The sequence below is a fragment of the Triticum urartu genome, chromosome 7A (genome assembly GCF_056163025.1).
Source record: "Triticum urartu cultivar PI428250 chromosome 7A, HENAU_Tu73, whole genome shotgun sequence".
Classification (NCBI taxonomy): Eukaryota; Viridiplantae; Streptophyta; class Magnoliopsida; order Poales; family Poaceae; genus Triticum; species Triticum urartu.
Window position 1 is genome coordinate 352,434,927 of NC_141879.1, and position 72,089 is coordinate 352,507,015.

Genomic DNA, 72,089 nt, shown 5'->3' on the forward strand with positions numbered 1-72,089 from the left:
TTAGGGGGTGTTTGGGTAGCCGGACTATACCTTCAGCCGGACTCCTGGACTATGAAGATACAAGATTGAAGACTTCGTCCCGTGTCCGGATGGGACTTTCCTTGGCGTGGAAGGCAAGCTTGGCGATGCGGATATTCAAGATCTCCTACCATTGTAACCGACTCTGTGTAACCCTAACCCTATCCGGTGTCTATATAAACCGAAGGGTTATAGTCCGTAGGCAATCAACTCCATATACAACAATCATACCATAGGCTAGCTTCTAGGGTTTAGCCTCCTTGATCTCGTGGTAGATCTACTCTTGTACTACCCATATCATCAATATTAATCAAGCAGGACGTAGGGTTTTACCTCCATCAAGAGGGCCCGAACCTGGGTAAAACATCGTGTTCCCTGCCTCCTGTTACCATCCGGCCTAGACGCACAGTTCGGGACCCACTACCCGAGATCCGCCGGTTTTGACACCGACATTGGTGCTTTCATTGAGAGTTCCTCTATGTCGTCACCTTTAGGCCCGATGGCTCCTTTGATCATCAACAACGATGTGGTCCAGGGTGAGACTTTGCTCCCCGGACAGATCTTCGTCTTCGGCAGCTTCGCTTTGCGGGCCAATTCGCTCGGCCACCTGGAGCAGATCGAAAGCTACCCCCTGGCCATCAAGTCAGGTTTGGAAGCTTAAACTACACGGCTGACATCCGCAGAGACTTGATCTTCGACGGACTCGAGCCACGGCCAAGCGCGCCGCACTATCTCGAGAGGCATGATCTAGCTCTGCCCCCGGACAGAGTCCTGGAGGCCGCACACGCATCCGTTCCGACCCCTAACTCGGAGCCTATTGCGCCAATCGAGGATGAGCGGTTGGACGTCACCTCGGCGGCTGCGATCCCAAAAGCGATCGAGCCGAACGCTAGCCCCGCACTCTGCACGACCCGTGACTCCGAGGATCCGGACTCCTCCCCGGAGTCCGAACCCCCCGCGCCCCTGCCAATCGAATCCGATTGGGCGCCGATAATGGAGTTCACCACCGCAGACATCTTTCAGCATTCGCCTTTTGGCGACATCCTGAATTCTCTTAAGTCTCTCTCTTTATCAGGAGAGCCCTGGCCGGACTACGGTCAGCGAGGGTGGGATACGCACGATGAGGAAATTCAAAGCCCACCCACCACCCACTTTGTAGCCACTGTCGACGATCTAATCGACATGCTTGACCTCAGCTCCGAAGACATCGACGGCATGGACGACGATGTAGGAGACGAACAGGAACCAGCACCTGTAGGGCACTGGAAGGCCACCTCTTCATATGACATATATATGGTGGATACTCCAAAAGATGGAGATGGCGATGGAACAGTGGGGGATGACGCCCCCAAGAAACAGCCAAAGCGCCGGCGTCAGCGGCGCCGCTCTAAATCCCGCCAAAGCAAAAACGGTGATTCCGGCACAGGAGATGATACTACCCCGGATAGCACCGAAGAACACCCACCTCAGCAAGATTCGGCACAGGAAGATGGAGAAGCCAGCCCTCATGAGAGAGCGGCAGACCGAGAGGTCGAGGATGATAACTATACGCCTCCCTTCGAAGACACGGCAAGCCTCGATGACGACAAATTCGTCATACCATCAGACCCCGCCGAACAAGAGCGTTTTAAACGCAGGCTTTTAGCCACGGCAAGCAGCCTCAAGAAAAAGCAGCAACAACTTAGAGCTGCCCAAGATTTGCTAGCTGACAGATGGACTGAAGTCCTTGCGGCCGAAGAGTATGAACTCGAACGCCCCTCCAAGGGTTACCCGAAGCGCAGGCCGCTACCCCGATCAGAGGAGGAAGCACCTACATCACCAGCGCATGACATGGCAGACCGGCCACCTCGCGGCCGCGACAAAGAGGCCTCTCGGCCCTCCATCCAAGCCATGCCCTGACGCCGCTCAACTAAGGCACGGGAAAATGCACCCAACCTGCGAGACATACTGGAGGATAAGGCAAGACAAACAAGATCGATCTACGGATCGCGCAGGCGCCCTACGACATGTGACAATGATCTTCACTCCGGATACAACAAATCCGGCCGGGCCGAACACAACAGACATAGCTCTTCCGAGCTGCGTCGTGATATAGCCCAGTACAGAGGCACCGCACACCCGCTATGCTTCACGAATGAAGTAATGGATCATAAAATCCCAGAGGGTTTCAAACCCGTAAACATCGAATCATACGATGGCACAACAGATCCGGCAGTATGGATCGATGATTATCTCCTTCAATCCACATGGCACGCGGCGATGATCTACACGCCATCAAATACCTCCCGCTCAAACTTAAAGGACCGGCCCGGCATTGGCTTAACAGCTTGCCAGCAGACTCAATCGGTTCTTGGGAGGACCTGGAAGCCGCATTCCTCGACAACTTCCAGGGCACTTACGTGCGACCGCCGGATGCTGACGACTTAAGCCACATAATTCAGCAGCCAGAGGAATCAGCCAGACAATTCTGGACACGGTTCCTAACAAAGAAAAACCAGATAGTCGACTGTCCGGACGCAGAGGCCCTAGCAGCCTTCAAGCATAACATCCGCGACGAGTGGCTTGCCCGACACCTGGGACAGGAAAAGCCGAAATCCATGGCAGCCCTCACGACACTCATGACCCGCTTTTGCGCAGGAGAAGACAGCTGGCTAGCTCGTAGTAACAACTTATCAAAGAACCCTGGTAATTCGGATACCAAGGACAAAAGTGGCAGGACACGCCGGAATAAGCAAAAACACCGCGTTAACAGCGACAGCAATGAAGACACGGCAGTCAATGCCGGATTCAAAGGCTACAAATCCGGTCAGCGGAAAAAGCCACTCAAAAAGAATACTCAGGGCCCGTCCAGTTTGGACCGAATACTCGATCGCTTGTGCCAGATACATGGCACCCCCGAAAGGCCAGCCAATCACACTAACAGGGATTGTTGGGTGTTCAAGCAGGCAGGCAAGTTAAGGGCCGAAAACAGAGACAAGGGGCTGCACAGCGACGACGAGGAGCCCAAGCCGCCGAACAACAATGGACAGAAGGGCTTTCCCCCACAAGTGCGGATGGTAAACATGATATACGCGACCCACATTCCCAAGCGGGAGCGGAAGCGTGCGCTACGGGACGTATACACGATGGAGCTAGTCGCCCCAAAGTTCAACCCATGGTCCTCCTGCCCGATCATTTTTGATCGAAGGGACCATCCCACTAGCATCTGTCATGGTGGCTTCGCCGCATTGGTTCTCTACCCAATCATCGACGGATTTCATCTCACAAGAGTCCTCATGGACGGCGGCAGTAGCCTGAACCTGCTTTATCAGGATACAGTGCGGAAAATGGGCATAGATCCGTCAAGGATTAAGCCCACAAGAACGACCTTTAAAGGCGTTATACCAGGTGTAGAAGCCAACTGTACAGGCTCAGTAACACTTGACGTGGTCTTCGGATCCCTGGACAATTTCCGAAGCGAAGAGTTAATCTTCGATATAGTCCTGTTTCGCAGTGGCTATCACGCCCTGCTCGGACGAACCACATTCGCAAAGTTTAATGCGGTGCCGCACTACGCATATCTCAAGCTCAAGATGCCAGGCCCTCGAGGAGTAATTACGGTCAACGGAAACACCGAACGCTCCCTCCGTACGGAGGAGCATACGGCGGCTCTCGCAGCGGAGGTACAAAGTAGCCTTCTCAGGCAATCCTCCAGTCCGGCCATTAAAAAGCCAGACACTGCCAAGCGCGCCCGGAGTAACCCACAGCAGGACCGCCTGGCACACTCTGAGCAAGCATAGCAATGCAGCCCCAACCCCAGCTTTCACGACATAGCGAAACCAGTACCTCGCGTACATAACTACGCCCTTGAAATACCATGGGCACAGGGGAAGGGGCACAATAACGGCACACCCAAAATACGGCTTAAAACGTACTAGGGGCTGCCGGATTCTTTTTTTAATTTTTTCTTACTTTCAGGACTCCATACTTCGGACGACATGTTCGGCAATTCGACTGCCGCACAAACGATGCAAGATCCAGGGAGGCAGACAAGCCATGCCGCATTATGGAACTCCCAGGTGGTCTCTATTACGAGCGGTATACCTGTTTTAAATACAATTCCGCGGCCTGCTCCTGGTCAGGACATACTGAATAGTCCAATATCTTTTGCTTACCGCACTATTTGTATCGTTCGGCTTTGATAAATAGCCTCTCTATAAACAATGCTTAGCTTTTTGTCTATTTTTTGCATTATCCTCTTTTTACAAATATGTTTATTAAATGACATGATTGCACCCGTACACCATGGTACGGCAAACACGCCAGGGGCTTCAGTACCCCTCATTATGGCGTGAGAAGTCCGTACACTTTCACAAGTGCGGCACCCCGAACTTATAGCACTATATGCATCGGCTCCGAATCATGATTTGGGTCAATAGTTGGGTTTGCCCGGCTCCTATGTTTTGGTGCCTTACGTTCCGCTCTATCGGCTAAGGTAGCACTAGGAGAACCACTGCGATTGTGCCCCGGTTCAGCTGGGTTAAGCACCTCAGTGGAGAAAGCTAAAACTGACTGTCATGATGAGGTGAGAGACCGGTCGCTGTTCGAGAGGTTTTTCGAGTCCCTAAAGACTTATGCCGCTTCGAGCGAGGAGCTGGCTTTGTCCGTCCAAGGCGTGGATAGCGCCCCGAACTCGGTCTTCCGAACTAGGGGCTTCGCTGAAATTTAAAATTATAGAGTTCTATGGCTAATTGAGAGTGTTCAAGCATTATAGTCCGATTGCCTGGTTCGTTGTGCTGAGCGCCTCCCTCGAAGGACCCAACTATGGGAAAAAGAGCGCTCAGGTTTATCCCGAACACCCCAGCACTAGTGGCATGGGGGCAGAAGCCGACGACTGGCCATCTCTCAATTTTTTGATAAATGGCCACACAGAAAGTAATATTTTAAATTCAATAAGCATTGCTTAGCGCATATGAACAAGTTTTCAGCGCACAGGATAAACACGAGCGAGTTCATTCAAAAATCACATCCTTGGTACATTCATCTGCCACAAGGCGGGCACCTGCAAGAACATCCTTGTAGTAGTTCTCGGGCTTGCGATGCTCCTTCCCCGGCGGCGGCCCGTCCTTCACAAGCTTCTCACCGTCCAGCTTACCCCAGTGCACCTTTGCACGGGCAAGGGCCCGACGGGCACCTTCGATGCATACGGAGCGCTTGATGACCTCGAGCCTCGGACAGGCCTCCACCAGCCGCCGCACCAGCCCGAAATAGCTCCCAGGCAGGGCCTCTCCGGGCCATAGACGAACTATGAAGCCCTTCATGGCCTGTTCGGCCGCCTTGTGGAGCTCGACCAGCTGTTTCAGCTGGTCGCTCAAAGGCACAGGGTGTCCGGCCTCAGAATACTGAGACCAGAACACCTTCTCCGTCGAGCTGCCCTCTTCAGCTCGGTAGAATGCGGCGGCATCGGATACGCTCCGGGGAAGATCTGCGAATGCCCCTGGAGAGCTCCGGATTCGGGTAAGTAACAAGTAGTTTATTTTTATATTTCTACTTTGCATGAAGAATGCCTTACCCGCTGCTATCTTCCTCATCTCCTCCAACTCTTGGAGGGCCTTTTGGGCTTCGGCCTTGGCAGACTTGGTAGTCTCAAGGGCCGTCGCGAGCTCGGATGCTTGTGCCTTTGACTCAAGCTCCAAACTCTCATGTTTTTTCATGAGAGCCTGAAGCTCTTGCTGCACCTCGCCGACCTGAGCCCCAAGTCTGTCTCGCTCGGTGCGCTTCGCGGCCGTTTTCTTTTCGGCCTCAGATAGCGCCGACTTAAGGGTCGCCACTTCAGTCGTGGCCCCTACAATAAGCAGTACAATCTTGTTATCTTTTTTGCAATCACGCTTTTCTATAGGCACCTTTTCTGTAAGGTATTTCTTACCTTCTTTCTCCTCGAGCCGCCGCTTGGCAAGGCCGAGCTCTTGCTTGGTCTGCTCGAAGTCCTGCTTCAAGACACCCACCTCCGCAGTCAGTGCGGCGGTGGATAGCAGCGAAGCCTGCATACGCATATTGACTCTTTTTTTGTTAGACTCCTGCGAAATTTAATAGATCCTCTATTCGGCTTTTCTTTCCGAACGCCAAATAGAGCATCAGGGGCTACTGTCTATGCGGTAATATTTTTACATACTTTTTACCTCGAAGCCTGTTAGAAGGCTAGCGCAAGCTTCAGTCAGTCCGCTCTTGACGGACCGAACCTTCTGGATCACCGTACTCATAATAGTACGGTGCCCCTCGTCGATGGAGGCGCCGTCGAGCACCTCCAGCAGATTGTCCGGCACCTTCGGTTGGACGGAGGCCACCGGCTCAGAAGGCTTGCTCCTCTTGGAAGGAGTTCGCCTACCGCAGTCCGGAACTGTGGAAGATTCTGGCGCGGTGTCCGGCACAAAGCCGGACTTGGAGCCCTGGGGGGCCTTATCCCCTTCACTCCTGGAGTCCGGGAGGTTGCCTTGCGGCTCCTCTGGGACCACCTCCTCCTGCCCCGGAGCTTGTCGCGACGCCACTTCGGCGTCTTCTGCAGTGCAGGGGGAGACAGCGGGCGGAACTGAGTTCACGTCCGATGAGTCCAGGGAGCCGCCCGACGATTCGTCGAATTCGGCCTGGGGCGGACTGCATAATTACATTCGACATCAGGGAAAGCTGTGCAACAAAGGAACATCATGAGTTATTCTGATATCCGAACTTACGATTTCGCCGAACGCTTGGCCCTGTTTGGCCACTCCTCTCCGCCCTCTTCGGCGTCGGGGGAGTAGTCCGGCGGAGGGGTCTTCCTTTTCCTAGACCTCTCAGCCTCCCCCGTTGGGGCGGCCTTCCTCTTCTCTCCTCCCTCCGCTGGGGGGGAGAGTTTTCTTCTTCCTCCTCCTCGTTTTCACGGGAAGAGGGCGTCTCGGACTCGTCGGATGATGAGTCCGACACCACCACATTACGGGCACTCTTTCGAGTCCCCGTGGTCTTCTTCTTCTTGGCCTTCTTCTCCGGCACCACATAAGGCGCCGGAACTAGCAGCTTCACTAGTAGAGCTAGGGCTGGGTCTTCGGGCAGCGGAGCCGGACAGTTAATCGGTCCGGATATCGCCCGCCAAGCATGTCAAAGGTAAGGGAGTTTAGATCCCGCATAGAGTCAAACTATGAAGAAAGCTTAACATCCTGTAAAAGGTGAAGATAGCTTACCTCGCTAGCGTGATGCTGCAAGCTGTATCTGCGGTCCTCGGAAGCGGATGCGGGAGCCTCGGCGCCCTTGAATAGCACCTTCCAGGCATCTTCGTACATCGTGTCGAAGAGCCTGCTAAGGGTTTGGTGCTGCGCCGGGTCGAACTCCCACAGATTAAAATCCCGTTGTTGCCACGAGAGGATCCGGCGGACGAGCATAACCTGGATTACATTAACAAGCCGGATTGGCTTGTTCACCAGGGATTGGATGCATGTTTGCAATCCGGTCACCTCTTTTTCGTCACCCCACGACAGGCCCGTCTCTTTCCAGGACATAAGCCGCGTGGGGGGTCCGGATCGGAACTCGGGGGCTGCGGTCCATTTCGGATCGCGTGGCTCGGCGATGTAAAACCACCCGGATTGCCACCCCTTTAGGGTCTCCACAAAAGAGCCCTCGAACCATAGGACGTTGGCCATCTTGCCCGCCATGGCGCCTCCGCACTCCGCCTAGCTGCCGCGCACCACCTTGGGCTTGACGTTGAAGGTCTTGAGCCAGAGGCCGAAATGAGGGCGGACGCGGAGGAAAGCCTCGCACACGACAATAAACGCCGAGATGTTGAGGATGAAGTTCGGGGCCAGATCGTGGAAATTCAGGCCGTAGTAGAACATGAGCCCCCGGACAAATGGGTGGAGTGGAAAACCCAGTCCGCGGAGGAAGTGGGGAATAAATACTACCCTCTCATGGGGCCTTGGGGTGGGGAGAAGCTGCCCCTTTTCGGGAAGCCGGTGCGCGATGTCCTTGGACAAGTATCCGGCCTTCCTTAGCTTCTTGACTTGGCCCTCCATAGCGGAGGAGACCATCCACTTGCCTCCCGCTCCGGACATTGCTGGAGAAGGTTGAGGTGGGAAGTGCGGGCTTGGGCGCTGGAGCTCGAGTGCGCAGGAGATGGATAGGCAAAGGAGGAAGAAGGCGTAGGTAAAAAGGTGGATCCTTATCCCCTTATATGGGCGGATGCGGTTGTGCGTCCCCACCAGCCTAGTAAAACTCGCTTGCCTCCCAAGCGCCGTGATAAATGGCGCGGTTGGGTTACCCACGTCCGTATTGATGAGAATCCCGTAAAGGGGGTACACGATCTCTGCTTTGACAAGACGTGCCAAGGAAACCGCCTCGCAAAACATGCTGAGGTGGAAAAGTAAAAACGATTCGAGTAAAGGACTTGGCCGTAGTGTGATGACACACTGCGGAATACGTCAGCAGTTTTGATTTGTGTTGATATTATACTCTCTATGGCGATATGTGGAAGCTTATTTTGCAGAGCCGGACACTACTCTTGGTGTTTACAATCTTCTATGAAGGACTTGGAGGAGGAACCCGCCTTGCAATGCCGAAGACAATTTGCGCGCCGGACTCGTCGTCATTGAAGCCTGGTTTAGGGGCTACTGAGGGAGTCCTGGATTAGGGGGTGTTCGTGTAGCTGGACTATACCTTCAGCCGGACTCCTGGACTATGAAGATACAAGATTGAAGACTTCGTCCCGTGTCCGGATGGGACTTTCCTTGGTGTGGAAGGCAAGCTTGGCAATGCGGATATTCAAGATCTCCTACCATTGTAACCGACTCTGTGTAACCCTAACCCTATCCGGTGTCTATATAAACTGGAGGGTTGTAGTCCGTAGGCAATCAACTCCATATACAACAATCATACCATAGGCTAGCTTCTAGGGTTTAGCCTCCTTGATCTTGTGGTAGATCTACTCTTGTACTACCCATATCATCAATATTAATCAAGCAGGACATAGGGTTTTACCTCCATCAAGAGGGCCCGAACCTGGGTAAAACATCGTGTTCCCTGCCTCCTGTTACCATCCGGCCTAGACGCACAGTTCGGGACCCACTACCCGAGATCCGCCGGTTTTGACACCGACAGGGGGTCCCGAACTATGCATCTAAGGTCGATGGTAATAGGAGACAAGGGACACGAGGTTTACCCAGGTTCGGGCCCTCTCTATGGAGGTAATACCCTACGTCCTGCTTGATTGATATTGATGAATATGAGTATTACAACAGTTGATCTACCTCGAGATCGTAATGACTAAACCCTAGAGGTCTAGCTTGTATGGATATTATGATGAGTATCCCTCCTATCCGGACTAAGTCCTCCGGTTTATATAGACACCGGGAGGATCTAGGGTTACACAAGGTCGGTTACAAAGAAAGGAATCTACATATCCGGTCGCCAAGCTTGCCTTCCACACCAAGGAGAGTCCCATCCGGACACGGGTACAATCTTTGGTCTTCGTATCTTCATAGCCCATCAGTCCAGCCCATGGCTAACAGGCCAGATGCCCGAGGACCCCTTAGTCCAGGACTCCCTCAGTAGCCCCTGAACCTGGCTTCAATGACAAGATATCCGGCGCGTACTGTTGCCTTAGGCATTGCAAGGCGGGTTCCTCCTTCCGAACTCCAAAATAATCTTCGGACGAATTGATCATGTCCGGACCTGTAACACACACCATACACAACCGAAGAGAGAATACAATAATCCACGAGTCCAATCCGCTGACAACTTTTTACAACATGACATCACGTCCGTCCAGTCATAATTTCGAACCGTTTTTCGTCTGCCGCTCCATGTTTCGAGACGCGGTTGCCATTGGCACGTCTTGTCAAAGCAGAGATCGTGTCCCCTTATCGTGGGATGCTCATCAATATGAGCGTGGGTAACCCAATCGTGCTGTTTATACAGCCCTTGGGAGCAGGAGAATTTTGAGGCGAGTGGGGTGGCGTTCAATATTCACTGCCCTTATAAGGAGATAAGATTCCTCCTTCCCCCACGCCTTCTTCCTGCCTTTCCACTCTTGAGCTCCAGTGCCCAAGTCCTCATCTATTTCGCACTCGAGAAAGCACTCAACCATGTCCGGATCCGGAGGTCAAGGCAAGTGGATGGCTTCCTCCATCAAGGAGGAGGACATCGCCGAGCTTCGGGCGACCGGGTACCTGGCGAAGGAAATCGCCCACCATCTTCCAGCTCAAGGCCAAATCATTCCCACGCGGAAGCCCGACGAGAGGGTAGTGTTCCTCCCCCATTTCCTCCGTGGGCTAGGGTTTCCACTCCACCCCTTCATCCGGGGGATAATGTTCTTGATACGGAGCATCCCAAGGTCATCTCCATGGACCTACCATCGCCTCACCAAGTGCCTAGCAGACCCATGACACGAGCACGTGCAAGAGCTCTCGAAACCGAGGTGACATCTCTCCTCTCACATTTCCACTTCGATGCACATGAGACATGGCTACTACCTTGATACGTCTCCAACGTATCTATAATTTTTTATTGTTCCATGCTATTATATTATCAACCTTGGATGTTTTATATGCATCTATATGATATTTTATATGATTTTTGGGACTAACCTATTAACCTAGAGCCCAGTGCTAGTTTCTGTTTTTTCCTTGTTTTAGAGTATCGCAGAAAAGGAAAATCAAACGGAGTCCAATTGACCTGAAACTTCACGGAACTTATTTTTGGAAGGAACGCAACCCTGGAGACTTGGAGTCCACGTAAGGGAAGCAACGAGGAAGCCACGAGGCAGGGGGGCGCACCCACCCCCCTGGGCGTGCCCTCCACCCTCGTGGGCTCCTCGTGGCTCCCCTGACGTACTTCTTCTGCCTATATATCTCCATATACCCTAAAACGATCGGGGAGCACAATAGATCGGGAGTTCCGCTGCCAGAAGCCTCTGTAGCCACCAAAAACCAATCTAGACCTGTTCTGGCACCCTACCGGAGGGGGCAATCCCTCTCCGGTGGCCATCTTCATCGTCCCGGTGCTCTCCATGACGAGGAGGGAGTAGTTCTCCCTCGGTGCTGAGGGTATGTACTAGTAGCTATGTGTTTGATCTCTCTCTGTCGTGTTCTTGAGGTGGTACGATCTTGATGTATCGCGAGCTTTGCTATTATATTTGGATCCTATTGTGTTTCTTCCCCCCTCTACTATCTTGTAATGGATTAAGTTTCCCCTTTGAAGTTATCTTATCGGATTGAGTCTTTAAAGATTTGAGAACACTTGATGTATGTCTTGCCGTGCGTATCTGCGGTGACAATGGGATACCACGTGATTCACTTGATGTATGTTTTGGTGATCAACTTGCGGGTTCCGCCCATGAACCTATGCATAGGGGTTGGCACATGTTTTCGTCGTGATTCTCCGGTAGAAACTTTGGGGCACTCTTTGAGGTTCTATGTCTTGGTTGAATAGATGAATCTAAGATTGTGTGATGCATATCGTATAATCATACCCACGGATACTTGAGGTGACATTGGAGTATCTATGTGACATTACGGTTTTGGTTGATTTGTTTCTTAAGGTGATATTCTAGTACGAACTCTAGGGCTGTTTGTGACACTTATAGGAATAACCCAACGGATTGATTGGAAAGAATAACTTTGAGGTGGTTTCGTACCCTACCATAATCTCTTCGCTCGTTCTCCGCTATTAGTGACTTTGGAGTGACTCTTTGTTGCATGTTGAGGGATAGTTATATGATCCAATTATGTTATTATTGTTGAGAGGACTTGCACTAGTGAAATTATGAACCCTAGGCCTTGTTTCAACGCATTGCAATACCGTTTACGCTCACTTTTACCATTAGTTACCTTGCTGTTTTTATAATTTCAGATTAAAAATACCTTTATCTACCATCCATATTGCACTTGTATCACCATCTCTTCCCGGAACTAGTGCACCTATAGAATTTACTATTGTATTGGGTGTGTTGGGGACACAAGAGACTCTTTGTTATTTGGTTGCAGGGTTGCTTGAGAGAGACCATCTTCATCCTACGCCTCCTACGGATTGATAAACCTTAGGTCATCCACTTGAGGGAAATTTGCTACTGTCCTACGAACCTCTGCACTTGGAGGGCCAACAACGTCTACAAGAAGAACGTTGTGTAGTAGACATCAAGCACTTTTCTGGCGCCGTTGCTGGGGAGGTGAGTGCTTGAAGGTATATCTTTAGATCTTGCAATCGAGTCTTTTAGTTTCTTGTTTTATCACTAGTTTGGTCTATAAAAGAAAACTATAAAAATTGGAATTGAGTCTACCTCATACGCTTCATCTTATTAATATCTTTCGTGAGTATGATGGAAAGGAAAATTGTGCCAAAGTGTTAGAAGAAGAATGCATTAAAATGTTTGGCACTAAATCTTTGAATGATGAGCATGATTTCAATGTTGTTAGTATGAACTCCTTGAATATCCATGGTACTAATGATGATTGCACTAGTTATGATGAAAATGTCTCCTATAAACATGTCAATTTTTGTGGAGTGCATTAGGTTTGCAAGTACACACCAAATAGTGAAGATAGATATTGCAAGAGGCATAAGTACTTAGAAACTAAATTGTTGCAAGAAAATCTAGATGATTGTGCCGAAAATTTAAATTTTCTTGGCCATACTATGAGCTTTGCAATGAACATGGCCATTTAACCATCCGATGCAAATTGTTTCATGATCTAATCGTTTCCAAAAATTGTGATGACTTGATTTCTCTTGCACATCATAATGAACTTAGTTTTCTTATGGGTTATGAAGAAATGAAATGTATAACTAACTATCTTCCAGAATTTGCCCGTTATAAACTTCTTGGTTTTGATCTAGAGGAAATTTATATGTATTGTGCGGTGAATTGCATTGAAAATCCTTATTTGCCAATTACATAAAGAAAAGAAAGCAAATAGAAGATGAAGGGAATACTAATGAAAGGGAATAGACTTAACAATACCCTCCTATTTTTTCTTATGATGAATCAGGTAACGAGGAAGAGCCTCCTATTCAACCAATCTCATTAATAAGGAGCTCCAAAAAGAGGATTGAACCCACACATGATATGGTGAAGAAGAAGAAAAGAAAAAGGAAGAGAGGTAAAAAGATATCTCTCCCAAATAATGCTGCTCCTATTACTATTGTGCCTCATGAAAATATAATTGTGGAAGATAATGATACTTCTTGTGATCTTGAAAATCTTTTTGGCACTTGCTTGGAAGAATGTGATAATTGTTATACTATTGGTGCTATCCATACTATTAATGATGAGAGTGATTATGCTTATGATATGAAAAGGCCCAAGCTTGGGGATGCTATATTTGATGAAGATGATGTTTTTGAGAATATATTTGCTGCAATTAATGTTTGTCCCAAGCTTGGGGATCCTACGTTTAATGAAGATGATATTTTTAGTCTCCCAAGTTCTGATATGCAAATTTATAATAATGATAGCATGCCTCCTACTTATGATGATTATTGTGATGATACTTATGCTATAAAAAGTAGTGATTATATTTATAAAACTTGTCATGATTATGGTTACCCATTCTCTGAACATTACTTTTTAATGTTGAAACAATTTATAGTATTCGAGTTTCTTATGATGCTCCCACTATTATTCATGAGAAGAAATTTGCTTATGTGGAGAGTAATAAAATTTCTATGCTTGTAGATCATGAAAAGAATGCTTTAGGTATTGTTTATATTGTTGAATTCATTCATGATGCTACTGAAAATTATTATGAGGGAGGAATATATGCTTGTAGGAATTGCAATAATATCAAGTTTCCTCTCTATGTGCTTAAAGTTTTGAAGTTATGCTTGTTTTGCCTTCCTATGCTAGTTGATTATTGTTCCCATAAGTTGTTTGCTCACAAAATCCCTATGCATAGGAATTGGGTTAGACTTAAATGTGTTAGTCATATTCTTCAGGATGCTCTATTTATGTTACAATTCTTATCTTTTATGTGAGCTTCATTGAAATCATCATGCCTAGCTAGGAGCGTTAAACGATAGCGCTTGTTGGGAGGCAACCCAACTTTATTTTTGTTCCTTGATTTTTGTTCCTGTTTAGTAATAAATATTTTATCTAGACTCTGTTATAATTGAGTTTTTATGCTTTAATTAGTGTTTGTGCCAAGTAGAACCGTTGGGAAGACTTGGGTGAAGTCTTTGCGATCATGCTGTAAAAAACAGAAACTTTAGCGCTCACGAGATTTGCTGCCACTTTTTATTGGAGAGTTCTATTTAGTTAATTCTTTTTGCAGATGATTAATAGATAAATTACTCAGGTCCACCAATTTATCTGTGAATTTTATGAGTTCCATAAGTATACGTTAGATCCAGATTACTACAGACTGTTCTGTTTTTGACAGATTCTGTTTTCTATGTGTTGTTTGCTTATTTTGATGAATCTATGAGTAGTATCGAAGGGTATGAACCATAGATAAGTTGGAATACAGTAGATATTACACCAATATGAATTAAGAATGAGTTCATTAAAGTACCTTGAAGTGGTGTTTTGTTTTCTTTCGCTGACGGAGCTTACGAGTTTTCTGTTAAGTTTTGTGTTGTGAAGTTTTCAAGTTTTGGGTAAAGATTCAATGGACTATGGAATAAGGAGTGGCAAGAGCCTAAGCTTGGGGATGACCAAGGCACCCCAAGGTAATATTCAAGGACAACTGAGATCCTAAGCTTGGGGATGCCCCGGAAGGCATCCCCTCTTTCGTCTTCGTTCATCGGTAACTTTACTTGGAGCTATATTTTTATTCGCCACATGATATGTGTTTTGCTTGGAGCGTCATTTTATTTCATTTTGTTTTGCTTGATGTTTGAATAAAATACCAAGATATGAAATTATTAAATGTTAGAGAGTCTTCACATAGTTTCATAATTATTCGACTACTCATTGATCTTCACTTATATCTTTCGGAGTAGTTTGTTGTTGCTCTAGTGCTTCACTTATATCTTTTTAGAGAACGGTGGTGGTTTTATTTTATAGAAATAGATGAACTCTCATGCGTCACTTACATTATTTTGAGAGTACTAAACATCATGGTAATTTTCTTGGGTTATGAATTTAGTCCTAATATGATAGGCATCCAAGTGGGAGATAATAAAAACTTTCATATAAAGTGCATTGAATACTAAGAGAAGTTTGATACTTGATAATTGTTTTGAGATATGGAGATGGTGATATTAGAGTCATGCTAGTTGAGTATTTGTGAATTTGAGAAATACTTGTGTTGAAGTTTGTGATTCCCGTAGCATGCACGTATGGTGAACCGTTATGTGACGAAGTCGGAGCATGATTTACTTATTGATTGTCTTCCTTATGAGTGGCGGTCGGGGACGAGCGATGGTCTTTTCCTACCAATCTATCCCCCTAGGAGCATGCGTGTAATACTTTGTTTCGATAACTAATAAATTTTTGCAATAAGTATGTGAGTTCTTTATGACTAATGTTGAGTCCATGGATTATACGCACTCTCACCCATCCACCATTGCTAGCCTCTCTAATACCGCGCACCTTTCGCCTGTATCATACACCCACCATATACCTTCCCCAAAACAGCCACCATACCTACCTATCATGGCATTTCCATAGCCATTCCGAGATATATTTCCATGCAACTTACCACCGTTCTGTTTATTATGACACACTTCATCATTGTCATATTGCTTTGCATGATCATGTAGTTGACATTTTATTTGTGGCAAAGCCACCGTTCATAATTCTTTCATACATGTCACACATGATTCATTGCACATCCCGATACACTGCCGGAGGCATTCATATAGAGTCATATCTTGTTCTAAGTATCGAGTTGTAATTCTTGAGTGGTAAGTAAATAAAAGTGTGATGATCATCATTATTAGAGCATTGTCCCAGTGAGGAAAGGATGATGGAGACCATGATTCCCCCACAAGTCGGGATGAGACTCCGGACGAAAAAAGAGAGGCCAAAGAAGCCCAAATAAAAAAAGAGAAAATAAAGAGGCCATAAAAAAGTGAAAGGCCCAAATAAAAAAATTAAAAAAAATGAGAGAAAAAGAGAGAAGGGACAATGCTACTATCCTTTTACCACACTTGTGCTTCGAAGTAGCACCATGATCTTCATGATAGAGAGTCTCCTATGTTGTCACTTTCATATACTAGTGGGAATTTTACATTATAGAACTTGGCTTGTATATTCCAATGATGGGCTTCCTCTAAATGCCCTAGGTCTTCGTGAGCAAGCGAGTTGGATGCACACCCACTAGTTTCTTTTGATTGAGCTTTCATACACTTATAGCTCTAGTGCATCCGTTGCATGGCAATCCCTACTCACTCACATTGATATCTATTGATGGGCATCTCCATAGCCCGTTGATACGCGTAGTCAATGTGAGACTATCTTCTCCCTTTTGTCTTCTCCACAACCACCATTCTATTCCACTTATAGTGCTATGTCCATGGCTCACGCTCATGTATTGCGTGAAGATTGAAAAAGTTTGAGAACATCAAAAGTATGAAACAATTTCTTGGCTTGTCATCGGGGTTGTGCATGATTTAAATACTTTGTGTGGTGAAGATAGAGCATAGCCAGACTATATGATATTGTAGGGATAGCTTTCTTTGGCCATGTTATTTTGCGAAGACATGATTACTTGGTTAGTATGCTTGAAGTATTATTCTTTTTATGTCAATATTAAACTTTTGTCTTGAATCTTATGGATCTGAATATTCTTGCCACAATAAAGAAGAATTACTTAGAGAAATATGTTAGGTAGCATTCCACATCAAAAATTCTGTTTTTATCATTTACCTACTCGAGGACGAGCAGGAATTAAGCTTGGGGATGCTGATACGTTGGAGTCTCCAACGTATCTATAATTTCTGATTGTTCCATGCTATTATATTATCAACCTTGGATGTTTCATATGCATTTATATGCTATTTTATATGATTTTTGGGACTAACCTATTAACCTAGAGCCCAGTGCCAGTTTCTGTTTTTTCCTTGTTTTAGAGTATCGCAGAAAAGGAAAATCAAACGGAGTCCAATTGACCTGAAACTTCACGGAACTTATTTTTGGAAGGAAAGCAACCCGGGAGACTTGGAGTCCACGTAAGGGAAGCAAGGAGGAAGCCACGAGGCCGGGGGGCGCGCCCTCCACCCTCATGGGCCCCTCGTGGCTCCCCTAACGTACTTCTTCCACCTATATATCTCCATATACCCTAAAACGATCGGGGAGCACAATAGATCGGGAGTTCCGCCGCCAGAAGCCTCCGTAGCCACCGAAAACCAATCTAGACCCGTTCCGGCACCCTGCCGGAGGGGGCAATCCCTCTCCGGTGGCCATCTTCATCAACCCGGTGCTCTCCATGACGAGGAGGGAGTAGTTCTCCCTCGGGGCTGAGGGTATGTACCAGTAGCTATGTGTTTGATCCCTCTCTCTCTCTCTCTCTCGTGTTCTTGAGGTGGTACGATCTTGATGTATCGCGAGCTTTGCTATTATATTTGGATCCTATGATGTTTCTTCCCCCCTCTAGTCTCTTGTAATGGATTGAGTTTCCCCTTTGAAGTTATCTTATCAGATTGAGTCTTTAAAGATTTGAGAACACTTGATGTATGTCTTGCCGTGCGTATCTGCGGTGATAATGGGATACCACGTGATTCACTTGATGTATGTTTTGGTGATCAACTTGCGGGTTCCGCCCATTAACCTATGCATAGGGGTTGGCACATGTTTTCGTTGTGATTCTCCGGTAGAAACTTTGGGGCACTCTTTGAGGTTCTATGTGTTGGTTGAATAGATGAATCTGAGATTGTGTGATGCATATCGTATAATCATACCCACGAATACTTGAGGTGACATTGGAGTATCTAGGTGACATTAGGGTTTTGGTTGATTTGTGTCTTAAGGTGTTATTCTAGTATGAACTCTAGGGCTGTTTGTGACACTTACAGGAATAGCCCAACGGATTGATTGGAAAGAATAACTTTGAGGTGGTTTCGTACCCTACCATAATCTCTTTGTTCGTTCTCCGCTATTAGTGACTTTGGAGTAACTCTTTGTTGCATGTTGAGGGATAGTTATATGATCCAATTATGTTATTATTGTTGAGAGGACTTGCACTAGTGAAATTATGAACCCTAGACCTTGTTTCAACGCATTGCAATACCATTTACGCTCACTTTTACCATTAGTTACCTTGCTGTTTTTATAATTTCAGATTACAACTACCTTTATCGACCATCCGTATTGCACTTGTATCACCATCTCTTCGCCGAGCTAGTGCACCTATACAATTTACCATTGTATTGGGTGTGTTGGGGACACAAGAGACTCTTTGTTATTTGGTTGCAGGGTTTCTTGAGAGAGACCATCTTCATCCTATGCCTCCTACTGATTGATAAACCATAGGTCATCCACTTGAGGGAAATTTGCTACTGTCCTACAAACCTCAACACTTGGAGGCCCAACACCGTCTACAAGAAGAAGGTTGTGTACTAGACATCATACCTCATATGGACACATTGTGCACCCTCAGGTATCATGGAGAAGCCATGGAGCAAGGAGAAGAAGAAGAGGAAGATGGACGTGAAGATGGAGAAGAAGAAGAGCTGCGGAAGAAATCCCAGCCACCGGACGATCGGTCGGGACCAGACGTCCGGCGCCTGATGCTCCAGCCGAACCCCAGCGAGCGTACGTCCGGTCCAGACCAGACGACCGGTGCCCCTGCACCCGAGCCAAATGAGCGGACGTCCGACGCCTCCGGACGTCCGGCGACCGGATGACCGGCCTAGCCTGGAAATCTGTCACTAAAGCACCCGAGCCAAAACGAGCGGACGACCGGCACTTACCGGACGTCCGGACGCCCGTGAGCCACCGGACGACCGGCCCCCAGCGGACGTCCGGTACCTAGCTGTGTCCAGTTGCGGGCCGAGGCCCATGTACCCCTTCACTTTGCCCCCCATTTGCACTAAGACTATAAATAGACCTCTCCCTCCACCTAGCTAGGTTAGCAAAGGTTTAGCTCATATTTCGTGTGAGAGCTTTGCTCATCCACTTGGTTACCTTCTCCTCGGAGATTGCGCCTCCTACGGAGAAGATCCCCGAAGCGGATTCAAGACCCATTTACAGGAAGAACCTCAAGACCTCCCTTCGGAGAAGACTGGCTACCGTTGTACCGTCCGTTGTTGACTTTGGATCTTGTATCTCCTATCGTGTTTCGAGGATCTAGCACTTGTGTGATCATTCTCGTTGGTTTGAGTGTCTCTCTTGTGTTTTCCCCGTGTTTACCCTCGTTTCCCTCCTCGTGTTCTTCGTGTTCATCGCGGGATCCGCTCCTTTCATGAAAGATCGGCCGATTAGGGTTCCTACCCTACATCAACTTGGTATCAAGAGCCTCGTTGATCACGATTTCGGGGCCTCCTCGTTGTGTTGCTAGCCTAGTTTTTGTTGTTTTTGTCCCTAATTTGAAAATTCCCCACAAAAATAGCCCCAAATTTTTTTTGTGAGTTGTTGGTATGTTAAAATTTTGTTGGATTTGATCCGTGGATTTGCTTTGTTTTGAGTGGATCTAGCTTTTTCCCCCTTTCCCCACCTTTTCCATCCACAAATCCGCCTGGATTCGATGAATTTCGACCTCTCCATCACGAACAAGTGCAATTCATCCCGTGCTCGAGATTCACCAAGGCACCGGACGTCCGACCGCCAGTGGACGCCCGACGACCGGATGACCGGCCCAGACCGGACGTCCGACCAACACTGACGAAACTGATTTTTTTCAGTTTAGTCACCACCACCGCCCCACATTTCCGCATACACACTCCTACCACCTATACAACATCACCACTTCCGCATTCCACCACCATTTCTTACCCGTTTCACACTCCGACATGTGTTGCCACTTCGAGCTTTGAGAATTTGTGTTGCGGTTCTGTATCCTTTTGTGTTTCGGCTATCTAGGTACGGTTCGACATCAACATCACTGCCGCTCATCTTCGCCACGGACGCGTCATCAACAATGACCACCTCGACTACATCTTGGTATTCGTTCCACCATTTTGACACCATACCATAAGCGAGAAAGGTAACCTCGTCTTGGTATCGTGATACATCATTCTTGCCATTACATTGATAGCCATCATAGCCTTACTCCTCTGCGTTGCTTACCCATCGAGACTAGCCATTGAGTATTGCCGGCAACGAGACTTGTGCACATTAGTGATCATACTTCCCACAGCATACATACATCATTGTTGCATATCTTGGTATCATCTCTTGTGTCACAAGGTTGTCATCGCATACACAATTGCTATCTTGGTTCGTCAAGCATTGCATGAGAAAAGAGCTCAAACATGAAAGAGCCAAACAAGCTTTTAAGCAAAAGGGAAAGATAAGAAAAGAGCTTTTACGCAAGAACCATAGTATCATACAACATTAAGATTGTCATACTAGATCATCTTGGATCATATCATAGAAACACCTTGCATAGAGCATACTTGGGATAGAAGTCGTCGCATTTTTGCTAAGTAGGTTGTGCACAAGTTCTTGTATCCGCCTATTGTGCAATCGTGCTAGCGTCTCTCTAGTGTTGTGCAACAAGAGCATTTTTGTGGATTCCACATTTTGGCTCATCCTTGGTTGCACGACCCCATTTATCCTTTTGCATATGTGTTTTCGTGTACATTACATTGCTTGGTCTACTTGTTGCATTGCAATCTTGCGAATGTTTTCCAATATTATTGAAGCTGACTTATAATTGCATCAAATTTTGTGCCACCATCCTAACCAAGCTCCACCATAAGCTTTTACTTGTGTAGGTGTGAGAAACCGACAAGAATTGGTACCGATTGTGCTATTTCCTTGTCCACATTGGAGTGATCATTGATCCACTTTCAACTTCGGTCAAGGTACATTTGGTATTCATTCTTCACTTTCTACCACTCACATTTTTTATCTTGGAATATTGGATAGGCCAAGTACTTCTACCAACCCACTCTTCATTGAGCATGACGACGACATGAACTCCTACGTCACCAAGAGCCACCTCTTTGGTGCACAACGTGCTTTGCATCAAGAGCAAAAAGCTATGAGTGAACACATCGACAACCTCGCCGCCGACTTGCGACTCTCCGAGCAACATACAAGGGACTACTTTGACCACAAGCTCGACAATCAGAAGCAAGAGAATGACGCAAGGATGGACGAGATTCGCGCTTTGTTTCTCAACTGCTCTTCTTCCACTTCGTCCTCAACAAGGAGCCGTTCAAGTCGCCACTCCGACTTTACCCTCTCCGGCTCAAGTACACCGACATCGAACACTCTTCACTGTGCCGCGCGCAATGATCGTCAAGCAAGCCTCAATCCTGTACGCGACACCGACTCTCAAGAGCACCAACATTGTCAAACCCAAGCGAGCGCTTCTACACCAAGCTGCACAAGATGCCGAGGCACAACGCCAAGAACAACAACTCCATGAAGCTCAAGAACTTGCAGCGCAAGAATCCCTCCAAGATTCAACTCGAGCCATAGCCAACCGAGGCCGACAAGCTCGTGAACACGAGGAAGCACTTTGCGAAGAAATTCATGAACGATGACATCAAGCTCGACAAGATCCTCCATAAGCTCGCCAAGAACATCAAGTTCATCAAGAGCATGACGATAATGGAAACCCCCCACGACAAGAGCAACACGAGCTTGACAATCATCGACAACATGGGCGTCATCATCCTCGACCCCAACACAATGAAGAGCAACGCTACGGCAAGCTAAAGTTCACCATGCCCAATTTCAATGGAAGCAAGGATCCTGAAGAATACCTTTCATGGGCATTGAAGGTCGACAAAATCTTTCATTTGCACAACTTTGAAGAAGAGAAGAAGATCGCAATGGCATCCCTTGAGTTCCAAGACTATGTCCTCATTTGGTGGGAACAAGTTATCGAGCGCCGAGAGGCAAGAGGTGAACCACCCATCACTACTTGGGCACAAATGAAGGATGTCATGAGAGCACAATTTGTGCCTACCTACTACAACCGCGACCTCTTGAAGAAACTTCAACTACTCAAGCAAGGAACCAAGAGCGTTGAAGAGTACTACAAGGAGATGGTGATTGCCATGATAAGAGCGAACGTCACGGAAGATGATGAGCAAACTATGGCAAGTTTCTTGAATGGACTCAACCATCCTATCAAGAAGATCGTCGACTTCCCACCATACTCGAACCTCATCGAGCTAGTGCATCAAGGTACAAAAGTGGAACGTCAAGTGCAAGACGATTTCAAGTATGCCAAGTTCTCATCCAAGTCATATGTCTTCTCCAACACCCAAGCTTCAATGACTCCAACACCATCTACCAAGCCTTCTACAAGCAACGTCAACAAGTCGAGTTCCAAGAAAGCTTCGTCAACTCCAAGTCATCATCCTTCTACAAGCAACTTCAAGCCGAGAGCTTCATCATCATCAACCCCCACCGATGAGACCGTCAAGACAAGTTCCTTCAAATGCTTCACATGCGGAGGCTGAGGCCACAAGTCCTATGAGTGCACCAACAAGCGGACCATGATCCTCAACGACGATGGAACCTACGACTCGATGAGTGAAGGAGAAATGGACGCTCTTGAGCAAGTCGCCATGCACCGGAAAGTGAACGATGAAGAGGAACAAGTCTTTTGCGATGAAGATTCAAGTCCCGCTCTTGTTGTCTCCAAGGTCTTGGCTCTCCAACATCACCAAGAAGAAGACCAGAGATGCCATATCTTTCACACCAAGGCCGGCATCAATGGACGATCCGTCATGGTCATCATCGATGGAGGGAGTTGTCATAATATCGCAAGTGAAGAACTTTGCTCCAAGCTCCAATTTCCCAAGACGAAGCACCCATATCCATACAAAGTGCAATGGCTTAGCGACTCCGGCACTATCCAAGTCGAGCATCGAGTACAAGTCTCCTTCAAAATTGGCGCCTACGAAGACACCTTAGAGTGTGGCGTCGTTCCAATGACCGTTTGCCACCTTCTCCTTGCACGCCCATGGCAATTTGATAGAGGAGTCATCCACAATGACCGAACGAACCACTACATCTTCAAGATGAAGGGCAAGGAGTATGTACTTCGTCCCATGTCCCCAAACCAACTTGTCGCCGACAAGCAAGCCACCCATCATGGAGACAATAGTGAGAGAGCGAGCCACCAAAAAGAGAGTGAGCGCCACAATCCCAAATCGAGCGCCTCCATGATGAGCGAAAAGAAGAACTTAGTCCTATTTTCCACCAAAAGTGAGATACGAGGAGTGTGTGAGAACCCATCTAGTGTCCTACACTACGTCCTTTTATGCAAGGACAATGAACCACAAACTAACACCTCTCACACTCTTCCTCTAGTGTTTTCTTATCTTTTGCAGGAATTTGACGATGTTTTCCCCGACGAGCTACCTCCGGGACTACCTCCACTACGAGGCATTGAGCACTGCATCTACCTCATCCCCGGAGCACCACTTCTAAACAAAGCTCCCTACCGTGTCAACCCCGAAGAAACCAAAGAAATACAAAGGCAAGTAAAGCATCTCATAGACCATGGACATGTGCGTGAAAGTTTGAGCCCTTGTGCCGTCCCGTTCTTTCTTGTGCCAAAACGAGACGGTAGCTTTCGCATGTGCTCCGATTGTAGACCTATCAATGCTATCTCCGTTCGTTATAGATATCCCATTCCATGCCTTGACGATATGCTTGATGAACTTAGTGGTGCCACTATCTTTTCGAAAATTGATCTTAAGAGTGGTTACTATCAAATACACATACTAGATGGTGATGAATGGAAAACCGCTTTCAAAACCAAGTTTGGCTTGTATGAGTGGTTAGTCATGCCTATGGGTCTATCAGAAGCACCTGGTACTTTTATGCATCTTATGAATCATGTCTTTCGCCCTTACATTGGTGTGTTTGTTGTGGTCTACTTCGATGATATCCTTGTTTTAAGCATGTCTCTCAAAGAGCATGTCACCCATGTCCGAACCATTTTGCAAACTCTTCGAAAAGAACATTTCTATGCTAATATGGAGAAATGCCTTTTTGGCGTTGACAAGCTTGTTTTCTTGTGTTTTGTTGTTTCTTCTAAGGGTGTTCATGTTGTGTAACACCCACGATGCGGCTATATCTCCCATGTGTCGGAGCATGACTTAGAGGCATAACCGCATAGTAGGCATGTCGCAAGAGGGGTAATCTTTACACATCCCATGTACTGAATAAGATAGGGATAAAGAGTTGGCTTACAATCGCCACTTCACACAATACATAAATATAGCATTACATCATCCAGAATACAATCAAGGTCCGACTACGAAACCAAATAAAGAAAGACAACCCCAAACGCATAGATCCCCGATTGCCCCAACTGGGCTCCACTACTGATCGTCCGGAAAGGAAACATAGTAACATCCTGAATCCTCGTCGAACTCCCACTTGAGTTCGGTAGCGTCGCCTGCACTGGTATCATCGGCACCTGCATCTGGTTTTGGAAGCAATCTGTGAGTCATGGGGACTCAGCAATCTCACACCCGCGAGATCAAGACTATTTAAGCTTATGGGTAGGAAAGGGTAGTGAGGTGGAGCTGTAGCAAGCACTAGCATATATGGTGGCTAACTTACGCAAATGAGAGCGAGAAGAGAAGCAAAGCACGGTCGAGAAGCTATAATGATCAAGAAGTGATCCCGAAACTACTTATGTTCAAGCATAACACGAGACCGTGTTCTCTTCCCGGACTCCGCCGGAAAGAGACCATCATGGCTACACACACGGTTGATTCATTTTAATTAAGTTAAGTGTCAGGTTTTCTACAACCGGACATTAACAAATTCCCATCTGCCCATAACCGCGGGCACGACTTTTGAAAGTTCAAAACCCTGCAGGGGTGTCCCAACTTAGCCCATCACACGCTCTCACGGTCAACGAAGGATATTCCTTCTCCCAGGACGACCTGATCAGACTCGGAATCCCGGTTACAAGACATTTCGACAATGGTAAAACAAGACCAGTAAAGCCGCCTGATGTGCCGACAAATCCCAATAGGAGCTGCACATATCTCATTCTCAGGGCACACCAGATGAACACTACGTAAAACTAAAACCAACCCACGAGTTTCCCCGAGGTGGCGCTGCAAGTGGCTCGGACCAACACTCAGAGGATCACTGGCCCGGGGGGTTTAAAATAAAGATGACCCTTGAGTCCGCGGAACCCAAGGGAAAAGGCTTAGGTGGCAAATGGTAAAACCAAGGTTGGGCCTTGCTGGAGGAGTTTTATTCAAGGCGAACTGTCAAGGGGTTCCCATTATAACCCAACCGCGTAAGGAACACAAAATCAAGGAACATAACATCGGTATGACGGAAACTAGGGCGGCAAGATTGGAACAAAACACCAGGCATAAGGCCGAGCCTTCCACCCTTTACCAAGTATATAGGTGCATTAATGTAAACAATATATAATAATGATATCCCAAAAATAAACATGTTCCAACATGGAACAAACTCCATCTTCACCTGCAACTAGCAATGCTATAAGAGGGGCTGAGCAAAGCGGTAACATAGCCAAACAACGGTTTGCTAGGACGAGGTGGGTTAGAGGCTTGACATGGCAATATGGGAGGCATGATATAGCAAGTGGTAGGTATCGCGGCATATAAATAGAGCGAGCAACTAGCAAGCAAAGATAGAAGTGATTTCGAGGGTATGGTCATCTTGCCTGCAAAGTTCTCCGAGTTGACGTAAGCTTGATCCTCGTAAGCGTACTCAACGGGTTCCTCGATCACGAACTCGTCTCCCGGCTCTACCAAAGGCAAGAACACAAGCAAAGGAAACCACAATCAACCACGGTGCAATGCGCAAGCAACATGATGCAAAATATGGCATGATATGCGGGATGTGGTATGCAATGCATATGCGTGCTTCGGAAGGAAAAGATTGAACCAGGAATCAACTTGGCAAACCAAGTGTGCCGCTGGAAAGATGAGTTGATTTCGGTCAAAATCGATATAAATATCACCGGAATCGGATGCACGGTTTGCAAATGGCAAGCAAAACAAGAATGGCACAATTCTGCGATTAACAGCACGATGCCATCTAGAATGCAACAAGAAACTAAGCTACTGCACTCCAACACAGCAACAAAGCACATGGAAGTGATCTACTCAAGATGCTTGACAAAATATGAACACTAAGCTAAGGCTAAATCACACAAGAGCAGGTTCAAACAAGCATGGCAAAAGTGCAAAAGATATTAGCATCACAGACTTAGTGAAAATAACATGTCAGGAATTAACATCAGGAAGCAAGTTTAGAGCAAGATAACAACATGCTACATGAACAGAACATAGCAAACAAAGGCATGTAATGAATCTACTAAAGCATAAAACAAAAGTCCCTTACTGACCATAAGCCACAAAGGATCAGAAGATATGATGGTACCCATGTAAACATAGCAAGTTACGTTAACAGATTCAGACTTAGCAGAAAACTGGATATGGCAAAAACAGAATTATGAACGCCTCTTTGCGAGCTTGATTCACTCAACACAAAGCCTTTCATGACAAGCTAAGCATACTACCATCAAGAAGGCATGTTCAAGAAGCTAACCATGGCAAGAACAAGTTTATAGCATGCTTGGATCAACTACAACAACCTTGGCAAAATTGATTAACACGTAAACAATCTGCCAGGAACATTTTATAGCAAAACTAGAGCAAGATTGAGTCATGCTAGGGCACTCCATAAATGCAAAAAGGGGCAAGGATGGATAGATCACAACCATATTCCCAAATCATCCTTACTGAACATACTCAAAAGAAGCATGGATCTCTCTGTAGCAACATGAATACATGGCATAAAAATAACAGCAGGGAAATGGCCTGGTGAAATTCTAAGTCCCTGAAATCAGCAATATCACCAGAGCTACTTTGCATGCTTGTGCTAGTCACCACATTGATCACAAAAACACATGGCATACACCCCTGTAAAGATGGCATCGCATAGCCCAAAACACATGTAGAGCTCATGACCATATGCAGCACACAACAATTGTAGCAAAAATGACAAATGCTCATACTCTACTAAGAATCAGCACCTAACATTTTATAGCACCCTTGCATCAACGATTTGGGCATCAAGATGGACTCAAACAAGCATGGCACAATGGAACAAAATGACGATCACATCACGATGAACATTTTGATATATCATGCGCATGAAACGGAGCTACGGACATGGAGTTATGGCATGATAAAGTAGGCATAAAAACATGAGGGAAAAGACTTAGACGAAAATGACCTCGCCTAGATCTAGGGTTTGACCATGGCACGCGAACCGAGGCCGGATCGGATCTCACCGGAGATGGAGAGGTGGCCGGAGAGCAGGTGTGCCGGCGAGGAGCGGTGCAGCTCCGGCGCTCGCCGGCGACGGGAGGAGGCGACGCTGTGGAGGCGTGCGGTGGTGGGGCACGGCGTAGGGGCGGCGAGGCAGCGCGAAGACGGGGTGGCGTGCGGCGCTTGCGGGCGAGGCGGCGGCCGGAGTGGTGGAACGCCGCGGCGGTGCTCCGACGGGAGCTCGCGGGGAGCGGTGCGGCGCGGTGGCGTGCGGTCGGGTCGGCCTCCGGCCGCGGCAGGCGCGGAGGAGAGAGAGGGCCGCGGGGTGACATGGCGGTGGCGGGTTGGAGGAGAGCGGCAGAGGGGCAACGTGGCGGCCTGTGAGTGGTCGGGGTGAGGTGGCCGGGCGCGGCAGACATGTCAGGCGGCGGAGGAAGAAATGTCCGGCGACGCGAGGAGAGACTAGGCTAGGGTTCATCCGCGAATTTTTGGAGGGGAGCACCTATTTATAGGTAGGAGGAGTTAGGAGTGTCCAAATGAGGTGCGGTTTTCGGCCACGCAATCTTGATCGAATGGACGAGAGGATGGAGGGGGTTTGGATGGGTTTGTGGGCTTACTTGGAGGGGTGTTGGGCTGCAACACACACAAGGCCTTTACGGTTCCCCGGTTAACCGTTGGACTATCAAACGAACTCCAAATGGCACGAAACTTGACAGGTGGTCTACCGGTGGTGTACCAAGGCCGCTTGGCAAATCTCGGTCAATTCCAAGAATGTTTAACACCCGCACATGAAAAGAGGCAAAAGGGGCGCCGGAGGACATAGGAGTGCCGGATTGCAACTCGAACAATGGGGAAAATGCTCGGATGCATGAGACGAACACGTATGCAAATGCGATGCACATGATGACATGATATGGAATGCATGACATGGACAAAAGCAAAACAAAGACAAAACCCAACCACGAAGGGAATCTCACAACATCTCTCCGGAAAAGGCAAGAGTCGGAGTTACGAAAATGGAAAGTTGCATCCAGGGCGTTACAACACTCCACCACTACGAGAGGATCTCATCCCGAGATTTAGGATGGCACCGGAGGGAAAAGGAAGAGGAAGAAGAAAGATAAAACTAAGTTGCTTCTTTCACAAACGAGTGAAACCAAAGAACCCTGACAGGTTTAACAATTTGAAAGGAAGAATGCCACGAGATGAACCAAGTTGAAAACACTCCGTTAGGAAAGAGGAACAAGGAAGAACAAATTCGGACAACACTCCGGTCAAAAAGAGATGCAAGACTTGATATGGCGAAAAGAACTTGAGCAAAGGGCACAACACTCCGGTTAAATGGATAAGCAAAGGAAAATCAAACGGAGTCCAATTGACCTGAAACTTCACGGAACTTATTTTTGGAAGGAAAGCAACCCGGGAGACTTGGAGTCCACGTAAGGGAAGCAACGAGGAATCCACGAGGCAGGGGGCGCGCCCACCCCCGTGGGCCCCTTGTGGCTCCCCTCGCGTACTTCTTCCGCCTATATATCTCCATATACCCTAAAACGACTGGGGAAAACACTAGATCGGGAGTTCCGCCGCCAGAAGCCTCCGTAGCCACCGAAAACCAATCTAGACCTATTCTGGCACCCTGCTGGAGGGGGCAATCCCTATCCGGTGGCCATCTTCATCGTCCCGGTGCTCTCCATGACGAGGAGGGAGTAGTTCTCCCTTTGGGCTGAGGGTATGTACCAGTAGCTATGTGTTTGATCTCTCTCTCTCTCTCTCGTGTTCTTGAGGTGGTACGATCTTGATGTATCGCGAGCTTTGCTATTATATTTTTATCCTATGATGTTTCTCCCCACTCTACTCTCTTGTAATGGATTGAGTTTCCCCTTTGAAGTTATCTTATCGGATCGAGTCTTTAAAGATTTGAGAACACTTGATGTATGTCTTGCCGTGCGTATCTGCGGTGACAATGGGATAGCACGTGATTCACTTGATGTATGTTTTGGTGATCAACTTGCGGGTTCCGCCCATGAACCTATGCATAAGAGTTGGCACATGTTTTCGTCGTGATTCTCCGGTAGAAACTTTGGGGAACTCTTTGAGGTTCTATGTGTTGGTTGAATAGATGAATCTGAGATTGTGTGATGGATATCGTATAATCATACCCACGGATACTTGAGGTGACATTGGAGTATCTATGTGACATTAGGGTTTTGGTTGATTTGTGTCTTAAGGTGTTATTCTAGTACGAACTCTAGGGCTGTTTGTGACACTTATAGGAATAGCCCAACGGATTGATTGGAAAGAATAACTTTGAGGTGGTTTCATACCCTACCATAATCTCTTCGTTCGTTCTCCGCTATTAGTGACTTTGGAGTGACTCTTTGTTGCATGTTGAGGGATAGTTATATGATCCAATTATGTTATTATTGTTGAGAGGACTTGCACTAGTGAAAGTATGAACCCTAGGCCTTGTTTCAACGCATTGCAGTACCGTTTACGCTCACTTTTACCTTTTACCATTAGTTACCTTGCTGTTTTTATAATTTTAGATTACAAATACCTTCATCTACCATCCATATTGCACTTGTATCACCATCTGTTCGCCGAACTAGTGCACCTATACAATTTACCATTGTATTGGGTGTGTTGGGGACACAAGAGACTCTTTGTTATTTGGTTGCAGGGTTGCTTGAGAGAGACCATCTTCATCCTACGCCTCCTACGGATTGATAAACCTTAGGTCATCCACTTGAGGGAAATTTGCTACTGTCCTACAAACCTCTGCACTTGGAGGCCCAACAACGTCTACAAGAAGAAGGTTGTGTAGTAGACATCAAGCTCTTTTCTGGCGTCGTTGCCGGGGAGGTGAGTGCTTGAAGGTATATCTTTAGATCTTGCAATCGAGTCTTTTAGTTTCTTGTTTTATAACTAGTTTAGTCTATAAAAGAAAACTATAAAAAAATGGAATTGAGTCTACCTCATATGCTTCATCTTTTTAATATCTTTTGTGAGTATGATGGAAAGGAAAATTGTGCCAAAGTGTTAGAAGAAGAATGCATTAAAATGTTTGGCACTAAATATTTGAATGATGAGCATGATTGCAATGTTGTTAGTATGAACTCCTTGAATATCCATGGTACTAATGATGATTGCACTAGTTATGATGAAAATGTCTCCTATAAACATGTCAATTTTTGTGGAGTGCATTGGGTTTGCAAGTACACACCAAATAGGGAAGATAGATATTGCAAGAGGCATAAGTACATAGAAACTAAATTGTTACAAGAAAGGCTAGATGATTGTGTTGAAAATTTAAATTTTCTTGGCCATACTTGTGAGCTTTGCAATGAACATGGCCATTTAACCATCCGATGCAAATTATTTCATGATCTAATCGTTTCCAAAAATTGTGATGACTTGATTTCTCTTGCACATCATAATGAACTTAGTTTGCTTATGGGTTACGAAGAAATGAAACGTATAACTAACTATATTCCAGAATTTGCCCGTTATAAACTTCTTGGTTTTGATCTAGAGGAAATTTATATGTATTCTACGGTGAATTGCATTGAAAATCCTTATATTGCCAATTACATAAAGAAAAGAAAGCAAATAGAAGATGAAGAAAATACTAATGAAAGGGAAGAGACTTCCCAATACCCTCCTATTATTTCTTATGATGAATCAGGTAACGAGGAAGATCCTCCTATTCAACCAATATCATTAATAAGGAGCTCCAAAAAGAGGATTGAACCCACACATGATGTGGTGAAGAAGAAGAAAAGAAAAAGGAAGAGAGGTAAAAAGATATCTCTCCCAAATAATACTGCTCCTATTACTATTGCGCCTCATGAAAATATAATTGTGGAAGATAATGATACTTCTTATGATCTTGAAAATCTTTTTGGCACTTGCTTGGAATAATATGATAATTGCTATATTATTGGTGCTATCCATACTATTAATGATGAGAGTGATTACGCTTATGATATGAAAAGGCCCAAGCTTGGGGATGCTATGTTTGATGAAGATGATGTTTTCGAGAATATATTTGCTGCAATTAATGTTTGTCCCAAGATTGGGGATCCTACATTTAATGAAGATGATATTTTTAGTCTCCCAAGTTTTGATATGAAAATTTATAATAATGATAGCATGCCTCCTACTTATGATGATTATTGTGATCATACTTATGCTATAAAAAGTAGTGATTATATTTATAAAACTTGTCATGATTATGGTTACCCCTTCTCTGAACATTACTTTTTTAATGTGGAAACAATTTATAGTATTCGAGTTTCTTATGATGCTCCCACTATTATTCATGAGAAGAAATTTGCTTATGTGGAGCGTAATAAAATTTCTATGCTTGTAGATCATGAAAAGAATGCTTTAGGTGCTGGTTATATTGTTGAATTCATTCATGATGCTACTGAAAATTATTATGAGGGAGGAATATATGCTTGTAGGAATTGCAATAATATCAAGTTTCCTCTCTATGTGCTTAAAGTTTTGAAGTTATGCTTGTTTTGCCTTCCTATGCTAGTTGATTATTGTTCCCATAAGTTGTTTGCTCACAAAATCCCTATGCATAGGAAGTGGGTTAGACTTAAATGTGTTAGTCATATTCTTCATGATGCTCTCTTTATGTTACAATTCTTATCTTTTATGTGAGCATCATTGAAATCATCGTGCCTAGCTAGGGGTGTTAAACGATAGCGCTTGTTGGGAGGCAACCCAACTTTATTTTTGTTCCTTGCTTTTTGTTCCTGTTTAGTAATAAATATTTTATCTAGCCTCTGTTATAATTGAGTTTTTATGCTTTAATTAGTGTTTGTGCCAAGTAGAACTGTTGGGAAGACTTGGGTGAAGTCTTTGCGATCATGCTGTAAAAAACAGAAACTTTAGCGCTCACGAGATTTGATGCCATTTTTTTTATTGGAGAGTGATATTTAGTTAATTCTTTTTGAAGATGATTAATAGAAAAATTCCTAAGGTCCACCAGTTTATTTGAGAATTTTATGAGTTCTAGAAGTATACGTTTGATCCAAATTACTACAGACTGTTCTGTTTTTGACAGATTCTGTTTTCTATGTGTTGTTTGCTTATTTTGATGAATCTATGAGTAGTATCGAAGGGCATGAACCATAGATAAGTTGGAATAAAGTAGATATTACACCAATATGAATTAATAATGATTTCATTACAGTACATTGAAGTGGTGTTTTGTTTTCTTTCGCTAACGGAGCTTACGAGTTTTCTGTTAAGTTTTGTGTTGTGAAGTTTTCAAGTTTTGGGTAAAGATTCGATGGACTATGGAATAAGGAGTGGCAAGAGCCTAAGCTTGGGGAGGCCCAAGGCACCCCAAGTTAATATTCAAGGACAACCAAGATCCTAAGCTTGGTGATGCCCCGGAAGGCATCCCCTCTTTCGTCTTCGTTCATCGGTAACTTTACTTGGAGCTATATTTTTATTCGCCACATGATATGTGTTTTGCTTGGAGCGTCATTTTATTTCATTTTGTTTTGCTTGCTGTTTGAATAAAATACCAAGATCTGAAATTATTAAATGTTAGAGAGTCTTCACATAGTTGCATAATTATTCGACTACTCATTGATCTTCACTTATATCTTTCGGAGTAGTTTGTTGTTGCTCTAGTGCTTCACTTATATCTTTTTAGAGCACGGTGGTGGTTTTATTTTATAGAAATAGATGAACTCTCATGCGTCACTTATATTATTTTTAGAGTCCTAAACAGCGTGGTAATTTGCTTGGGTTATGAATTTAGTCCTAATATGATAGGCATCCAAGTGGGATATAATAAAAACTTTCATATAAAGTGCATTGAATACTAAGAGAAGTTTGATACTTGATAATTGTTTTGAGATATGGAGATGGTGATATTAGAGTCATGCTAGTTGAGTATTTGTGAATTTGATAAATACTTGTGTTGAAGTTTTTGATTCCCGTAGCATGCACGTATGGTGAACCGTTATGTGACGAAGTCGGAGCATGATTTATTGATTGATTGTCTTCCTTATGAGTGGCGGTGGGGACGAGTGATGGTCTTTTCCTACCAATCTATCCCCCTAGGAGCATGCGTGTAATACTTTGTTTCGATAACTAATAAATTTTTGCAATAAGTATGTGAGTTCTTTATGACTAATGTTGAGTCCATGGATTATACGCACTCTCACCCATCCGCCATTGCTAGCCTCTCTAATACCGCGCACCTTTCGCCGGTATCATACACCCACCATATACCTTCCTCAAAACAGCCACCATACCTACCTATCATGGAATTTCCATAGCCATTCCGAGATATATTGCCATGCAACTTACCACTGTTCCGTTTATTATGACACACTTCATCATTGTCATATTGCTTTGCATGATCATGTAGTTGACATTGTATTTGTGGCAAAGCCACCGTTCATAATTCTTCCATACATGTCACTCTTGAGTCATTGCACATCCCGATACACTGTCGAAGGCATTCATATAGAGTCATATCTTGTTCTAAGTATCGAGTTGTAATTCTTGAGTTGTAAGTAAATAAAAGTGTGATGATCATCATTATTAGAGCATTGTCCAAGTGAGGAAAGGATGATGGAGACCATGATCCCCCCACAAGTCGGGATGAGACTCCGGACGAAAAAAAAGAGGCCAAAGAAGCCCAAATAAAAAAAGAGAAAATAAAGAGGCCATAAAAAAGAGAAAGGCCCAAATAAAAAAATAAAAAAAATGAGAGAAAAAGAGAGAAGGGACAACGCTACTATCCTTTTACCACACTTGTGCTTCGAAGTAGCACCATGATCTTCATGATAGAGAGTCTCCTATGTTGTCACTTTCATATACTAGTGGGAATTTTACATTATAGAACTTGGCTTGTATATTCCAATGATGGGCTTCCTCAAAATGCCCTAGGTCTTCATGAGCAAGCAAGTTGGATGCACACCCACTAGTTTCTTTTGATTGAGCTTTCATACACTTATAGCTCTAGTGCATCCGTTGCATGGCAATCCCTACTCACTCACATTGATATCTATTGATGGGCATCTCCATAGCCCGTTGATACGCCAAGTCAATGTGAGACTATCTTCTCCCTTTTGTCTTCTCCACAACCACCATTCTATTCCACTTATAGTGCTATGTCCATGGCTCACGCTCATGTATTGCGTGAAGATTGAAAAAGTTTGAGAACATCAAAAGTATGAAACAATTGCTTGGCTTGTCATTGGGGTTGTGCATGATTTAAATACTTTTTGTGGTGAAGATAGAGCATAGCCAGACTATATGATTTTGTAGGGATAGCTTTCTTTGGCCATGTTATTTTGAGAAGACATGATTACTTGGTTAGTATGCTTGAAGCATTATTATTTTTATGTCAATATTAAACTTTTGTCTTGAATCTTATGGATCTGAATATTCTTTCCACAATAAAGAAGAATTACTTAGAGAAATATGTTAGGTAGCATTCCACATCAAAAATTCTGTTTTTATTATTTACCTACTCGAGGACGAGCAGGAATTAAGGTTGGGGATGTTGATACGTCTCCAACGTATGTATAATTTTTTATTGTTCCATGCTATTATATTATCAACCTTGGATGTTTTATATGCATTTATATGCTGTTTTATATGATTTTTGGGACTAACCTATTAACCTAGAGCCCAGTGCCAGTTTCTTCCTTGTTTTAGAGTATCGCAGAAAAGGAAAATCAAACGGAGTCCAATTGACCTGAAACTTCACGGAACTTATTTTTGGAAGGAAAGCAACCCGGGAGACTTGGAGTCCATGTAAGGGAAGCAACGAGGAAGCCACGAGGTAGGGGGGCGCGCCCACCCCCCTGGGCGCACCCTCCACCCTCGTGGGCCCCTCGTGTCTCCCCTGACATACATCTTCCACCTATATATCTCCATATACCCTAAAACCATCAGGGAACACAATAGATCGGGAGTTCCGCCACCAGAAGCCTCTATAGCCACCGAAAACCAATCTAGACCCATTCCGGCACCCTGCCGGAGGGGGCAATCCCTCTCCGATGGCCATCTTCATCATCCCGGTGCTCTCCATGACAAGGAGGGAGTAGTTCTCCCTCGGGGCTGAGGGTATGTACCAGTAGCTATGTGTTCGATCTCTCTCTCTCTCTCTCTCGTGTTCTTGAGGTGGTACGATCTTGATGTATCACGAGCTTTGCTATAATATTTGGATCCTATGATGTTTCTTCCCCCCTCTATTTGGATCCTATTGAGTCTTTAAAGATTTGAGAACACTTGATGTGTGTCTTGCCGTGCGTATCTGCGGTGACAATGGGATACCACGTGATTCACTTGGTGTATGTTTTGGTGATCAACTTGCGGGTTCCGCCCATGAACCTATGCATAGGGGTTGGCACATGTTTTCACCGTGATTCTCCGGTAGAAACTTTGGGGCACTCTTTGAGGTTCTATGTGTTGGTTGAATAGATGAATCTGAGATTGTGTGATGCATATCGTATAATCATACCCACGGATACTTGAGGTGACATTGGAGTATCTAGGTGACATTAGGGTTTTGGTTGATTTGTGACTTAAGGTGTTATTCTAGTACGAACTCTAGGGCTGTTTGTGACACTTATAGGAATAGCCCAACAGATTGATTGGAAAGAATAACTTTGAGGTGGTTTCGTACCCTACCATAATCTCTTCGTTCGTTCTCCGCTATTAGTGAATTTGGAGTTACTCTTTGTTGCATGTTGAGGGATAGTTATATGATCCAATTATGTTATTATTGTTGAGAGGACTTGCACTAGTGAAAGTATGAACCCTAGGCCTTGTTTCAACGCATTGCAATACTGTTTACGCTAACTTTTACCATTAGTTACCTTGCTGTTTTTATAATTTCTGATTACAAATACCTTTATCTACCATCCATATTGCACTTGTATCACCATCTCTTCGCCGAACTAGTGCACCTATACAATTTACCATTGTATTGGGTGTGTTGGGGACACAAGAGACTCTTTGTTATTTGGTTGCAGGGTTGCTTGAGAGAGACCATCTTCATCCTACGCCTCCTACGGATTGATAAACCTTAGGTCATCCACTTGAGGGAAATTTGCTACTGTCCTACAAACCTCTGCACTTGGAGGCCCAACAACGTCTACAAGAAGAAGGTTGTGTAGTAGACATCATACCTCATATGGACACATTGTGCATCCTCACGTATCATGGAGAAGCCAAGGAGCAAGGATAAGAAGAAGAAGAAGAAGAAGAGGAAGATGGACATGAAGATGGAGAAGAAGAAGAAGAGATGAGGAAGAAATCCCAGCCACCGGACGACCGGTCGGGACCGAATGTCCAGCGCCTGATGCTCCAGCCGAACCCCTGTGAGCGTACGTCCGGTCCAGACCGGACGACCGGTGCCCCTGCACCCGAGCCAAATGAGCGGACGCCCAACGCCTTCGGACATCCGGTGACCGGACGACCGACCCAGCCCGGAAATTCGTCACTTCAGCAGCCGAGCCAAAACGAGCGGACGACCGGCACTTACCGGACGTCCGGATGCCCGTGCGCCACCGGACAACCGGCCCCTAGCGGACGTCCGGTACCTGGTTGTGTCTAGTTGTGGGCCGAGGCCCATGTACCCCTTCACTTTGCCACCCATTTGCACTAAGACTATAAATAGACCTCTCCCTCCACCTAGCTAGGTTAGCAAAGGTTTAGCTCATATTTCGTGTGCGAGCTTTGCTCATCCACTTGGTTACCTTCTCCTCGGAGATTGCGCCTCCTACGGAGAAGATCCCCCAAGCGGATTCAAGACCCATTTACGGGAAGAACCTCAAGACCTCCTTTCGGAGAAGACTGGCTACCGTTGTACCGTCCGTTGTTGACTTTGGATCTTGTATCTCCTATCGTGTTTCGAGGATCTAGCACTTGTGTGATCATTCTCGTTGGTTTGAGTGTCTCTGTTGTGTTTTCCCCATGTTTACCCTCGTTTCCCTCCTCATGTTCTTCATGTTCATCACGAGATCCGCTCTTTTCGTGAAAGATCAGCCGATTAGGGTTCCTACCCTACATCATCTTGGTATCAAGAGCCTCATTGATCACGATTTCTGGGCCTCCCCGTTGTGTTGCTAGCCTAGTTTTTGTTGTTTTTGTCCCTAATTCGAAAATTTCCCACAAAAATAGCCCCAAAAATATATTTTTTGTGAGTTGTTGTTGTGTTGAAATTTTGTTGGATTTGATCCGTGGATTTGCTTTGTTTTGAGTGGATCTAGCTTTTCCCCCTTTCCCCACCTTTTCCATCCACAAATCCGCCTGGATTCGACGAATTTCGACCTCTCCATCACGAACACGTGCAATTCATCCCGTGCCCGAGATTCGCCCAGGCACCGGACGTCCGACCGCCAGTGGATGTCCGACGAACAGACGACCGGCCCAGATCGGACGTCCGACCAACACTGACGAAACTGAATTTTTTCAGTTTAGTCACCACCACCGCCCCACATTTCCGCATACGCACTCCTACCACCTATACAACATCACCACTTCCGCATTCCACCACCATTTCTTACCATTTTCACACTCCAACATGTGTTGCCACTTCGAGCTTTGAGAATTTGTGTTGCGGTTCCGTATCCTTTTGTGTTTCGGCTATCTAGGTACGGTTCGACATCAACAATGACCACCTCAACTACATCTTGGTATTCGTTCCACCATTTTGACACCATACCGTAAGCAAGAACGGTAACCTCGTCTTGGTATCGTGATACATCATTCTTGCCATTACATTGATAGCCATCATAGCCTTACTCCTTTGGGTTGCTTACCCATCAAGACTAGCCACTGAGTATTGCCGGCAACGAGACTTGTGCACATTAGTGATCATACTTCCCATAGCATACATACATCATTGTTGCATATCTTGGTATCATCTCTTGTGTCACAAGGTTGTCATCGCATACACAATTGCTATCTTGGTTCGTCAAGCATTGCATGAGAAAAGAGCTCAAACATGAAAGAGCCAAACAAGCTTTTAAGCAAAAGGGAAAGATAAGAAAAGAGCTTTTACGCAAGAACCATAGCATCATACAACATTAAGATTGTCATACTAGATCATCTTGGATCATATCATAGAAACACCTTGCATAGAGCATACTTGGGATAGAATTCGTCGCATTTTTGCTAAGTAGGTTGTGCACAAGTTCTTGTATCCGCCTATTGTGCAATCGTGCTAGCATCTCTCTAGTGTTGTGCAACAAGAGCATTTTTGTGGATTCCACATTTTGGCTCATCCTTGGTTGCACGACCCCATTTATCTTTTTGTGTGTGTGTTTCTGTGTACATTACATTGCTTGGTCTACTTGTTGCATTGCAATCTTGCGAATCTTTTCCAATATTATTGAAGCTTACTTACAATTGCATCAAATTTTGTGCCACCATCACTAAGCTCCACCATAAGCTTTTACTTGTGTAGGTGTGAGAAACCGACAAGAATTGGTACCAATTGTGCTATTTCCTTGTCCACATTGGAGTGATCATTGATCCACTTTCAACTTCGGTCAAGGTACATTTGGTATTCATTCTTCTCTTTCTACCACTCACATTTTTTATCTTGGAATGATGGATAGGCCAAGTACTTCTACAAACCCACTCTTCATTGAGCACGACGACGACATGAACTCCTACGTCACCAAGAGCCACCTCTTTGGTGCACAATGTGCTTTGCATCAAGAGCAACAAGCTATGAGTGAACGCATCGACAACCTCGCCGCCGACTTGCGACTCTCCAAGCAACATACAAGGGACTACTTCGACCACAAGCTCGAAAATCACAAGCAAGAGAATGACGCAAGGATGGACGAGATTCGCGCTTTTTTGCTTAACTGCTCTTCTTCCACTTCGTCCTCTACAAGAAGGAGCCGTTCAAGTCGCCACTCCGAATTTACGCTCTCCGGATCAACTACACCGGCATCGAACACTCTTCGCTGTGCCGCGTGCAATGATCGTCAAGCAAACCTCAATCCTCTACGCGACACCGACTCTCAAGAGCACCAACAATGTCAAACCCAAGCGACTTTTGCACTAGCACGAGAACGGCAACGACAACGCCAACATGAAGAGGAAGAGCGAGCACGTCTACACCAAGATGCACAAGATGCCGAGGCACAAAGCCAAGAACAACAACTCCGTGAAGCTCAAGCACTTGCGATGCAAGAAGCCCTCCAAGATTCAACTCGAGCCATAGCCAACCGAGGCCGACAAGCTCGTGAACAAGAGGAAGCACTTCGCGAAGAAATTCATGAACGACGACATCAAGCTCGCATGCAACGTCAAGCTCGACAAGATCCTCCACAAGCTCGCCAAGAACATCAAGTTCATCAAGAGCATGACGACAATGGAAACCCCCCACGACAAGAACAACACGAGATTGACAATCATCGACAACATGGGCGTCATCATCCCCGACCCCAACACAATGAAGAGCAACGCTACGACAAGCTAAAGTTCACCATGCCCAAGTTTAATGGAAGCAACGATCCCGAAGAATACCTTTCATGGGCATTGAAGGTCGACAAAATCTTCCGTTTGCACAACTTTGAAGAAGAGAAGAAGATCGTAATGGCATCCCTTGAGTTCCAAGACTATGTCCTCATTTGGTGGGAACAAGTTATCGAGCACCGAGAGGCAAGAGGTGAACCACCCATCACTACTTGGGCACAAATGAAGGATGTCATGAAAGCATGTTTTGTGCCTACCTACTACAATTGCGACCTCTTCAAGAAACTTCAACTACTCAAGCAAGGAACCAAGAGCGTTGAAGAGTACTACAAGGAGATGGAGATTGCCATGATAAGAGTGAATGTCACGGAAGATGATGAGCAAACTATGGAAAGTTTCTTGAATGGACTCAACCATCCTATCAAGACCATACTCGAACATCATCAAGCTAGTGCATCAAGGTACAAAAGCGGAACGTCAAGTGCAAGACGATTTCAAGTATGCCAAGTTCTCATCCAAGTCATATGGCTTCTCCAACACCCAAGCTTCAATGACTCCAACACCATCTACCAAGCCTTCTACAAGCAACGTCGACAAGTCGAATTCCAAGAAAGCTTCGTCAACTCCAAGTCATCATCCTACTACAAGCAACTTCAAGCCGAGAGCTTCATCATCATCAACCCCCACCGATGAGACCGTCAAGACTCATTCCTTCAAATGCTTCACATGCGGAGGCTGAGGCCACAAGTCCTATGAGTGCACCAACAAGCGGACCATGATCCTCAACGACGATGGAACCTACGACTCGATGAGTGAAGGAGAAATGGACGCTCTTGAGCAAGTCGCCATGCACCGGCAAGTGAACGATGAAGAGGAACAAGTCTTTTGTGATGAAGATTCAAGTCCCGCTCTTGTTGTCTCCAAGGTCTTGGCTCTCCAACATCACCAAGAAGAAGACCAAAGATGCCATATCTTTCACACCAAGGTCGGCATCAATGGACGATCCGTCAAGGTCATCATCGATGGAGGGAGTTGTCATAATATCGCAAGTGAAGAACTTTGCTCCAAGCTCCAATTGCCCAAGACGAAGCACCCACATCCATACAAAGTGCAATGGCTTAGCAACTCCGGCACTATCCAAGTCGAGCATCGAGTACAAGTCTCCTTCAAAATTGGCGCCTACGAAGACACCTTAGAGTGCGGCGTAGTTCCAATGACCGTTTGCCACCTTCTCCTTGCACGCCCATGGCAATTTGATAGAGGAGTCATCCACAACGGCCAAACGAACCACTACATCTTCAAGATGAAGGGCAAGGAGTACGTACTTCGTCCCATGTCCCCAAGCCAAGTTGTCGCCGACAAGCAAGCCACCCATCGTGGAGACAATAGTGAGAGAGCGAGCCACCAAAAAGAGAGTGAGCGCCACAATCCCAAATCGAGCGCCTCCATGATGAGCGAAAAGAAGAACTTAGTCCTATTTTCCACCAAAAGTGAGATACGAGGAGTGTGTGAGAACCCATCTAGTGTCCTACACTACGTCCTTTTGTGCAAGGACAATGAACCACAAACTAACACCTCTCACACTCTTCCTCTAGTGTTGTCTTCTCTTTTGAAGGAATTTCACGATGTTTTCCCCGACGAGCTACCTCCGGGACTACCTCCACAATGAGGCATTGAGCACTGCATCGACCTCATCCCCGGAGCACCACTTCCGAACAAAGCTCCCTACCGTGTCAACCCCGAATAAACCAAAGAAATACAAAGGCAAGTAAAGCATCTCATAGACCATGGACATGTGCGTGAAAGTTTGAGACCTTGTGTCGTCCCGGTCATTATTGTGCCAAAACGAGACGGTAGCTTTCGCATGTGCTCCGATTGTAGACCTATCAATGCTATCACCGTTCGTTATAGGTATCCCATTCCATGCCTTGACGATATGCTTGATGAAGTTAGTGGTGCCACTATCTTTTCGAAAATTGATCTTAAGAGTGGTTACTATCAAATACACATACAAGAGGGTGATGAATGAAAAACCGCTTTCAAAACCAAGTTTGGCTTGTATGAGTGGTTAGTCATGCCTATGGGTCTATCGGAAGCACCTGGTACTTTTATGCGTCTTATGAATCATGTCTTTCGCCCTTACATTGGTGTGTTTGTTGTGGTCTACTTCGATGATATCCTTGTTTTTAGCAAGTCTCTCAAAGAGCATGTCACCCATGTCTGAACCATTTTGCAAACTCTTCAAAAAGAGCATCTCTATGATAATATGGAGAAATGCCTTTTTGGCATTGACAAGCTCGTTTTCTTGTGTTTTGTTGTTTCTTCTAAGGGTGCTCATGTTGTGTAACAACCACGATGCGGATATATCTCCCACGTGTCGGAGCACGACTTAGACGCATAACCGCATAGTAGGCATGTCACAAGAGGGGTAATCTTTACACATCCCATGTACTGAATAAGATAGGGATAAAGAGTTGGCTTACAATCGCCACTTCACACAATACATAAATATAGCATTACATCATCCAGAATACAATCAAGGTCCGACTACGAAACCAAATAAAGAAAGACAACCCCAAACGCATAGACCCCCGATTGCCCCAACTGGGCTCCACTACTGATCGTCCGGAAAGGAAACATAATAACGTCCTGAATCCTCGTCGAACTCCCACTTGAGTTCGCTAGCGTCCCCTGCACTGGCATCATCGGCACATGCATCTGGTTTTGGAAGTAATCTTTGAGTCACGGGGACTCAGCAATCTCACACCCGCGAGATCAAGACTATTTAAGTTTATGGGTAGGAAAGGGTAGTGAGGTGGAGCTGCAGCAAGCACTAGCATATATGGTGGCTAACTTACGCAAATGAGAGCGAGAAGAGACAAACCATGGTCGAGAAGCTATAATGATCAAGAAGTGATCCTAAAACTACTTACGTTCAAGCATAACACGAAACCGTGTTCTCTTCCCGGACTCCGCCGAAAAGAGACCATCACGGCTACAGACGCGGTTGATTCATTTTAATTAAGTTAAGTGTCAGGTTTTCTACAACCGGACATTAAAAAATTCCCATCTGCCCATAACCGCGGGCTCGGCTTTCGAAAGTTCAAAAACCTGCAGGGGTGTCCCAACTTAGCCCATCACAAGCTCTCACGGTCAACGAAGGATATTCCTTCTCCCAGGACGACCTGATCAGACTCGGAATCCTGGTTACAAGACATTTCGACAATGGTAAAACAAGACCAGCAAAGCCACCCGATGTGCCGACGAATCCCGATAGGAGCTGCACATATCTCATTCTCAGGGCACACCGGATGAACACTACATACAACTAAAACCAACCCTCAAGTTTCCCCGAGGTGGCGCTGCAAGTGGCTCTGTTTTGGACCAACACTCAAAGGAGCACTGGCCCGGGGGGTTTAAAATAAAGATGACCCTTGAGTCCGCGGAACCCAAGGGAAAAGGCTTAGGTGGCAAATGGTAAAACCAAGGTTGGGCCTTGCTAGAGGAGTTTTATTCAAGGCGAACTGTCAAGGGGTTCCCATTATAACCCAACCGCGTAAGGAACGCAAAATCAAGGAACATAACACCGGTATGACGGAAACTAGGGCGGCAAGAGTGGAACAAAACACCAGGCATAAGGCCGAGCCTTCCAACCTTTACCAAGTATATAGGTGCATTAATGTAAACATGATATAATAATGATATCCCAAAAATAAACATGTTCCAACATGGAACAAACTCCATCTTCACCTGCAACTAGCAACGCTATAAGAGGGGCTGAGCAAAGCGGTAACATAGCCAGTCAATGGTTTGCTAGGACGAGGTGGGTTAGAGGCTTGACATGGCAATATGGGAGGCATGATATAGCAAGTGGTAGGTATCGCGGCATATCAATAGAGCCAGCAACTAGCAAGCAAAGATAGAAGTGATTTCGAGGGTATGGTCATCTTGCCTGCAAAGTTCTCCGAGTTGACGTAAGCTTGATCCTCGTAAGCGTACTCAACAGGTTCCTTGATCACGAACTCGTCTCCTGGCTCTACCCAAGGCAAGAACACAAGCAAAGGAAACCACAATCAACCACGGTGCAATGCGCAAGCAACATGATTCAAAATATGGCATGATATGCGGGATGTGGTATGCAATGCATATGCATGCTTCAGAAGGAAAAGATTGAACCAGGCATCAACTTGGCAAACCAAGTGTGCCGCTGGAAAGATGAGTTGATTTCGGTCGAAATCGATATAAAGATCACTGGAATCAGATGCACAGTTTGCAAATGGCAAGCAAAACAAGAATGGCACAATTCTGCGATTAACAGCATGATGCCATCTAGAATGCAACAAGAAACTAAGCTACTGCACTCCGACATAGCAACAAAGCACATGGAAGTGATCTACTCAATATGCTTGACAAAATATGAACACTAAGCTAAGGCTAAATCACACAAGAGCAGGTTCAAACAAGCATGGCAAAAGTGCAAAAGATATCAGCATCACAGACTTGGTGAAAACAACATGTCAGGAATTAACATCAGGAAGCAATGTTTAGAGCAAGATAACAACATGCTACAGGAACATAACATAGAAAACAAAGGCATGGAATGAATCTACTCAAAGCATATAACAAAAGTCCCTTACTGACCATAAGCCAAAAAGGATCAGAAGATATGATGGTACCCATGTAAATATAGCAAGTTACGTTAATAGATTCAGACTTAGCAGAAAACTGGACATGACAAAAATAGAATTATTAAGGCCTCTTTGCGAGCTCGATTGACTCAACACAACGCCTTTCATGACAAGCTAAGCAGACTACCAGCAAGAAGGCATGTTCAAGAAGCTAACCATGGCAAGTACAAGTTTATAGCATGCTTGGATCAACTACAACAACCTTGGCAAAATTGATCAACACGTAAACAATCTGCCAGGAACATTTTATAGCAAAAGTAGAGCAAGATTGAGTCATGCTAGGGCACTCCATAAATTCAAACAGGGGCATGGATGGATAGATCACAACCATATTCCCAAATCATCCTTACTGAACATACTCAAAAGAAGCATGGGTCTCTCTGTAGCAACATGAATACATGGCATAAAAATAACAGCAGGGAAATGACTTGGTGAAATTCTAAGTCCCTGAAATCAGCAATATCACGAGAGCTACTTTGCATGCTTATGCTAGTCACCACATTGATCACAAAAATACATGGCATACACCCCTGTAAAGATGGCATGGCATAGCCCAAAACACATGTAGAGCTCATGACCATATGCAGCACACAACAATTGTAGTAAATATGACAAATGCTCATACTCTGCTAAGAATCAGCACCTAACATTTTATAGCACCCTTGCATCAACGATTTGGGCATCAAGATGGACTCAAACAAGCATGGCACAATGGAACAAAATGAAGATCACATCATGATGAACATTTTGATATATCATGCGCATGAAACAGAGCTATGGACATGGAGTTATGGCATGATAAAGGAGGCATAAAAAACATGAGGGAAAAGACTTAGACGAAAATGACCTCGCCCAGATCCAGGGTTTGACCGTGGCACGCGAACCGAGGCCGAATCGGATCTCGCCGGAGATGGAGAGGTGGCCGGAGAGCAGGTGTGCCGGCAAGGGGCGGCGCGGCTCCGGCGCTCGCCGGCGACGGGAGGAGCCGGCGCTGTGGAGGCGCGTGGTGGCGGGGCACGGCGTAGGGGCGGCGAGGCAACGCGAAGACGGGGTGGTGCACGGCGGTGCTTGGCAGCGAGGCAGCGGTGAAGCAAGGAGTAGGCGGCTGCCGGAGTGGCGGAACGCCACGGCGGTGCTCCAGCGGGAGATCGCGGGGAGCGGGGCGGCGCTTGGTCGGGCCGGCCTCGGGCCCCGGCGGGCCGCGGCGGGTGCGGAGGAGAGAGAGGGTGGCGGGGTGACATGGCGGCGGCGGGTTGGAGGAGAGCGACGGCGGGGCGACCTGGCGGCCTGTGAGTGGTCGGGGTGAGGTGGTCGGGCGCGGCGGACATGTCCGGCGGCGCGAGGAGAGACTAGGCTAGGGTTCATCCGTGAATTTTTGGAGGGGAGCACCTATTTATAGGTAGGAGGAGTTGGGAGTGTCCAAATGAGGTGCGGTTTTCGGCCACACGATCGTGATCGAACGACCGAGAGGATGAAGGGGGTTTGGATGGGTTTGTGGGCTGACTTGGAGGGGTGTTGGGATGCAACACACACGAGGCCTTTACGGTTCTCCCGTTAACCGTTAGAGTATCAAGCGAACTCCAAATGGCACGAAACATGACAGGCGGTCTACCGGTGGTGTACCAAGGCCGCTTGGAAAATCTCGGTCCATTTCAAGAATGTTTAACACCCACACATGAAAAGAGGCAAAAGGGGCGCCAGAGGACATAGGAGTGCCGGATTGCAAAACAGACAATGGGGAAAATGCTCGGATGCATGAGACGAACACGTATGCAAATGCGATGCACATGATGACATGATATGGAATGCATGACATGGACAAAAGCAAAAGAAAGACAAAACCCAACCACGAAGGGAATCTCACAACATCTCTCCGGAAAAGGCAAGAGTCGGAGTTACGAAAATGGAAAGTTGCATTCGGGGCGTTACAACACTCCACCACTACGAGAGGATCTCGTCCCGAGATCTAGGATGGCATCGGAGGGAAAAGGAAGAGGAAGAAGAGAGGTAAAACTAAGTTGCTTCTTTGACAAACGAGTGAAACCAAAGAACCCTGAAAGGTTTAACAATTTTAAAGGAAGAATGCCACGAGATGAACCAAGTTGAAAACACTCCGTTAGGAAAGAGGAACAAGGAAGAACAAATTCGGACAACACTATGGTTGAAAAGACATGCAAGACTTGATAAGGCGAAAAGAACTTGAGCAAAGGGCACAACACTCCGGTTAAATGGATAAGAAAAGGAAAATCAAACGGAGTCCAATTGACCTGAAACCTCACGGAACTTATTTTTGGAAGGAAAGCAACCCGGGAGACTTGGAGTCCACGTAAGGGAAGCAACGAGGAAGCCACGAGGCTGGGGGGCGCGCCCACCCCCCTGGGCGCACCCTCCACCCTTGTGGGCCCCTCGTGGCTCCCCTGGCATACTTCTTCCGCCTATATATCTCCATATACCCTAAAACGATCGGGGAGCACAATAGATCGGGAGTTCCGCCGCCAGAAGCCTCCGTAGCCACTGAAAACCAATCTAGACCTGTTCCGGCACCCTGCCGGAGGGGGCAATCCCTCTCCGGTGGCCATCTTCATCGTCCCGGTGCTCTCCATGACGAGGAGGGAGTAGTTATCCCTCGAGGCTGAGGTTATGTACCAGTAGCTATGTGTTTGATCTCTCTCTCTCTCTCTCTCTCGTGTTCTTGAGGTGGTACGATCTTGATGTATCGCGAGCTTTGCTATTATATTTGGATCCTATGATGTTTCTTCCCCCCTCTACTCTCTTGTAATGGATTGAGTTTCCCCTTTGAAGTTATCTTATCGGATTGAGTCTTGATTTGAGAACACTTGATGTATGTCTTGCCGTGCGTATCTGCGGTGACAATGGGATACCACGTGATTCACTTGATGTATGTTTTGGTGATCAACTTGCGGTTTCCGCCCATGAACCTATGCATAGGGGTTGGCACATGTTTTTGTCATGATTCTCCGGTAGAAACTTTGGGGCACTCTTTGAGGTTCTATGTGTTGGTTGAATAGATGAATCTGAGATTGTGTGATGCATATCGTATAATCATACCCATGGATACTTGAGGTGACATTGGAGTATCTAGGTGACATTAGGGTTTTGGTTGATTTGTGTCTTAAGGTGTTATTCTAGTATGAACTCTAGGGTTGTTTGTGACACTTATAGGAATAGCCCAACGGATTGATTGGAAAGAATAACTTTGAGGTGGTTTCGTACCCTACCATAATCTCTTCGTTCGTTCTCCGCTATTAGTGACTTTGGAGTGACTCTTTGTTGCATGTTGAGGGATAGTTATATGATCCAATTATGTTATTATTGTTGAGAGGACTTGCACTAGTGAAAGTATGAACCCCAGGCCTTGTTTCAACGCATTGCAATACCGTTTACGCTCACTTTTACCATTAGTTACCTTGCTGTTTTTATAATTTCAGATTACAAATACCTTTATCTACCATCCATATTGCACTTGTATCACCATCTCTTCGCCGAACTAGTGCACCTATACAATTTACCATTGTATTGGGTGTGTTGGGGACACAAGAGACTCTTTGTTATTTGGTTGCAGGGTTGCTTGAGAGAGACCATCTTCATCCTACGCCTCCTACGGATTGATAAACCTTAGGTCATCCACTTGAGGGAAATTTGCTACTGTCCTACGAACCTCTGCACTTGGAGGCCCAACAACGTCTACAAGAATAAGGTTGTGTAGTAGACATCATACCTCATATGGACACATTGTGCATCCTCAGGTATCATGGAGAAGCCAAGGAGAAAGGAGAAGAAGAAGAGGAAGATGGACGTGAAGATGGAGAAGAAGAAGAGTTGCGAAAGAAATCCCAGCCACCGGACGACCGGTCGGGACCGGACGTCCGGCACCTGATACTCCAGCCGAACCCCAGCGAGCGTACGTCCGGTCCAGACCGGACGACCGGTGCCCCTGCACCCGAGCCAAATGAGCGGACGTCCGACGCCTCCGGACGTACGGCGACCGGACGACCGGCCCAGCCCGGAAATCCGTCACTTCAGCACCCGAGCCAAAACGAGCAGACGGCCGGCACTTACCAGACGTCCGGACGCCCGTGAGCCACTAGACGACCGGCCCCCAGCGGATGTCCGGTACCTGGCTGTGCCAAGTTGCGGGCCGAGGCCCATGTACCCCTTTACTTTGCCACACATTTGCACTAAGACTATAAATAGACCTCTCCCTCCACCTAGCTAGGTTAGCAAAGGTTTAGCTCATATTTCGTGTGAGAGCTTTGCTCATCCACTTGGTTACCTTCTCCTCGGAGATTGCGCCTCCTACGGAGAAGATCCCCCAAGCGGATTCAAGACCCATTTACGGGAAGAACCTCAAGACCTCCTTTCGGAGAAGACTGGCTACCGTTGTACCGTCCGTTGTTGACTTTGGATCTTGTATCTCCTATCGTGTTTCGAGGATCTAGCACTTGTGTGACCATTCTCGTTGGTTTGAGTGTCTCTCTTGTGTTTTCCTCGTGTTTACCCTCGTTTCCCTCCTCGTGTTCTTCGTGTTCATCGCGGGATCTGCTCCTTTCATGAAAGATCGGCCGATTAGGGTTCCTACCCTACATCATCTTGGTATCAAGAGCCTCGTTGATCACGATTTCGGGTCCTCCCCGTTGTGTTGCTAGCCTAGTTTTTGTTGTTTTTGTCCCTAATTCGAAAATTCCCCACAAAAATAGCCGCCAATTTTTTTTTGTGAGTTGTTGGTGTGTTGAAATTTTGTTGGATTTGATCCGTGGATTTGCTTTGTTTTGAGTGGATCTAGCTTTTTCCCCCTTTCCCCACCTTTTCCATCCACAAATCCGCCTGGATTCGACAAATTTCGACCTCTCCATCACGAACATGTGCAATTCATCTCATGCCCGAGATTCGCCCAGGCATCGGACGTTCAACCGCCAGCGGATGTCCGACGACCGGACGACCAGCCCAGACCGGACGTCCGACCAACACTGACGAAGCTGAATTTTTTTCAGTTTAGTCACCACCACCGCCCCACATTTCCGCATAAAACATCACCACTTCCGCATTCCACCACCATTTCTTACCCGTTTCACACTCCGACATGTGTTGCCACTTCGAGCTTTGAGAATTTGAGTTGCGGTTCCGTATCCTTTTGTGTTTCGGCTATCTAGGTACGGTTCGACATCAACATCACCGCCGCTCATCTTCGCCACGGACGCGTCATCAACAACGACCACCTCGACTACATCTTGTTATTCGTTCCACCATTTTGACACCATACCGTAAGCAAGAATGGTAACCTCGTCTTGGTATCGTGATACATCATTCTTGCCATTACATTGATAGCCATCATAGCCTTACTCCTTTGCGTTGCTTACCCATCGAGACTAGACATTGAGTATTGCCGGCAACGAGACTTGTGCACATTAGTGATCATACTTCCCACAGCATACATACACCATTGTTGCATATCTTGGTATCATCTCTTGTGTCACAAGGTTGTCATCGCATACACAATTGCTATCTTGGTTCGTCAAGCATTGCATGAGAAAAGAGCTCAAACAAGCTTTTAAGCAAAAGGGAAAGATAAGAAAAGAGCTTTTACGCAAGAACCATAGCATCATACAACATTAAGATTGTCATACTAGATCATCTTGGATCATATCATAGAAACACCTTGCATAGAGCATACTTGGGATAGAAGTCGTCGCATTTTTGCTAAGTAGGTTGTGCACAAGTTCTTGTATCCGCCTATTGTGCAATAATGCTAGCGTCTCTCTAGTGTTGTGAAACAAGAGCATTTTTTTGGATTCCACATTTTGGCTCATCCTTGGTTGCACGACCCCATTTATCTTTTTGTGTGTGTGTTTCCGTGTACATTACATTGCTTGGTCTACTTGTTGCATTGCAATCTTGCAAATCTTTTCCAATATTATTGAAGCTCACTTACAATTGCATCAAATTTTGTGCCACCATCCTAACTAAGCTCCACCATAAGCTTTTACTTGTGTAGGTGTGAGAAACCGACAAGAATTGGTACCAATTGTGCTATTTCCTTGTCCACATTGGAGTGATCATTGATCCACTTTCAACTTCGGTCAAGGTACATTTGGTATTCGTTCTTCTCTTTCTACCACTCACATTTTTTATCTTGGAATGATGGATAGGCCAAGTACTTCTACAAACCCACTCTTCATTGAGCACGACGACGACATGAACTCCTACGTCACCAAGAGCCACCCCTTTGGTGCACAATGTGCTTTGCATCAAGAGCAACAAGCTATGAGTGAACGCATCAACAACCACACCACCGACTTGCGACTCTCCGAGCAACATACAAAGGACTACTTCGACCACAAGCTCGACAATCACAAGCAAGATAATGACGCAAGGATGGACGAGATTCGTGCTTTGTTGCTCAACTGCTCGTCTTCCACTTCGTCCTCTACAAGAAGGAGCCGTTCAAGTCGCCACTCTGACTTTACCCTCTCCGGCTCAACTACACCGACATCGAACACTCTTCGTCATGCCGCGCACAATGATCGTCAAGCAAGCCTCAATCCTCTACGTGACACCGACTCTCAAGAGCACCAACAATGTCAAACCCAAGCAACTTTTGCACTTGCACGAGAACGGCAACGACAACGCCAACATGAAGAGGAAGAGCGAGCGCGTCTACACCTAGATGCACAAGATGCCGAGGCACAACGCCAAGAACAACTCCGTGAAGCTCAAGCACTTGTGGTGCAAGAAGCCCTCCAAGATTCAACTCGAGCCGTAGCCAACCGAGGCCGACAAGCTCGTGAACAAGAGGAAGCACTTCGCGAAGAAATTCATGAATGACGACATCAAGCTCGCATGCAACGTCAAATTCGACAAGATCCTCCACAAGCTCGCCAAGAACATCAAGTTCATCAAGAGCATGACGACAATGGAAACCCCCCAGGACAAGAGCAACACGAGCTTGACAATCATTGACAACATGGGCGTCATCATCCCCGACCCCAACACAATGAAGAGCAACGCTACGACAAGCTAAAGTTCACCATGCCCAAGTTCAATGCAAGCAACGATCCCGAAGAATACCTTTCATGGGCATTGAAGGTCGACAAAATCTTCCGTTTGCACAACTTTGAAGAAGAGAAGAAGATCACAATGGAATCCCTTGAGTTCCAAGACTATGTCCTCATTTGGTGGGAACAAGTTATAGAGTGCCGAGAGGCAAGAGGTGAATCACCCATCACTACTTGGGCACAAATGAAGGATGTCATGAGAGCATGTTTTGTGCCTACCTACTACAAGCGCGGCCTCTTCAAGAAACTTCAACTACTCAAGCAAGGAACCAAGAGCGTTGAAGAGTACTACAAGGAGATGGTGATTGCCATGATAAGAGCGAATGTCACGGAAGATGATGAGCAAACTATGGCACATTTCTTGAATGGACTCAACCATCCTATGAAGAAGATCGCCGACTTCCTACCATACTCGAACCTCATCGAGCTAGTGCATCAAGATTCAAGTGCAACATCTCACAACATCGAAGGGAATCTCACAACATCTATCCAGAAAAGGCAAGAGTCGGAGTTACGAAAATGGAAAGTTGCATCTGGGGCGTTACAACACTCCACCACTACGAGAGGATCTCGTCCCGAGATCTAGGATGGCACCGGAGGGAAAAGGAAGAGGAAGAAGAGAGGTAAAACTAAGTTGCTTCTTTGACAAACGAGTGAAACCAAAGAACCCTAAAAGGGTTAACAATTTGAAAGGAAGAATGCCACGAGATGAACCAAGTTGAAAACACTCCGTTAGGAAAGAGGAACAAGGAAGAACAAATTCAGACAACACTCCGGTTGAAAAGAGATGCAAGACTTGATAAGGCAAAAAGAACTTGAGCAAAGGGCACAACACTCTGGTTTAATGGATAAGCAAAGGAAAGAACATGATCTTGACAAAACAATATGATGGGTCGAAGAGAGCAACATCACAATGCCTCCAGAAGAAATGAGTGAATGGAATGGCATGAACGGAGGAGAAAACAATATCTTCTACCTCAAATGAGCTTGAAAAGCATCTTTAGGAGAAGGGTCGAACGGAATTGTTGGAAAACCAACAACGAAAAGAGTAAGCTAACAACAAATGCTAGAATGGAGTTGTTGGATTATCAACAACGAAAGGATAAGCTTGATGTGGGCTTATGGAAGACATCTCAAAATTATGAGGTGAAATTCTGCCACTAATGGAAACGATGGATTTGGATTGATATGAACAAGGAGACGAGAAATTTATCTCATCGGTAGGATAAATGTAGAACTTGGCTCATTTATAAGCACCATAAATAGCAACAATCCTTAGGAGAAGCTTTAGGTGAAATTTATACCAAGATAACTCCATGGAAGAAAGTGATGGGTTTAAATACCTCATTCTTGTGAATGAAGAATGATATATTACCACCTCAAAATATTAGGGAGAACAATTGCACTCCGGATTGCAAGATGAAGAAAACTTGAGCTCCTCTGAAAAGAATCTCAATGAACACTTCAAGAAGGAATTAAATCCTTGATGAACCATCATGTAGAGCCTCCATGAAGAACTCCGGTAATAAAAGAATGATCAAACGAAAGGAAAGAGAAGTTGAAAACACAAGGTGGATCCTTGCAATGATTTAGATGAATCTCCGTGGTGATATAATTGCGAGAGCTTGGAACTCTTGAAAAGAAAAGATAAAGCATATCGAACCGAGAATGTGATATGATGAACCATTCCAGAAAGTAGGAATTGAATTTACTCAATGAAACAAGAATAAGAATTACATTATGCTTATCCTTCACCAATTTAAATTGATGACAATCAACGGATTTGGCACACTACTTATTCTCGTTGAAAGGATTAAGAGAGATATAGCGTAAACTTGAGAAGGACTTCAACGAACCACCGGTAGGATTGAAACAACGAATGAATTGATATGATAGTGAAGGAAGAGAAATCTTGAACAAACCACCATAAGAATTGAAAATGAACGAAGATACTTGAGTGAAACAAGATGCAAGAGAACGAAGAGATCGCGAACTGATTAGAGAAAACTTGATTAATGCACCGGTAAGATTGGAGAACAATAGCTGAAAGCTGGAATGAATACTTCTGAGATGATGGGCTCCGGGGAATCAAACTGAAAAGACTCCTGAATTGCTCCGGATGGGTGAAAAAAAATCTCACCATCGAAAACAATTATGAGAGGATGGCATCAAGCTAGAACCATGAATCTTTGGAGAACGGGTAAGAATTTAAGAGGAACTCCTCTTCGGTCTTCGAATCCGAGAATGATGACGAGAAACACCGTCATGAATTGTTGAGGCACTCCGGAATGAACAATGGAAAGGTTGAACTAAGGACGAAAAGAATTTAAAAAAACGATCTTGGAGAAGGCATTTGACTGATGATAATTCATTCTTACATCAAACTTTGAAATGAATTTAAAATAACTCCGAGAAAATTAGAAGAGTCAGGTAAGATCCTGGGAAGGACCTGTGGGTTAGGGCCCACTCAAAAGATACACCGTTGAACGATTTAAAAGAGAGAATGCGCGGGTTGAATTAAATGGCTTGAATGAGATAACAACCTTGAAATAACTTGAATGAATCGAGAATGAAAACGTGAATCTTCTGAGAAATCTTCAGCACTCCGGAACAAATGAATAGAGAGAGGTGAAAGATTAAGAGGTGCAACGGCATGGGAAAACATTTTAAACAATGAAAGGAAAATGATCAACACCAAAGACTTGAATTGAATCCACCGGAGAATATAAAAGAAACGAAGAATGACGAACTTGTAGAGCATCTTCATGAGAACCACCGGGTAAGAACATTGATTGAAAAGGATGAAGAGACTTCACATCAATAAAAGGATACTTGATTAAGAACTCCGAGTCCTTGAAGAAAAAGGGTTGGGTGGACGGGAAAACAAAGGCAGCTGGGACGGAAGAAATGAGCACCGTTGAGAAGAACTCATAATTGATCTTGCGGATGTTGAAATGATCGGATCCGCTTAAAGAGAAACACGCCGGTTGAAAAGGATTGACATGACAATCTCGATGATCAAGAAGGATTGGTATTCACATAGAAGTGTGAGAACACCGCTTAGGAAAGGTACGGAATCCACATTTGACTTCGAAGCAACTCGAATACCACAACTAAAAACAAAACAAAGGATTGGCTTGCAAAATAAGCCGGAACAAACATATGATAGATCCCATATCGTATCATGTGTCTGTTCAAAAGATATTCTAGGAGCTACTTGAATTCCCACTTATAAACTCCCGAAACTTTCTGGTTATGCAATCAGGTGTTGGGGATACAGGGGAAGCATAATATCTCACCCAAAACTAGCAAATCCTACATCCAGTTGTATCCATCCTTCAACACATAACCAAGAAATCTTCAGAAATCATTTACCTCAACCTTCGAAAAGCATCTGTTATATGAGTTATGGCAATACTCCCGAACTCCCGCCCTAGTACTGGAGGCGTCGAGGTTATCTCACCAACAACTGCATAAAAGAGATTTTCGATGTCGGCAAACTCAGGTATTCCAGAACTGCAACGATAAAATTGTGACGACAACACCTCGGAGCTCAACTCCCTGGGACACTGCCACAACCCCTAAATGTCAGGAGGCACCAAGAACAATGTTCTCGTCACAAAACCATCGGAACGATTCCAAGATACCCGCGTGATCCTAAATTTTTTAGTGAAATTTGAGAAGAGAAGAGTCAAAACTCTACGTCAGGATGCCTCACCAGAGCGACGAAGGGATTGAGGAGTAAAAAGAATCCTACTCTCCGATATATATATATAATCCTAAGACTCAAAACATTTTGTTCTAGACTCAACAACGTCAGCGATTCAATCAAGCAGGGGGCTCCTAAGTCGGGGAAGGCTCTGATACCAACTTGTAACACCCACAATGTGGCTATATCTCCCACGTGTCGGAGCACGACTTAGAGGCGTAACCGCATATTATGCATGTCGCAAGAGGGGTAATCTTTACACATCCCATGTACCGAATAAGATAGGGATAAAGAGTTGGCTTACAATCGCCACTTCACACAATACATAAATATAGCATTACATCATCCAGAATACAATTAAGGTCCGACTACGGAACCAAATAAAGAAAGACAACCCCAAATGCATAGATCCGCGATCGCCCCAACTGGGCTCCACTACTGATCGTCCGGAAAGGAAACATAGTAACGTCCTGAATCCTCGACGAACTCCCACTTGAGTTCGGTAGCGTCCCCTGCACTGGCATCATCGGCACCTGCATCTGGACGCTACCGATGGCACAGATTACTTCCAAAACCAGATGTAGGTGTCGATGATGCCAGTGCAGGGGATGCTACAGAACTCAAGTGGGAGTTCGACAAGGATTCAGGACGTTACTATGTTTCCTTTCCGGACGATCAGTAGTGGAGCCCAGTTGGGGCGATCGGGGATCTATGCATTTGGGGTTGTCTTTCTTTATTTGGTTCCATAGTCGGACCTTGATTGTATTCTGGATGATGTAATGCTATATTTATGTATTGTGTGAAGTGGCGATTGTAAGCCAACTCTCTATCCCTATCTTATTCAGTACATGGGATGTGTAAAGATTACCCCTCTTGCGACATGCCTACTATGCGGTTATGCCTCTAAGTTGTGCTCTGACACGTGGGAGATATAGCCGCATCGTGGGTGTTACAAGTTGATGAGTCCAAGATCAATGCTATTAAGACTTGGCCACAACCAACCAACCTGCAACAAGTGCATAGCTTTCTTGGCCTTGCGAGTTTCTATTGTCGCTTTGTGAAAGATTTTGGCACCATTGCTTCTCCTTTGCATGCTTTGAGCAAGAAGAATGCACCTTTTGTTTGGGGACCATCCCAAGATACCGCTTTCAATGAGCTTAAGAATTTGCTTACTCATGCTCCCGTGCTTGCTTTACCCAACTTTGACAAACCCTTTGAGATTCATTGCGATGCTAGTGGTAATGGCATAGGAGGAGTGTTAACGCAAGAGAAGCACCCCATAGCTTACTTTAGTGAGAAACTCTCCGGAGCGCAACTCAATTACCCCATCTATGACAAAGAACTATATGCTTTAGTTCGTGTTTTGCATGAATGGGAATACTATCTTCGCCCTCATGAATTTATCATTCATACCAATCATGAAACGCTCAAGTATCTTAAGGGCCAAACCAAGTTGAACAAGCGTCATGCTAAATGGAGTGAATTTATTGAGTCTTTTCCTTATGTCATCAAGTACATTAAAGGTAAGGAAAATATTGTGGCGGATGCCCTTTCCCGCATATGCATGCTTGTTACTCAACTTGAATTTGATGTCATTGGCTTTGAGCATGTAAAATACTTGTATGAGCATGATCCTACTTTTGCTACTCCTTATGCCAAGTGTTTGACGCACACATATTGGGAACGCTATTACATCATAGATGGATATCTTATGAGAGCTAACAAGCTTTGCATCCCCGAGTCTTCTCTTCATTTGTTGCTTTTGCAGGAATCTCATGGAGGAGGCTTAATGGGACATTTTGGACGCGACAAGACTTTCGCCACGCTCTCCAAGAACTATTTTTGGCCTAAGATGTTTCGCGACGTCAACCGCTTCACCAACCGATGCTCTACATGTTGCAAAGCTAAGTCCATAGCTCAATCCCATGGCCTTTACAAGCCTCTCCCAATTCCATATCAACCATGGGAAGACATTAGCATGGATTTCGTACTTGGATTGCCTAGGACTAGAAATGGAAAGGATTCGGTATTTGTCGTTGTGGACCGTTTCTCTAAGATGGCACATTTCATTCCTTGCAACAAGATAGACGATGCTTCACATGTTGCTAATATCTTTTGTAGGGAAATATTGCGTCTACATGGAGTGCCAAAGACTATCGTCTCGGACCGCGACGTCAAGTTCCTTAGCTACTTTTGGAAGACTCTATGCGCCAAGCTCGGCATCAAGCTACTCTTCTCCACGGCGTATCATCCGCAAACTGACGGCCAAACGGAGGTGACCAACTGCACACTCTCTGCTCTACTTCGCGTACTCATCAAGAAGAACATAAAGGAGTGGGAGGAGTGTCTACCTATCACCTAGTTCGCCTACAACCGAGCAAAACACTCAACAACCGGCAAGTCCCCCTTTGAGGTCGTCTACGGATTCAACCCATTGTCACCATTGGACATTCTTCCTCTACCACTCGAAGAGCGCATCAATTTGGGCGCAAGTGCACGTGTGACCCATCTCAAGAAGGTGAATGAAGATACAAGGCACACCATCGAGCGCCAAGTACAACGACTTGTGACCAAGCTCGACATCAACAAGCACCCTATGGTATTCAACATTGGAGATCTCGTGTGGCTACACCTTCGCAAGGACCGTTTACCCCAAGAACACAAGTCCAAACTTCGACAACGAGCGGATGGACCCTTCAAGCTGCTTGCACGCTACGACAACAACACATACAAGATCGACATTCCATGCAACAAGTACTCCGTGAGCGACATCTTTAACGTCAAAGATCTCTCTCCCTACCATGGTGATGAAGAATTTGATCCGAGGACAGATCTTCCCCAAGGGAGGGGAGATGATGCGGAGCATCCCAAGGTCATCCCCATGGACCTACCATCGCCTCACCAAGTGCCTAGCGGACCCATGACACGAGCACGTGCAAGAGCTCTCAAAACCAAGGTGACATCTCTCCTCTCACATTTCCACTTCGATGCACATGAGACATCGCTACTACCTCGTATGGACACATTGTGCATCCTTGGGTATCATGGAGAAGCCAAGGAGCAAGGAGAAGAAAAAGAGGAAGATGGACGTGAAGATGGAGAAGAAGAAGAGATGTGGAAGAAATCCCAGCCACCGGACGACCGGTCGGGACCGGACGTCCGGCGCCTGATGCTCTAGCCGAACCCCAGCGAGCGGACGTCCGGTCCAGACCGGACGACTGGTGCCCCTGCACCCGTGCCAAATGAGCGGACGTCTGATGCCTCCGGACGCCCGACGACCGGACGACAGGCCTAGCCCGGATATCCGTCACTTCAGCACGCTGATACGTCTCCATCGTATCTACTTTTCCAAACACTTTTGCCCTTGTTTTGGACTCTAACTTGTATGATTTGAATGGAACTAACCCGGACTGACGCTGTCTTCAGCAGAATTGCCATGATGTTGTTTTATGTGCAGAAAACAAAAGTTCTCGGAATGACCTGAAACTCCACGGAATATCTTACAATAAATAATAAAAAATCATCGCCAAAGATGAAGACCAGGGGGCCCACACCCTTGCCACAAGGGTGGGCCCCCCCTAGGGCATGCCCCCCTACCTCGTGGGCCCCCTGGAGACCTCCCGACTCCAACTCCAACTCTATATAACTGCTATCGGGGAGAAAAAAATAGGAGAGAAGAAATCATCGCGTTTTACGATACAGAGCCGACGCCAAGCCCTAAAACCTCTCGGGAGGGCTGATCTGGAGTCCGTTCGGGGCTCCGGAGAGGGGGATTCGTCGCCATCGTCATCATGAACCATCCTCCATCACCAATTTCATGATGCTCACCGCCGTGCGTGAGTAATTCCATCGTAGGCTTGTTGGACGGTGATGGGTTGGATGATATTTATCATGTAATCGAGTTAGTTTTGTTAGGGTTTGATCCCTAGTATCCACTATGTTCTGAGATTGATGTTGCTATGACTTTGCTATGCTTAATGCTTGTCACTAGGGCCCGAGTGCCATGATTTCGGATCTAAACCTATTATGTTTTCATCAATATATGAGAGTTCTTGATCCTATCTTGCAAGTCTATAGTCACCTATTATGTGTTATGATCCGTTAACCCCAAAGTGACAATAATCGGGATACTTACCGGTGATGACCGTAGTTTGAGGAGTTCATGTATTCACTATGTGCTAATGCTTTGTTCTGGTTCTCTATTAAAAGGAGGCCTTAATATCCCTTAGTTTCCATTAGGACCCCGCTGCCATGGGAGGGTAGGACAAAAGATGTCATGCAAGTTCTTTTCCATAAGCACGTATGACTATATTCGGAATACATGCCTACATTACATTGACGAATTGGAGCTAGTTCTGTGTCACCCTATGTTGCGACTGTTACATGATGAACCGCATCCGGCATAATTATCCATCACTGATCCGATGCCAACGAGATTTCCATATACTGGTTTACGCTTATTTACTTTCCCGTTGCTATTGTTACAATCACTACATAATACCAAAAATATTACTTTGCTTTCACTACTCTTTTGTTACTGTTACCATCACTATCATATTACTTTGCTACTAAACACTTTGCTGCAGATACTAAGTTTCCAGGTGTGGTTGAATTGACAACTCAGCTGCTAATAGTTGAGAATATTCTTTGGCTCCCCTTGTGTCGAATCAATAAATTTGGGTTGAATACTCTACCCTCGAAAGCTGTTGCGATCCCCTATACTTGTGGGTTATCAAGACCAATGTCTGGCGCCGTTGCCGGGGAGCATAGCTCTATTCTTTGAGTCACTTGGGATTTATATCTGCTTATCATTATGAAGAACTTGAAAGATCCAAGAACCAAGATTTATCCCTCAACTACGAGGGGAGGTAAGGAACTGCCATCTAGCTCTGCACTTGATTCACCTTCTGTTATGAGTAAGCTTGTGAAACCTAAACCTGCTTCTGCTATTCGTTCTGATATGTCGCATGTTATTGATGATGCTACTTTTGCTATACATGATACTTATGATGAAACTACTTCTATGCTTGATACTACTGTGCCACTTGGTGATTTTCTCGAGGAACGTCTTGCTAGGTCTAGAGAGATTGAAAATATTGAATCTAATTATGAAGATGAAAGTGATGATGAAGAATCACTTGTTATTCCTGAGGGTTATTTATTTGATCAAGAAGCTTCTTTAGCTATTTTAGCTTGCAAAGATAGATATGAACTAAAAAGGTTATTAGCTAAATGGAATAAGCAATCTCTAAATGCTAGGATGAGACCTGACCCTGCTTTTGCTACTTCACCTATCTGTGTTACTGATAAGGATTATGAATTCTCTGTTGATCCTGATATAATTACTTTGGTTGAATCTGATCCTTTTCATGGCTATGAATCTGAAACTATTGTGGCACATCTTACTAAATTAAATGATATAGCCACCCTGTTCACTAATGATGAGAGATCTCGCTACTTTTATATCCTTAAAATATTTTCGTTCTCATTAAAGGGTGATGCTAAGATATGGTTTAATTCTCTTGATCCTGGTTGTGTGCGTAGTCCCCAGGATATGATTTACTACTTCTCTGCTAAATATTTCCCTGCTCATAAGAAACAAGCTGCTTTAAAGGAAATAAACAACTTTGTGCAAATTAAAGAAGAGAGTCTCCCACAAGCTTGGGGGAGGCTTCTCAAGTTACTTAATGCTTTGCCTGATCATCCTCTTAAGAAAAATGAAATACTTGATATCTTTTATAATGGACTAACCGATGCTTCCAGAGATTACCTGGATAGTTGTGTTGGTTCTCTTTTCAGGGAAAGAACACCGGATGAAGCTGAAATCTTATTGAATAATATGTTGACAAATGAAAATAATTGGGCACCTCCTGAGCTAGCTCCTGCTCCAATTAATGATCCTATTCCTAAACCAACTTTGAAGAAGAGAGGTGTTCTATTTCTCAGTCCCGAAGATATGCAAGAGGCAAAGAAATCTATGAAAGAAAAAGGTATTAAAGTTGAAGATGTTAAGAATTTACCTCCTATTGAAGAAATACATGGTCTTAATTTACCGCCTATTGAAGAAGCATATGATCTTAATCCTTTATTTATTGAAGAACCTCCAGACCCCGATAACCCGACACAGGTAGTAAAGGTAAATTCTCTCTATAAATATGATAAAGCTGAAATCCCTCCTGCTAAAATTGCTAGTCAATGCTTGGATGAATTTGATAATTTTATGTTTAAGAAAGAAGACTTCAATGCTTATTTTGGTAGACAATTAAAATAAGATGCTGATATGATTAAATATTTAGGTGATTATATGGCTAATATTAGAGGTGAACTTAAACTTGTTAGCAAACATGCTTCTATGGTTACCACTCAAGTAGAACAAGTACTTAAAGCTCAAAAAGAATTGCTCAATGAGATGAATAGTAAGAAAAATGATTATGCTGTTAAAGTGGCTACTAGAACTGGTAGAATGACTCAGGAACCTTTGTATCCTGAAGGATACCCTAAGAGAATTGAGCAAGATTCTCAGGGAAATAATATTGATGCACCTAGTTCTTCTAGAAGGAAGAAAAGAAAAATTATAGAACTGTGCAAACTTCTAGTGAACCTTTTGCTGAACCACCTAATAATCCAAATGATATCTCTATGTTTGATGCTGAAACACAATCTGGCAATGAACATGAACCTAATGAAAATGTTAATGATGATGTTCGTAATAATGCTCAACCTAGTAATGATAATGATGTAGAAATTGAACCTGTTGTTGATCTTGATAACCCACAATCAAAGAATCAACGTTATGATAAGAAAGACTTTGTTGCTAGGAAACATGGTGAAGAAAGAGAGCCTTGGGTTTAGAAACTCATGCCTTTTCCTCCCAAACCATCCAAGAAAAAGGATGATGAGGATTTTGAGTGCTTTGCTGAAATGATTAGACCTATCTTTTTGCGTATGCGATTACCTGATATGCTCAAAATGAATCCTTATGCTAAGTACATGAAAGATATTATTACAAATAAAAGAAAGATACCGGAAGCTGAAATTTCCACCAAGCTTGCTAATTATACTTTTAAGGGCGGATTACCAAAGAAACTTGGAGATCCAGGAGTACCTACTATACAATGCTCCATTAAAAGAAACTATGTTAAAACTGCTTTATGTGATCTTGGAGCCGGTGTTAGTGTTATGCCTCTCTCTTTATATCGTAGACTTAACTTGAATAAGTTGACACCTACTGAAATGTCTTTGCAAATGGCTGATAAATCAACTGCTATACCTGTCGGTATTTGTGAGGACGTGCCTGTTGTGGTTGCAAACGTTACTATTTTAACGGACTTTGTTATTCTTGATATTCCCGAGGACGATAGTATGTCTATTATTCTTGGAAGACATTTTCTTAATACTGTAGGGGCTGTTATTGATTGCAACAAAGGCAATGTCACTTTTCATGTTAATGGTAATGAGCATACGGTACATTTTCCGAGAAAACAACCTCAAGTTCATAGTATCAATTCTATCGGAAAATTTCCATCGATAATATTTGGAGGTTTTGAATTTCCTCTTCCTACTATCAAGAAGAAATATGATATACTTATTATTGGGGATGTGCATATCCCCATTGAGGTAACCTAGTGTAATCCGAGATTTCTCCAGTTTCATGTTAATCGGAATGAGTTTGTTAACAAGACTTGATCAACCTTGTTAGTGGATTCCTTTTGATGAGCATGAGATGGATGAAACTAGAAACACAACCTTCTATACCCTCTCTATACTTTCTGTTATTTAGTTGAAATAAAGTAAAAATAAATAATTTTCTGTCTGTTATCTCATTATCCGTGCAATATAAAAATACCTCCAAAATAAAAGTTCTCCAAATGCCCTGAAAATTAAATATGATTTTTTCTAGAATATTTGAGGATTTATGGAACAAAGAACACACCAGGGGGGCCAACCACCTTGCCACGAGGGTGGAGGGCACGCCCACCCCCCTAGGGCGCGCCCCCTGCCTCGTGGGCCCACGGTGGCCCTCCTCCACTTATTCCATCACCCACACACTCCTCCTTCCTCCCCCAAACACGAAAAACCAGCTCAAACCCGAGTCCAAGCTCGTTTTGCTGCCATTTTCGATCTCCTTGCTCAAAGCACCTCTCACAAAACTGCTTGGAGAGATTGTTCCTTGGTATGTGACTCCTCCATTGGTCCAATTGGTTTTTGTTCTAGTGCTTTATTCATTGCAAATTTTTGCTGCTTAGGTGACCCTATTCTTGAGCTTTCATGTCAAATTTATATGGTCAAAAGTAGTTTTGATGCATGATATAGGCCCTAGGCACTTGTAGGAGTAGTTGCTATCAATATTATTGAGTTTGGTTTACTTTTATTTTGAAGTTACTAAAAATTTCAGAATTTTTCAGAAAATGATGAGGAGATTATTGAGGGGCTCATCGAGCCAAAGCTCGAAGGAAAAGGCACCGAAGCCTAAGTATAATTTGCCGCGCACCACGGAGGTTCGGGCGTGTGAATGGCCTTCCTAGGATTTCTTGAGAGCAGCTGGGATTTATGAAGATTTTCATGAATTGGCTCATAATGTAGACCTCACCGCTTTCCTCCACGACCAATGCGATCAGTATCTCTTACTCACAAATACCTTTGTGCAAAACTTTCATTTTCATTCTAGGAACTCACCACCTACGGTGGAGTTCCATTTATATGATGAGCATAAGGAGATGTCACTTTATGATTTCTGTCGGATTTGTTTAGTCCCTTTTGGGGGCAAGACAGAAGAACCACATCATGATGATGTGGAGGGGTTTATTGATACTATCACTATAGGAGAAACTAGGAAGGTTTCCGATGCACAAATCACTAGCATACATTTTCCTGTTTTACGTTACTTTGCATTATTTGCTAGTCTTTGCTTAATTGGACACGGAAACTGTGGAAACCTTAGTATCCCTGATATAATTATTCTACTCCACGGTTTATACAGTGATAACACTTTTAGTATGGGCGGTATTATTGCTAAACAGTTAAGTCTAAACCGTACAAAGGACCCCATCGTTGGAGGCATCTATGCTACACGCCTAGCTGCACATTTTAACATACCTATTAGGCATGCTGAGAAGGAAGAAAAAGTGCTACCTCGTGTTTATCTGGATTATAAAAGTATGGTGGCACATGATTTTATTATTAAGAATAGGGTAGGAGAGCTTAAATATCAATTGTTCTTTAATAAACATCATCCTGAGACTATTACCTTGCCTGCTCCTTCTTTGTTTGATTTGACTGTAGGCACGTACCTTGTTCCGTTGACGGCTATCCATGCCTACCGGAACCCTGCACCAGCCGAGGAGTCAGAACCGGAACCACAATTTGATCCTTCACGATAGTCTAACTATCAGTGAGATCCGGAGATGATTGCCAGCCAGTGGCAATCGGAGCCTTCTTCTTCCTCATCGCAGTACGATCCCAACTATTATTATGGATATCCGCCAGGCCAGCCGTGGCCATAGACCAACTTAGGCCAAAAGCCTAAGCTTGGGGGAGTACGTATTTCTCACCAACATTACATTTATGTTCACACACTCATTGCTAGATGTCGATGTTCATACTTTTTCGTTGTATCATCCATGCTAGTTTATTTCCTTTTATGCTTTCTTCTTGTGTGTTTAATAAACCTTAAGAAAAAACCAAAAAAATTAGTTGTAACTTTTAATTAATTTACTTTCCATGCTTGTAGTAGTAATTAAAAAGAAAACCCCAAAATATTTCTTGTTCTTCTTTTGCTTGTTGGGAGCTTTCCCGTGTAAATAGTTTTATTTCTTTTCTTTTCTTTGGGGATCAGTAGGAGAAGACCATGATTAAATTGTTGAAGTGGCTCTTATATGCTTTATTGTTGATTTAACCAAAAGCCCATATTGCTTTGTCTTCTCCTGTTTATTGAATGCTCGCAGATTCCAGCTTAGTCCAATGCACGTGCACTCTTATTATTATTCACATCGTTCGGTCGTGCAAGTGAAAGGCAATTATGATGATATATGATGGACTGACTGAAATGAGAAAAGCTGGTATGAACTCGACCTCTTTTGTTTTTGTAAATATGATGAGTTCATCGTTCTTGATTTAGCTCGTTATGAATAAACATGTTTGCAATGACAATTAGAGATCATAGTTGCTTGTGCCATGCTTGATTAGCTATGAGTTATAATGGTTTACCTTGCATGCCAACATGCTATTAAAATGGTTATGATGTGGTATGATAGGGTGGTATCCTCCTCTGAATGATTTAAGTGACTTGACTTGGCACATGTTCACGCATGTAGTTGGAACAAATCAACATAGCCTTCACGATATTTATGTTCATGGTGGATTATATCCTACTCATGCTTGCATCCAATGTTTATTAATTTTAATACATGTACATGGTTGTTGTCGCTCTCTAGTTGGTCGCTTCGCAGTCTTTTGCTAGCCTTCACCTGTACTAAGCGGGAATACTGCTTGTGCATCCAATCCCTTAAACCCCAAAGTTATTCCAGATGAGTCCACTATACCTACCTATATGCCGTATCTACCTGCCGCTCCAAGTAAATTTGTATGTGCCAAAGTCTAAAACTTCAAATAAATATCCTGTTTTGTATGCTCGAATAGCTCATGTATCAACTAGGGTTGTCTGTATCTTCCATGTTAGGCGGGTTATTCTCAAGAGGAGTGGACTCCGCTCCTCACTCACGAGAAAATGGCTGGTCATCGGCATGCCCAGTCCCACGCTTTATGCAAACTAAATCAAAATAATTGCAAACAAAACTCCCCCTGGGACCTGATGTATGTTGGAGGCACTCGTTGTTTCGAGAAAGCCATGGATTGATGTTTGTTGGTGGAGGGGGAGTATAAACTTTACCATTCTATTTGGGAACCGCCCATAATGTGTGTAGCATGGAAGATATCGGCATCTCTTGGTTGTTATGTTGACAATGAACGTATACCGCTCAAAATATTATTCACCTCTATTTCAAAACCGAGCTCTGGCACCTCTACGAATCCCTGCTCCCCTCTGCGAAGGGCCTATCTATTTACTTTTATGCTGAGTCATCATCCTCTTATTAAAAAGCACCAGTTGGAGAGCACCGCTGTCATTTGCATTCATTATTGTTAGTTTACATTGGGTGTGATTATGATTGGATCTCTTTTACCATGAATTACAATGTCTAGTCAGTCCTTGGTCTTTAAAGGTGCTCTGCATTTATGTTTTGCGGTCTCAGAAAGGGCTAGCGAGATACCATCTTGTTATATCATATTATGATTGTTTTGAGAAAGTGTTGTCATCCGAGATTTATTATTATGGCTTGCTAGTTGATTATGCTATTGATATGGGTAATCATGAGACCTGAGAATTATTACAAATATGGTTAGTTATAATATTTGCTGAAAACTTGAATGCTAGCTTGACATATTTATAACAACAAGAGCAAACAGAGTTTGTAAAAGTTTTTCCTTATTTCTTTCAGTTTGTCAACTGAATTGCTTGAGGACAAGCAAGGGTTTAAGCTTGGGGGAGTTGATACGTCTCCGTCGTATCTACTTTTCCAAACACTTTTGCCCTTGTTCTGGACTCTAACTTGTATGATTTGAATGGAACTAACCCGGACTAACGCTGTTTTCAACAGAATTGCCATGATGTTGTTTTATGTGCAGAAAACGAAAGTTCTCGGAATGACCTGAAACTCCACGGAATATCTTACAATAAATAATAATAAATCCTCGCCAAAGATGAAGACCAGGGGGCCCACACCCTTGCCACGAGGGTGGGGGGTGCCCCCCCTAGGACGCGCCCCCCCTAGGGCGCGCCCCCCTACCTCGTGGGCCCCCTGGAGACCTCCCGACTCCAACTCCAACTCTATATAACTGCTTTCGGGGAGAAAAAAATAGGAGAGAAGAAATCATCGCGTTTTACGATACGGAGCCGCCGCCAAGCCCTAAAACCTCTCGGGAGGGCTGATCTGGAGTCCGTTCGGGGCTCTGGGAGGGGGATTCGTCGCCATCGTCATCATCAACCATCGTCCATCACCAATGTCATGATGCTCACCGCCGTGCGTGAGTAATTCCATCGTAGGCTTGCTGGACGGTGATGGGTTGGATGAGATTTATCACGTAATCGAGTTAGTTTTGTTAGGGTTTGATCCCTAGTATCCACTATGTTCTGAGATTGATGTTGCTATGACTTTGCTATGCTTAATGCTTGTCACTAGGGCCCGGGTGCCATGATTTCAGATCTGAACCCATTATGTTTTCATCAATACATGAGAGTTGTTGATCCTATCTTGCAAGTCTATAGTCACCTATTATGTGTTATGATCCGTTAACCCCGAAGTGACAATAATCGGGATACTTACTGGTGATGACCGTAGTTTGAGGAGTTCATGTATTCACTATGTGCTAATGCTTTATTCCGGTTCTCTATTAAAAGGAGGCCTTAATATCCCTTAGTTTCCATTAGGACCCCGCTGCCACGGGAGGGTAGGACAAAAGATGTCATGCAAGTTCTTTTCCATAAGCACGTATGACTATATTCGGAATACATGCCTACATTACATTGACGAATTGGAGCTAGTTCTGTGTCTCCCTATGTTATGACTGTTACATGATGAACCTCATCCGGCATAATTATCCATCACTGATCCGATGCCTACGAGCTTTCCATATACTGGTTTACGCTTATTTACTTTCCCGTTGCTATTGTTACAATCACTACATAATACCAAAAATATTACTTTGCTTTCATTACTCTTTTGTTACTGTTACTATCACTATCATATTACTTTGCTACTAAACACTTTGTTGCAGATACTAAGTTTCCAGGTGTGGTTGAATTGACAACTCAGCTGCTAATACTTGAGAATATTCTTTGGCTCCCCTTGTGTCGAATCAATAAATTTGGGTTGAATACTCTACCCTCGAAAGCTGTTGCGATCCCCTATACTTGTGGGTTATCACACGCGAGCCAAAATGAGCGGACGACCGGCACTAACCGGACGTCCGGGCGCCCGTGAGCAACAGGACGACCGGCCCCCAGCGGATGTCCAGTACCTGGTTGTGTCCACTTGCGGGCTGAGGCCCATGTACCCCTTCACTTTGCCCCCCATTTGCACTAAGACTATAAATAGACCTCTCCCTCCACCTAGCTAGGTTAGCAAAGGTTTAGCTCATATTTCGTGTGAGAGCTTTGCTCATCCACTTGGTTACCTTCTCCTCGGAGATTGCGCCTCCTACGGAGAAGAACCCCCAAGCGGATTCAAGACCCCTTTATGGGAAGAACCTCAAGACCTCCTTTCGGAGAAGTCCGGCTACCGTTGTACCGTCCGTTGTTGACTTTGGATCTTGTATCTCCTATCGTGTTTCGAGGATCTAGCACTTGTGTGATCATTCTTGTTGGTTTGAGTGTCTCTCTTATGTTTTCCCCGTATTTACCCTCGTTTCCCTCGTGTTCTTCGTGTTCATCACGGGATCTGCTCCTTTTGTGAAAGATCGGCCGATTAGGGTTCCTACCCTACATCAGTTCTACTATGGGATAGACTTCCACGATCTGTCCCTGAACTCCTTCCTCAATATCTCGACGGTTATCATCGTGTGCGAGGACTTCCTCCGCATCCATCCCCACTTCAGGCTGTGGCTCAAAACCTTTAATGTGAAGCCCAAGGTGGTGGATGGACAGCACGTAGACTGCGCAGGCGGCATGGTGAGCAAGCTCACCAATGTCTCTTGGCCAAAAGGCACATTCGTGGAGTCTGTCAAGGAATGGCAGAAACAATGGTTCTACATCACTGAACCTGGCGGTGCCACCTGGGTCGCGGCTGCCGTATTCAACTCCGGCGCTCCCGTGCGACTCACCTCCTGGGTCGAGAAGAGCCCGAACTGGTGTTCGTCGGACAAGCTGATTGTGCTGCATACGCACATTCAAAGCATGATCGATAGGGACATCAAGCTTGTCGACGTAATTCAAGTGATGTCGGTGCGTCGGATCCTCCCCTGCCAGAGCCGAAGTCGCCCTCTATGGTATTTCAACCCAAAAAAGCACCACACCTTGGAGAGGCTCTTTGAAACAGCTCACGAAGATGCCTGGAAGTTGCTCTTTAAGGGCAACGAGATACCGCCGACCACATATTCGGACCGTGGTCATGACATAAATCACCTCCCCAACGAGGTATATTATTTTCAACACATCCCATACTTGCTTGCTTCAAGGGTGATATCTAAGCTTTTATTATCATTGCTTTTTCAGTACTGGTTGAAGAAGGCGAAGCAGATTCGGTGTCCGGCTCCCCTACCTGAAGAACCAATCATCCCACGCTTAGCGAAGATGCTGGAGCCGGCGCCTTACAAGGCACTAGAAAAGAAGGCCACAAGAAAGGCCAAGGGGGTCCGGAGTGGCCCCCGCCGCAAGGGCACTTTGGACGTGACGTTCGAAGACAAGACCCGTTCCCCTGCCGCCGAAGACGACGAGGATGAGAAGGAGGAGGAAAAAGACTCTCCCCCTGATGGGAAGGGAGAAGAGGGCGGCCTCCACAACTCTGGAGGCGGAGGCGCCCAAGAGGGGGAAGGGCTCCCTCGCGGATAACTCTGCATGGGACGTCGACAACAGTCCGGAGAAACGCCCCCGCGCTAAGCTTCGGGCCGCATCGTAAGCACTAAGACTTGTATCCACCCATAAAGTTTCTCCTCCTCACTGCATTGAGATGATTGGTTATGTTTATTGTAGTCCAGCCCACAACAGCTCCCCGCGATTCTCGTCAGGAGGCTCGCTGGATTCCAAGGCGATGGCCAGTGATTCGCCGCCAGCCGCTCACTCCCCCAAGACCAAGGATGATGCGGAGGTGCTATCCCGAAGGACTGTTCCAGGCAGGGGAGAGGCTCAGGAGGCGCTAGAAGGCGAAATCCCCATCACTGGACACCAAGGGGAATCAATCCCCATGGAGACTGGTGGGGAGGGTCGAACTGAATTCGACCCTCAACCGGACTCAATTCCGGAGACCGAGGCTACTCCGGAATCCGGCACGCGACCTCCTTCGAAAGAAGGGGGATGCTTGTTCCCCCAGTGACCCCTGTCCAACCAGGGGCACCGGATAATCTGCTGGGAGCGCTGCGAGGCGCTTCCATTGTGGATGAGCACCGTGTCCTTATGGGCACGGTAATTGAAAGGGTTCAGTCCACCAAGATCGGACTAACCGAAGCCTGCAGCAGCCTGTTAACATGTTTTGAGGTAAGCAACGCAAAAAGGAGAAAATCCCAATATAGACAGTAGCCCTTGAGACACTGTCCGGTGTTCGAAAATAAAAAAACGGACAGAGGATCAATCTCCTATTGCAGGAAACTAACTAAATCTATCTAAAATGTATGCGCAGGCGTCGCTGTTGGCTGCGGCCGCGCATACTGCCGAAGTATCTGGACTGAAGCAGAAACTGGCGGAGGCCGAGGAGGAGCTGGGCTAGGTGAAGACGTAGCTCCAGGAAAAACAAGGTAAGTAATAACCTGTTATGGATTCTAAAAAAAGGGAGAAATGATATGCAATGATCAAAATACCATGATGTGAATAGAGGCGACGACCGAGGTCGAGGCCCTGAAAGCGGCCCTGGTCGAAGCCGAGGGGAAGGCTGTCAAGGAGCAGGCCGCCCGTAAGAGGCTTAAGGCCCGGGTCAACGAAGTCCAACAGGAGCTCCAGGACGTGGCGAGGAAGTGCGAGACCTTGGAGCATAATGCGTCGGCTCAAGAGGCCGAACTTGTCAAGGCTCATAAGAGTGCGGAGGCGGCCCGAATTGAAGCCTAGGGCGCCCTCCATGAGATCTAGGAGGCCAGGAAGATCGCGGCGGGTAAGGCATTCAATATGCAAAGTAGGAGTGTGAAGAGGAAATTTCTTCTACTAACCCGGATTCGGAGTTCTCCAGGGGCTTTGCTGGTCTACCACGCAGTGTGACCGACGCTGCGGAGTTCTTCCGAGCCGAAGAAAGGGGCTCCGTGGAGAAGCTATTCTGGTCGCAATATTGCGCGCCAGAACATCTGGTGCCCTTCAGCGATCAGCTGAAACAGCTGGTCGAGCTGCATAGGGTGGCCGAACTAGCCATGAAGGATATGATAATCTGGCTGTGGCTAGCCGAGCTATTCCCAGCAGCTACTTCGGCCTCGTGAAAAAGTTGGTGGATGCCTGTCCTCGGTTGGATGTCATCAAGCGGTCCATCTGCGTCGAGGGCGCGCGTCTGGCCTTCGCTTATTGCAAGGTCTGGTGGGCGAAGCTGGACGTTGTCAAGTAAGCGACCGGGGGGCCGCCGGAGGGCAAGGAGCACCGCACACCTGAGCGATACTTCGGTGATGTTTTGGAGGGGTCCCGCATTGTTGTGGATCATTGTGCGAAGGACACCATCTTTGAATGAATGTACTCGAGCTCCCTCCGCCTTGTATAAAACAAATTGTTTATGCAATATAATGCTTTGTTATGTTTTTAAATTTTTACTTCCTATGCGGCCGTGTTGTATGAAATCTGAGGGTTAACCAGTTGCCGGCTTCTGCCCCCACATAGGTAGTACGGGGGTGTTCGGGATGGAATCTAAACAATCTTGATCCAATTAGATGGTCCTTGAAGGAGTTGTTTAGCGCAACGAACCAGGCAACCAGACTATGCGCCTGTAACGCCCTCACTTAGCCATAGGAGTGCGACAATAAAAACATGGGCACAGCCCCTAGTATCCGAAGTAGAGTGCTATAAGCGTCTGATCAGGAAGTACCAATCCTTCGCGTAATGCG